At 44.1% G+C, this 62728-nt stretch overlaps 1 protein-coding gene across 2 annotated transcripts; it reads right to left on the bottom strand.

The window, feature by feature from the left end:
- Positions 1-7768: 7768 nt before the first annotated feature.
- LOC138665406 (gastrula zinc finger protein XlCGF53.1-like) lies at positions 7769-41428 on the bottom strand. Of its 2 annotated transcripts, none has more exons than XM_069752853.1 (5): positions 41348-41428; positions 20072-20204; positions 17190-17369; positions 16996-17119; positions 7769-12919 (listed from the first exon to the last, which is right to left on the bottom strand). In XM_069752853.1, the coding sequence occupies exons 2-5, from the start codon at positions 20147-20149 to the stop codon at positions 11463-11465; spliced, it is 1839 nt and encodes a 612-aa protein (XP_069608954.1). In that variant the 5' UTR covers positions 20150-20204; positions 41348-41428; the 3' UTR covers positions 7769-11462. The 2 variants fall into 2 exon arrangements, with proteins under 2 accessions (XP_069608954.1, XP_069608955.1); XM_069752854.1 differs by lacking the exon at positions 41348-41428 and adding an exon at positions 40794-40999 and having other exon boundaries at positions 11332-12919.
- Positions 41429-62728: the final 21300 nt, after the last annotated feature.

The following is a 62728-nucleotide window of genomic DNA, read 5'->3' as shown; positions in this document are numbered from 1 at the left end:
CATGCTCAGGACAAATTGGACATCAATTTTGGGGGTCTAATTTCTCCTGCTACCCTTGGGAAAATAAAAATTTGGGGGCGAAAATCATTTTTGTGGAAAAAATTATTTATTTTTAGGGCTCTATTTTATAAACTTCTGTGAAGCACTTGGGGTTCAAAGTGCTCACCACACATCTAGATAAATTCCTTTGGGGGTCTGGTTTCCAAAATGGTGTCACTTGTGGGGGGCTCTCCAAACACGACATGGCGTCCCATCTCAATTCCAGCCAAATCTGTGTTGAAAAAATCAAACAGCGCTCCTTCCCTTCTGAGCTCTGCCGTGCGCCCAAACAGTGCTTTACCCCAACATATCGGATATTGGCGTATTCAGTACAAATTACACAACTTTTGTGGTTCAATTTTTCTTTCTACACTTGTGAAAATAAAAAAAAATTGGTTCTGAAATAAAAAAATGTTTGTGAAAAAAAGTTAAATGTTCATTTTTTTCCGTAAACATTGCTTCAGTTCCTGTGAAGCACGTAAAGGGTTAATTAACTTCTCGAATGTGGTTTTGAGCACATTGAGGGGTGCATTTTCTAGAATGGTGTCACTTTGGGGTATTTTCTGTCATGTACACCCCCCAAAGTGACTTCAAATGGTGTTATAAAAATGAGAAATCACTGGTCAACTTTTAACTCTTATAGCTCCCTAACAAAAAAAAAAATTGTTTCCAAAATTGTGCAGATGTAAAGTAGACATGTGGGAAATGTTATTAATTAGCTCTCTGATTTAAGGGCATGAAAATTCAAAGTTTGAAAATCACAAAATTTTCTCCATATTTCTGTTTTTTCATAAATAAATGCAAGTCATATCAACAAAATGTTACCACTAACATGAAGTACAATATGTCACGAAAAACAATGTCAGAAACAGTGGAATACGTTGAAGCGTTCCAGAGTTATAACCACATAAAGTGACAGTGGTCTAAATTGTAAAAATTGGCCTGGTACCAAATTGGCTGTCACTAAGGGGTTAAAAAGAATGGATGAACTGCAGGATAAAGACAGGTTATCAATCTTGGTGTGATTCCATTTGGAAAAACGAAGGCTTAGGGTCGAGCTTACTACAATATACAAATACAGTATATGAAGGATCAGTACAGAGATCTTTCTAATGAAGGGTTTACTCATAATTTGAGGCTATTCTTTACTGTAAGAGCAGTGAGATTACAGAACTCTTTCCCACGTGCTGTAATGGTTGATTTACTACAAAAGTAAGGGCCTGGACGCCTTTCTTGAAAAATATATTACTGGTTATGGGTACTACTAGATTCAGTAATGGGACGATGATTCAGGGAACAAGTCTGATTGCCATTTGTGGAGTCGGGAAGAACACTTTTGAGGGTCTACAGCATCTGCTTCATAGGGTTTTTGCTTTCCTTCAGGTCAACATGGTGGGTTGTAGGTTGAACTCGATGGACTTACTGTCTACCTTCTACTATGCTAATTATGCATATTGTCTTTTCATAATCTTAACAAGTTACAATTCAACCAATCAACATAAGAACACGCTCACAGTTCTTCACCTATAAGAATGCAGGAACAGTCTGTAGGTCAAAGTCTCGTAGAACAATACACCCTCAGTCTCATGTCCTGTCCAGGTTGAAACAATCATGGTCTCATAACAGCTGTGAACTTTACCTAGTAACAAAATTTAACTTAAAACAGCAAGATGGTGTTGAAAAGCACAAAATGAAGCCTGCTTTAATTTTTTTTAGTTTAACACTTCACATTCCCCCCTAGATAAATTTTGTTAACTAATATGCAGCATCAGAGGTACTATCCCGAGCTATAAGCTCGAGGGGTACTGTCTTCACATGACTGGTGCCATGTTATCAGCCATGGCTGTTGCGGCGCACCCGTCCCCCCTGTATGCTACAATTTACGGATAACAATTTTTGATGACGGTGGAAGAGGTCTTTTGAAGGTAGCCATGCGCTTGGCTTCAACATCTTCATTAGGTAACTTCGTGAAATCGGTATAGAGAAGAGCAGGGATGGCAACGCTTTTGGTATCATTAGTTGTCCTAGTGCAGAATTTCCGAATACCTACAGAAATACACCAAAGAACAAGTTTTAGTATTACATGACAAGGATAAAGGCAGCGATGTGTAACAAACTGCAAGATTCCAGCTATTCAGCCCCCAAATCCCTTAAACCAATTGGCTGGATTGAGAAAGGAGAAGGTGTCTGCCCACCAACTGTCCTTATTACGGTCATTGTCTTTATCATATTGATCTCTGAGTCTTTGAATATCCTCTAACTTTAACTTCATAGTACTATTGGGATCTATATAATGACAGCAAGTGGGTCCAATAACCTGACACATATCACCCTGTGCTGCTGTTAAGTAATCCAGTACTACAATATGTTGATTAGTGACTATGATAAGTTGGTTTTGGACAGCAACAGTAGTATTAAGTATATCCAATATATCCCAAATTTGATCATCTAGATCAGTGTTCCCCAACTCCGGTCCTCAAGAGCCACCAACAGGTCATGTTTTCAGGATTTCCTTAGTATTGCACAGGTGATTGAATTCTTGCCTGTCCAGGTGATGCAATTATCACCTGTACAATACTAAGGAGATCCTGAAAACATGACCTCTTGGTGGCTCTTGAGAACCGGAGTTGGGGGTCACTGATCTAGATAGTCTGTGGCCCTAACCAATTTATCCCACATTTGTGTAATCATAGGGTAAATGAAAATAGAACTGACAATTATATTGGCTATACCCATCTGTGCTACTAATCTTTCATGATGTTGTACAAACTTATTATTCAAGGATTTTGGGAAATTTAGGCTGTCCCATGCAGTTACCAATGTTATTATAGAAAATACGAAAAACCAAAACATTATGCCCCCTTATTTGCTACTAGTCTGTTTAACCAGCTTGCAGTGCGATGCGTGGATCCACGTCGACCTTCCTTCCAGCTTTACTGACGTAGGAGTTATAAGGAGGACCTGATAGGGACCGTCATGCAAGGGTTCTAGTCCATGTTTTCTGACATGCCTTTTCACAACCACAAAATCACTAGGCTTCAAGTTATAACAAGTGTCGGTTTCTGCTGAATCTGGAAGGGAAGAAGAAACTAGAGCATGGGTGTTGGCAAGATTTTTACTAAGCTGAATAACATATGGAACAGTATGGTCAGTTTCCTCTGACAACTGCTGAGGCTGGAAATTTGCAACTGGGGGCCTAGCACCAAACAATATCTCATATGGGGACAGGCCATGTTTTGCATTACGGGTAGTATGAATGTGGTACAGTACAATGGGTAGGAGCTCTGGCCATGAAGCCGTAGTCTCCTGCATCATTTTGGTCAATTGTCCCTTCAGTGTGCCGCTCAGCCTCTCAACTTTCCCACTAGGTTGTGGATGGTATGGAGTATGGAGGGCTACAGTGGATCCAAGCATTGTCAGAACCTCCTGATACACATAAGAAAAGGACGGGCCTTGGTCACTTTCAACGACTTCTGGAACACCACATCTGCATATGACTTCCATCATCAGTTTCTTTGCTGTAGTTTTTGCAGTCATGTTGGTAATGGGGAATGCTTCCGGCCATCTGGAGAACATTCCGACAACCACCAGACAATATTCATACCTTCCAGACTTAGGCAACGTAATGTGGTCCACCTGAAGCCTTTGAAAAGCATAGTCTGGCTTAGCAAGGTGCTTCGGGGGTACACTTTGAAGTTGACCGGGATTGCAGGTCTGGCAGATGTTACATGCACGGTTGAGTGCTGTCAGAACTGTAGAAATACCTGGAGCCCAGTAGAATTTTTGTACCAGGGCTAGGGCCTGTTTTTTTTTTTTCCTCGATGTGTGGGCCCATGTGCCCACGTGGCAATACCAGGGTACATCCGCTTAGGGAGACACAAGTTGGTCCTTTTTCCAGAGACCATTGTCCATACGTGCTCCATCAGATTTCCACTGCTTCACTTCTTCCTTTGGGGACATTTTCTGCATCATCATTAAGCGGGGTGCGGCAGAAAACCTCAGTCTGGCATGGATCATCAGGTTCCTGTAGAGTCAGTCTTTCTTGTAACTGTTTACGCTGAGAGCGTGTGGTCACCATAGTTGGTATGGTCGGTTCAACGGGTAGGAGAGCAGCAGCTTTTGCTTGCATATCCGCAAAGGCGTTACCAACAGTCTGTGGACTGTTCCTAGGACCGTACGCCTTAACTTTGATAATGGCCACCTGGGTAGGTAATTTGATTGAGTCCATGAGGGTTGTAACAGCTTCAGCATTCTTCACTGAAGTCCCGGCGATAGTAATAAACCCTCGATTGGCTCATAGGGCTCCGAAATCATGAGCAATACCAAATGCATACTGTGAGTCCGTGTATATATTAGCCCGCCTGTCTTTGGACAGAACAAATGCAGTAGACAGAGCCTGTAGTTCTGCTTCTTGTGCTGACTGAGGGAGGGAGTGCAGCTGCGTGCATTACAGTGTCTTCCGTAGTAACAGCGTATCCGGTGTGGAATCTGCCAAACTCATCAGCATATCTTGAACCATCCGTGTATAACACCAGATCAGGGGAGGCACGATAAAGGCTTTCCATACAAACCGGTGATCTTTCCTTATAGTTCATTATACCGTCTTTCAGGGCATTGTAGAAAGGTTGCATTATGCGGGATGCGTCCGATATCCACTGACAACAATAAGTACATAGTCCAAGAAAACGCTGGAGTTCAGTCGCATCTTTCGGAAAAGGAAGGGAGCTGACGGCTATTTTTCTTTCTTTTGTGAGGTGTCTGACACCTTGAAGGAGACAGTGACCCAAAAATGTCACTTGACCAAGGCAGAACTGAAGTCTAGAGGCCGAAACCTGACAGTTCAGATCTGCCAGATACTTGAGGAGGCTAACAGTAGCAGCAATGGCTTCCTGCTCTGTTCGTGCACACAACAAAAGATCATCCACATACTGAAGCAACGTGACATAGGAGTGATTTAACTGCCAGGGTAAAAGACACTCGTCCTTATTTTTGGCAAACAGATTGGGACTGTTTTGGCCCCCTTGTGGCATAAATGTCCATGTCAACTGTCGTCCCTGATAAGTGAATGCAAGCAGAAACTGGCAATCTGGGTGTAATGGAATGCTGAAGAAGGCATTGGCAAGGTCGATGACTGAACCAAGCAGCATCCTGAGGTATCTGGGACAAAAGAGTATGTGGATTAGGCACAACCGGAGTTTCTAGAACAGTAACTGCATTAACTGCCCGTATATCTTGTACCAGCCGGTACACAGGGGGTTGGCCGGGTGGGTCTTTTAAAAGGAAACAAGGGCGTGTTACATGGGGAAACACAGGGTACGAGGGCACCATTATCGAGCAACGTTTGTATTTGCCCCTTGAGGGCCCCGCTCCTGATCATGTTTCAGAGGGTATTGATGGACTTTGGGAAAAGGGGCACCAGGTTTGAGAAACACTTTTACTGGTTCTACATGCATTTTCCCTATATCATCTTTTGACCAGAGTTTGGTATCTTTGAGAGATATGGGGTGAGTCGCTGATCCTCAGGCATTATTGGGGGTGGATCTGGGCCTACCAGGGCCATCATAACTGTGGGAAGGGCATGTAGGATATAGAATCTCCTCATTGTGTTCATCTGCATAGGGGTTATGTAACGTAAGGACCATCTGACCATCATCTTGGAATTGTATTCTGGAGCGGAACTGTGATAATAAATCTGCCCCCCGTAAATTTACCAGACATGCGTGAGAGATTTCGAACTGAGCAGTAACTTCAGGGAAAGGTCCCACAGGGATGGGTTTTTTAGGAGTATGTTTATTGGGTCTGCCATCTACTCCAATTAAAACAAGCTCTTGATCTGAGAATTGACATAGAGGGGCTGGGGAGGGAGATTCCCAGACATCGGGTTAAAAGAGATATTGGAGTATGGGACTGGATTTGTGTATGGGAGGAGGGCTGGAGCCGGAGTCTACTGCTGCCGCTGCCAGGCTACTGATAAGGAACGAGCTGTCCTTGTAGCTGGGGTGGGGGGCTGAGGGTGGAGCAGGAATCGCTGCGGCTGCTGGTTTAACCTTTAATTTCCCTGCTGATGCAGAGCGGGGTAAGTTCTTCTGAAAACTTTTTCACTATTTTTAATGCATCATCTGGAGTGGAAGTCTCGATATCAGGTCTAACTGACATTATTGCCTCTTTCAATTCAGATTTGAGGCTGGACATTAAAGCTGCCACAAAAAGGTGTGAATGGGCTTTATTATACAATGAGAATCCCAGATCTTTAAATACTGCCATAAGACGCCCATAAAACTTCTCGGCAGTCCAGGATATATTGGTGTCTTGGGGTTAAGGGGCATAGGGCTTACAGTCGGGAGAAGAGGCTTAATTTCCTGGGGAGGGACCATATCATCTAACAGGGAGCCCCCCTGTCCCAAATTTTTAATTGTCTCTCTGGCACATTAATCTTAGTCACTTTCTCAGTTCCTTCTTGCACCACAAAACATCCAGTTTTTTGTCATAGGTGTACACAACTTTCCTTTTTCAACGTAACAATAACAGAAACAATCAACTCACTTCCTCTGTTGATCCTCAATTTGCTATATATCAATCACTCAACTTGAAGCAGGTGAATCTTTTACCAATCTTTCAATCACACTGATAACCAAACAATCACTTACAAGTTTCCTTCTAAAACTAGGCACCATATTTCACTTTCAACTTCCAACTTCAACTTACAATATTTATTTCTACGTCAATACAGTACTGTTGCTTTAAACAAAACACAGATCTCCCAGCGCGTACTACACCAAGGACAGAATATACAGAGAATCTTGAGCGCAGCTACATGCCCCCTCCCATCCGAGACTTGAGCGGAGATAAGAATTAACAGCATTCCTCAACCCAGAACAGAGAAAGCAATCGCGCAGCCGTTTGATTCACCCCTCCCATCAGGTATTTAGAAATTTCACACAGAAACAGAATGCAGCAGTTCTCAGATTTAATAAATTTCTACAAAACCTTCATCACACAAATTCTTTTTCTTCCATGGAAACTGATTCTCCTTTAGAGTTAAATATCCTTACTTCAGTTGTGCACAGTACTAGTGCAGCCGTAGTCTGCTCCACCGGGTCTACCCGTCCCCCACTGGGACAACCCAAAAAACGCGGTACTCAGTGAAAGGAGGAGGGCGTCTCAGACTAACCCTCCGGACACCTCTGGACATATATATCTATATATTCCTGAGTCACGCATCGTACCCATCTTTGATCACCTCACCACGCCTGATTCTAACAGTGATCAGGATTTCAGGATATTTTGACTATAAAGAGAATTACATCACTGGTCAATCCAGGGTGTCCGTCCCTTATGAGGTACGGTTCGAGCACTGGGTCCCCAACGGAACTACACCTCTATATGATTTCACCCAAGAATCACACCACCATCGGGGACAAACCTCAGATCCTCTTTGCAGCAACAAACACTGGAAAACCACACCAAACGGTCAGTCTGAATATATAACTGCCAACTTACCGTGGTTGTTGTGGGGGATGATCAGTCCCAATTTCCAGTGCCTGTGTCCGGTCCGAGGGTCCTTTGTCTTGTCCTCCAGGGGCAGAAGCGTTCCTGTTTGGGGCCCCACGTTGGGCGCCAAGCTGTTGAGGGAGGATCTAAAGTGATCCTTCACGGTTGACTCAGTGATTTTGAAATTGATCTACAGAGCGTTGCCGGCAACTGAAAATGACCAGACGGAGACATGTGTCTCTGGGAGGATTGAGCAGATCTCTGGCCCCCATTTATTGTGTATCACTTTTCATAATCTTAACAAGTTACAATTCAACCAATCAACATAAGAACACGCTCACAGTTCTTAACCTATAAGAATGCAGGAACAGTCTGCAGGTCAAAGACTCGTAGAACAATACACCTTCAGTCTCATGTCCTGTCCAGGTTGAAACAATCAAGGTCTCATAACAGCTGTGAACTTATCCTAGTAACAAAATTCATCTTAAAACTGCAAGATGGAGTCGAAAAGCACAAAATGAAGCCTGCTTTAATTTTTCTTAGTTTAACCCTTCACAATGCGACGGATCCGTTTTTTTACTGGATCCGACTTTTTTTTACCCGGGGATAGAGTTTGGACTTCCTGTTCCGGGAGAGAGAGAGCATTGCGGCTTTAAGTCTCATCTCGGCATGCTTAGCATGTCAATCTCCGCAAGGAGAAACGATACTTCTTGGATACCATCAACTATGAAACTGTTCTCCTGCATTCACATATCTGTGAGACAAGGTCTGAGCTCGGACTGTCCGCTTATCTCCTGATCCAATCTTGACAGCCTATTCAATGAGGTGGTCATTAGGCCGGCAGTCGGTCTGTGCTCGGACCGTGGCGTACAGATTTGAAAATTCGGCGAGAGGGTCAAAAAGGAATCTGTCAGCAGAATTTCACATCCCAAACTATTTTTATGCCCATGTAACTCTTTCAAAGACAAGTCCAGCAATATCTTTACATAGCCAATCTGTTTCTCTGTTACTCACATGTAAAGCGCCATGGAATAAAATGGCGGTTTAATAATAAATAATAATAGGTTTTCAGCCTCAGTTGCATACTATTTGTAGATTTATGGAAAGAACAGAACATAGTTTCCAATGCTTTTATCAAGGATATCCATGTATAAAAAAAAGAAAAATGGCCAAAGCATACAGTATAATTTGATCAACATCATATTTCATTTATCAATATCATAAACATGATTGAGACTACTTTCTTGCATTATCTTAGTGGCTTATTTTTAGTTTTACTTTCACCTCCATTTCTTTGGATGGGCTGTATTCCCTATGAAGATGATTTACACCTACATCAAATTAACGAAAAATAGTTTCATGTATATTAACTATCTGCATTGATGTATTGTATATATTTAGGATCTTAATAAAGGAAACATGATGTTGATCAAATTATATAGCATGCTTTGGCTGATTTTCATTTTAGTATTTTTTTTTTCATACATAGATATCCTTGATGAAGGGTTTTGTGCCGAAAAGCTGGAAACTATGTTCTGTTCTTTTCATTTGTTGGCTGTGAATTAAAAATCTTTGATCCAATTCAATTATACCAGAAGTGTCATGTTTCGAGTACCGAAGGTGTCTTCTAAAAATTGATTATTTTTCCACGTCTAAATATAGGAGTGCATAAAACTCTATCTATTTCTACTACAGGTCCTTCTCAAAAAATTAGCATATAGTGTTAAATTTCATTATTTACCATAATGTAATGATTACAATTAAACTTTCATATATTATAGATTCATTATCCACCAACTGAAATTTGTCAGGTCTTTTATTGTTTTAATACTGATGATTTTGGCATACAACTCCTGATAACCCAAAAAACCTGTCTCCATAAATTAGCATATTTCACCCATCCAATCAAATAAAAGTGTTTTTTAATAACAAACAAAAAAACCATCAAATAATAATGTTCAGTTATGCACTCAATACTTGGTCGGGAATCCTTTGGCAGAAATGACTGCTTCAATGCGGCGTGGCATGGAGGCAATCAGCCTGTGACACTGCCGAGATGTTATGGAGGCCCAGGATGCTTCAATAGCGGCCTTAAGCTCATCCAGAGTGTTGGGTCTTGCGTCTCTCAACTTTCTCTTCACAATATCCCACAGATTCTCTATGGGGTTCAGGTCAGGAGAGTTGGCAGGCCAATTGAGCACACTAATACCATGGTCAGTAAACCATTTACCAGTGGTTTTGGCACTGTGAGCAGGTGCCAGGTCGTGCTGAAAAATGAAATCTTCATCTCCATAAAGCATTTCAGCCGATGGAAGCATGAAGTGCTCCAAAATCTCCTGATAGCTAGCTGCATTGACCCTGCCCTTGATGAAACACAGTGGACCAACACCAGCAGCTGACATGGCACCCCACACCATCACCGACTGTGGGTACTTGACACTGGACTTCAGGCATTTTGGCATTTCCTTCTCCCCAGTCTTCCTCCAGACTCTGGCACCTTGATTTCCGAATGACATGCAAAATTTGCTTTCATCAGAAAAAAGTACTTGGAACCACTTAGCAACAGTCCAGTGCTGCTTCTCTGTAGCCCAGGTCAGGCGCCTCTGCCGCTGTTTATGGTTCAAAAGTGGCTTTACCTGGGGAATGCGGCACCTGTAGCCCATTTCCTGCACACGCCTGTGCACGGTGGCTATGGATGTTTCCACTTCTCCACAATCTTTCTCAGGGTCCGGTCTCCTCTTCTCGTTGTACAGCGTTTTCTGCCACATTGTTTCCTTCCAACAGACTTACCATTGAGGTGCCTTGATACAGCACTCTGGGAACAGCCTATTTGTTGAGAAATTTCTTTCTGGGTCTTACCCTCTTGCTTGAGGGTGTCAATGATGGCCTTCTTGACATCTGTCGGGTCGCTAGTCTTACCCATGATGGGGGTTTTGAGTAATGAACCAGGCAGGGAGTTTATAAAAGCCTCAGGTATCTTTTGCATGTGTTTAGAGTTAATTAGTTGATTCAGAAGATTAGGGTAATAGGTCGTTTAGAGAACCTTTTCTTGATATGCTAATTTATTGAGACAGGTTTTTTGGGTTATCAGGAGTTGTATGCCAAAATCATCAGTATTAAAACAATAAAAGACCTGACAAATTTCAGTTGGTGGATAATGAATCTATAATATATGAAAGTTTAATTGTAATCATTACATTATGGTAAATAATGAAATTTAACACTATATGCTAATTTTTTGAGAAGGACCTGTATTTGTAGATCGGACACCTCTGTCACACCGGCTCTATTCACTGCCCAGTGCTGCTTAACTGACTACTCCTTTGTCTGAAGTCTCACAACATAAAGGTTGTCAGTCAAACAGTAGGAGGCGGCACTGGGTGGGGAATAGAGCTGGAGTGACAGAGGTTTCACATTTAAATAGCTCTTCAGCCTCATTTGCATATAATTTCAAGCACTGATTTCTGAGTAATGGAGGAATGGACTGGCAATGTAAAGGTTGACTTGTGATTGAAAGAGCTACATGGGCATATCAATAGCTTGGGCACGGTGAGGTGCGGGAGGTCTGACAGATTCCCTTTAAGCCTGATTTAAGAACATTGACCAGAGATGTGATTGACAGCTGGTAAAATGATGACTACTCTGGGAGTGACATAAAAAGTAGAATGTAGCTTGCTTCTCCTGCCACTTTAATATCAACAAATATCAATATAGGTGTCATCCTGCACAAAAAGACATAAAACAGTAAAAATATAAGTGATAAAAGTGATAAAAGTAGCCGGTCATGTTAGTCACAGAATGCTCTCAGAGATTTAAGAAACACAAAATATATGTTCTTTTTATACATTTCATTTTAATCTACAAATGAAAGGGGCACTTCAGGATCACACAGATACTCATAAATGGTATTCATGTCTGAAACCTATCATCCACTAAACACTTTTGTCATATATACAATAAGCGCCAGTGTCATAAATGTTGTGGGACCAGCCATTTCTTTTATGGGAATTCCAATGGTTTTGCAACCTGTTGTCAACATATTTCTCAACATTAGTGGCTGGTTTCTCTGTCTCGTGAGTTCTGAGATGCCGGTTCAGGTGACCTTTGTGTCCAAAACGTTTACCACATTCAGAGCACACAAATGGTTTCTCTCCTGTGTGAATTCTTTGATGTACAACCAGATTGGAGTTGTTGGTGAAACATTTGTTACATACAGGACAAACAAAAAGTTTTTCCCCCGTATGGATTCTTTGATGTATGACCAGGCTTGACTTATAGAAAAATAACTTTCCGCACTGTGGACAAGATACCTTACTTCCATTGTGCATTGCCTGGTGTTTAATGAGGCCAAAGTGGGAGGTGAAGCTTTTCTCACATGTGGAGCAGATATACATACCATCTACTTCAGCCTGGGTGGTCCGGTGGTTCACATACGGCACCTTTTCAGGTGCTTTATGCCAATCCCTGTATTTTGTGACAGAACATCTCTTACTTGCTTTTGTAACATCGTTCATTCTCTTCAGTGCTTGCCCAGGAGTTGACTGTATTTGGGCACAGTCTGTAGGGATGTACAGTTCATAGCCCTCTTCCTGAGAGATGGGTTCCTCTTTAACTTGTTTGGGTGTATATTGTATTTGCATGTGATTGGATGGGCTGTAAATACAAGAATTTAGATAGTTTTCTTCTTCACAAAGAACCGGTTCCTTCTTAATATCAGCTGGTGTGTATTGAGGAGGGCCCACTGCGTAAATATTAGCTCCTGTGTCATTTACTTTTTGCCATGACTCCTCCTGATCATGAGTGGACTGATAATGTGTGGGTCCATAACTGTCAGTTTCTGTCGGTACAATTTCTTCCTTAATTTGAGTATGCAAATATTTTGCCTGCGCACAGGATGTACCTGTAAAAGTATCCATAGAGGTTTCTCCTATACAAGATGCGACCTCTGGATGACTACGCTTCACATCTACGTAGTCTCCTGCGGAAATTTCTTCAGGACAAGTAAACAGTTGCCTAGCTTGAGAAGCTAAATGTTTTCCCTGTGGATGATCATTAGCAGTGTAATTCACATTTCTAGGTTTTATTTCATTAGGTAAGCAGGAACTGAGGATATTTGTGGCACAACTCTTTAAGTTTTCATCTTCATTTGTAGAAAATTGACTCTTAATAGCTGAGACTTCTGGTGGTTTTTCATCTTTAGATATATGCTTAAGGGCATCCGTTTTGGTTATACGTTTGCTAATGTACCTGACCCGTCTTTTTTGGGATTTTCTCCATTTAGAGGTTTTATGGTCTGCTTTAACTTCTTTGTCGCTTGCATTTGTATTTATGCAGGCCACTGAAGACAAACCTTGGTTATCTTGCAATTTAGTTTCTTCCTTAATTAAATCTAGAAGAAAAGAAAGCAAAGCAACATGGTAAAAGCCCATAATCACTACAACACAATTCTGGGTCAGATGATCAGCCCTGAATAATTTATCATTTTCAAAACATTAATCTCTGGGTTGTCATGAGAGCCGGGGGTCTGCTGATGGCCTTTCGTTCTGTCAGATAAATGTATACATAGATTGGAGAAACCCATACACATTATTCACTGTGCTTTGAGAGAGTGAGATAGAGAGAGACCTGGACGTGAAAATCCTTCCGGGCATGCTCAGAAGGGAAAAACTGGATCCGTCGCTGGGTTCCTGCGTGTGACGGTCAGCGACGGATCCTGCGTCCATAGGCATCCATTGGAGCCGACGACGGGCAGCGCAGGATGCGTCGCTCACCGATTTTCCGACGTGCACAAAAAACGTTACAATGAACGTTTTCTCTGCATGACGGACCGCTATTCTACGACGGATCCAGTGCACGACGGATGAAACGGATGGCCATCCGTCACAATCCGTCGCTAATACAAGTCTATGGGAAAATGCAGGATCCTGCATTCTGAAAAAACTACGGATTGTGACGGATCTGAAAAGATGGAAGTGTGAAAGTATCCTTAGTGATTGTATGTACTTTTCTTTTTAGGTGGGTGCATATGTGCTCACATGTATATACACAGTATATATATGTATATGTGTATGTGTATATGTGTGTTGATGCACACCCATTTGGATGTTTACTAAAATTAACTATTTGGATATGACCTCTCCTTTTAACTGCATCCTTGTATGTATTTTAATGTAGTTTAATGCATGTATCAGTCATATTTATTGACTTGATATATTTGTCATATGGTATATATATTAATGCTGCACTCATCACTTATTAATGCTGCAGTCATCATTTTATTCCATGACCATTGGTATTTCTTTTATTAATAAGCATGTATGCACCAATAAGATAATTCTGCACGTATAAGTATTGGTGTTATTATACATATACTTACCCTTTTTGGACATATACCCCCTTTTTTGTGTATTTTTATAATGTTTTTTCGTTTACAGGTTATCTAGCTAACGGCTCTTTTTCGAGTATTTTTCAGTTTTTCTCTTCCGGTTTTATAATAGTGCAATACTGTGTCACTTTTCTTTTGAGAGTGTTCTCAATTTATTATGGATGATCGGAAAATGCAACGGCACACTATATTGTTCATTGGCGCATTATGAGATACAGTTGTGGCCAAAAGTATTGACACCCCTGCAATTCTGTCAGATAATATTCAGTTTCTTCCTGAAAATGATTGCAATCACACATTCTTTGTTATTATTATCTTCATTTAATTTGTCTTAAATGAGAAAACAAAAGAGAATGAAGCAAAAAGCAAAACATTGATCATTTCACACAAAACTCCAAAAATGGGCCAGACAAAAGTATTGGCACCCTCAGCCTAATACTTGGTTGCACAACCTTTAGCCAAAATAACTGCAACCAACCGCTTCCGGTAACCATCAATGAGTTTCTTGTGCCAGTCATTACACTGGCTACCCATCCACTCCAGAATCCAGTACAAAACTACTACCCTCATCCACAAAGCACTCCATGGCTCTGCACCACCCTACATCTCCTCTCTGGTCTCAATCTACCACCCTTCCCGTGCCCTCCGCTCCGCTAATGACCTCAGGTTAGCATCCTCAATAATCAGAACCTCCCACTCCCGTCTCCAAGACTTTACACGTGCTGTGCCCATTCTTTGGAATGCACTACCTAGGTTAAAGGGAACCTGTCACCCCGAAATTCGCGGGTGAGGTAATCCCACCGGCATCAGGGGCTTATCTGCAGCATTCTGTAATGCTGTAGATAAGCCCCCAATGTTACCTGAAAAAGGAGAAAAAGACGTTATATTATACTCACCCAGGGGCAGTCCCGCTGCTGGTCAGGTCGGATGGGCGTCTCCGGTCCACTGCGGCGCCTCCCATCTTCTTTCCATGACGTCCTCTTCTGATCTTCAGCCACGGCTCCGGCGCAGGCGTACTTTGCTCTGCCCTGTTGAGGGCAGACAAAGTACTGCAGTGCGCAGGCGCCGGGCCTCTGACCTTTCCGGCACCTGCGCACTGCAGTACTATCCTCTGCCCTCAAGAGGGCAGAGCAAAGTACGCCGGAGCCGGAGCCGCTGAAGATCAGGAGAGGATGTCATGGAAAGAAGATGGGAGGCGCCGCAGCGGACCAGAGACGCCCATCCGACCGGACCAGCAGCGGGACCGCCCCTGGGTAAGTATAATATAACGTCTTTTTCTCCTTTTTCAGGTAACATCGGGGGCTTATCTACAGCATTACAGAATGCTGCAGATAAGCCCCTGATGCCGGTGGGATTACCTCACCCGCGATTTTCGGGGTGACAGGTTCCCTTTAATACGATTAATCCCCAATCCCCACAGTTTTAAGCGTACCCTAAAAACTCACTTGTTCAGAATGGCCTACTGCCTCAATGCATTAACCTAACGATCCCTGTGTGGCCTATTTATAAAAAAAAAAAAAAACTGGTTCCTCGCATCATGTTCTCATTCACTTTATGCAGTTATTAGCCCTCTGTGTCTGTACTGCTACATACTTAGGCAGTTAACTGGTTCATGCAGCTTTACATGAACACCCGAGCCTTACACTATGGCCGGTCCGAATAACTAAAGCAATTATTACCATCCACCTCTCGTGTCTCCCCTTTTCCTCATAGTCTGTAAGCTTGCGAGCAGGGCCCTCATTCCTCCTGGTATCTGTTTTGAACTGTATTTCTGTTATGCTGTAATGTCTATTGTCTGTACAAGTCCCCTCTATAATTTGTAAAGCGCTGCGGAATATGTTGGCGCTATATAAATAAAAATTATTATTATTATTATTATTTCTCACAATGCTCTGCTGGAATTTTAGACCATTCTTCTATGGCAAACTACTCCAGGTCCCTAATATTTGAAGGGTGCATTCTCCAAACTGCCATTTTTAGATCTCTCCACAGGTGTTCTATGGGATTCAGGTCTGGACTCATTGCTGGCCACCTTAGAAGTCTCCAGTGCTTTCTCTCAAACCATTTTCTAGTGCTTTTTGAAGTGTGTTTGGGTCATTGTCCTGCTGGAAGACCCATGACCTCTGCCAAAATGGGCAGAGCTGGGGTGTGATGAGGGCTTGTTAGTAGAGTGATACCATAGTTCATCTAATTCAAGACGAGCTGCGGCATTCCTTATGCCAGAAATTTTGCCCCAATTTGGAGTAAGATATCTTGGAGGTGCATGGAAGCGCATCGCCACTTGTCAAGATGCTCATGATTCTTTAAGAGGTGTGCACATTTTAATGAATCATGAGCTTCTGACTCCTACATACTCCCCTCATCAAGACCAGCCATAAAATTGACAGTCTTGTTGAACTGAGCCATAGTCTTTTTTTTCATGGTAAAATCCCTAAACACTAATTAAAAGGGGTTAGTCTGGCTCTGCTCACCCCAAGAGTTGGAGGTGAGTGTGAGGCAGTGCTGTAGAGTCGGAGTAAGGGAAATTGAAGAGTCGGAGGTTTGCCATATCGACTCAACAGTCCTGGTGTGACCGGTGACAACACTTCTGATACCTGCCAGGAAGGATGTATGCATGCTATCTATCCCATCAGGTATCCGCAAAGGTGACCTCAACGACCCCGCTCACCTTGTAATGCAGAAATGTGCAAAGCTAGACACACATTTTAAGGCTTTGTTCAGACGTCTGTGATTTTACTTGAACATAAAAACACGGACTGATATTCATTAGTGCTTTGGATCCGAGTTTCATCAGTGTTCGGTCAGTGTCAGTTTTTACCATCCAGTGTTTCCTCAGTGATTTTCACATATAAAAAAATTAAATAAATTACACAGCCTATCAGATTTTGTAGCAAAAACCTTGTGACAGATTCTATTTAACAGTTAGTTGGATAGTGAAATGTACAGACCATGGCTTGCTAATGTTACATATTGCTAACATACCATATGTGACTGGATGCATAACCTGGCTACTTAAAACAACCAAAAACTAAGTGTACAGTGTTCCTTATAACATGTATGAGTGAATGGAATTCACTAACCTTTACTACTGTCAAGTTCTTGATCGTTCATCAAGACATACTTATAGATATCCTTGTGTTCTTCTACATACTCCCACTCCTCCACAGAGAAACAGACCATGAAGTCCTCATATCTGATGGGAACCTGGCACACAATGATACAGTTATTACCCACAGGCCTGCTTTGGTGGGGTTCTAGTCCCAGCAGCGCTCACCTCTCTAGTCAGCAGCTCAATGATCTTGTTGGTGAGGTTCAGGATCTTCTCATCGTTCTTTGTCTCCTGTGGCTGAGATGAGGGATTATTCATAGTGAGACTCCGGCTGGATCTCCCACATTTAGGAGAAACACTGCTTCTTGTGACACGCAGAGCAGCATGGTTTACAGGTGCATAGTCCTAGAGATAAATTACAGAGCACATTATACAGACCTGTAGGATGGAAGTAACAGGCTATTTTGCAGGGAAAAGAGACTTCCTGCTTCTACATAGAGCAGAGAAAAGAAGAATTAACTGGATAGAAAGGCAAAATGAGCAATTGTAAGTACATGGTGCAAATCGCATACTTGCGATCACATGACCGACTGGCCCCGGAGAATCCTTGAAGTGCGCTTGCTGTGAGGAGTCACAAGTGTACAGTCACATAGAGTGAATGCAGAGTTTCTCCACAAGCCTGGACAACTCCTTTGTTTTATATATGTGTGATGAATGGGAAAAATTGTATTTATAGTCCCATGACTTGGGTAATAGTGTACATGACATGCAGTCCTTATCACATGTACTTGACTCATTATTCTTGGCTGATAGAACATTACTGACAAGGAAGAAAGTTTAAAGAAATATTCTCATGTTATTAAATTAGCAAGTTTGCAATTCACTTGTGTCTTCTATCTGCTGTTTTTTTCCTACTGTTAGAGCTTTGATCTTACATAAAGTACAGCTTGTTTCCATGGAGATTAGCTACCAGAGCATGGAAAAATATGAGCAGTAGCTACATTCTATGAGATTAATTAAATGCTAAGATCCCAGCCACCTCTTATTAGCCCACTGATTTCTATACTGCAGTTAGCTGCTGACCTCTCACCTCCCTTTTGGCTCCTGAGTCAGGTGCTCTTATCAGGACTGCATAATGGAAATCCCCGACCCCAGCAATAGCAAGTTACAGAGCAGATCTCCTAATTACCACTCACTTTCCTGAGCCTTGTGCTAGTTCAAATGCACGGTTACATCTATATGCAACTGTAGAGATAACAGTGTAGACTGAAAACATACACTATATATAAACACAGCCTGGAATCCAGGGCAAAGAAGAGATAAATGCAAATAGTTAAAACTTACATCATTTATTGAAAAAAAATTGAAATAAACATCTAAAAAAACGGGAAAACCTCAAGAGAGAAACCCATATTGGTAATTATGCAAAAGCTTATTGCTGCAGAGGATAATATGGGATTGTAATGATCTCTGGATAATCCTATATTAATAAATTATCCTATTTCGTTTGCATAGTATTTTCAACAGATAGTAGTTACCATAGACATACTACTACAACCCTAGTGCATGGTTACTGTCATGGTTAATCATTCTAAGCAGTCAAATTATTTAAAAACAATATATTTATAATTATGCTAGGAAAAAAACTTCAATGCTTCCTTATAATGTGATCTAAGATCTACCATCAGACAATAAACAATCTATTAAGGAACGTGCTAATACATGGATAATAGATTCATGCTCAACTGCAAAACCATCTCTATATATATGACAAAGTGCAAGTGCATGGTATATAGATAATATAGATGATTTGTCCTGCTATAAAAAAGGATGTAATGACATAATCCACATAGTATAGAACGATCATCAAAGTATAGATGGTTGAGTGCAGGTGCAGAGATAATGTATGATTATGGCTAGATGTCTCAATAAGAGTACCAATGCACCATACCTTAAAGTTGTCGTTTACCATGGAGGGTAGTAGAGAATAATATAATCAAAAGTCCCGGGGTACCTGTGTTTTCCACACCCCTGCGCCGTTTCGCATCATGCTTCTTCTGGAAAAAGCGTGATGTGAACAACTCTAAGGTACACCGTAATCTCTGAGATATGGTGCATTGGTACTGTTATTGAGACATGTAGCCATAGTCATACATTATCTCTGCACCTGTACTCTACCAGGTATACTTTGATGATCCATCTACAGTATACTATGTGGATTATGCCTTTACATCCTTTTTTTTTTTTATAGCATGACAAATCATGTATATTATTTATATACCATGCACTTGCACTTTGTCATATATTTAGAGATGGCTTTTCAGTTGAACATGAATCTCTTAACCATGCATTAGCACTTCACCTAATAGATTACGTCTGATGGTAGATTTTATATCACATTATAAAGAAGCATGGGAGGTTTATTCCTAGCATAATTATAAATATATTGTTTATAAACTATTTGACTGCTCAGAATGAATAACCATGCACTAGAGTTGCATTAGTATGCCTATGATAACTAATATCTGTTGAAAATAATATGCAGAGGAAATAGGTTAATTTATGAATAAAGGATTTTCCAGAGACCATTACAAACCCATATTATCCTCTGCATATTATCTGCCTAACAGCAATAATCTGACATTTTAGCTTTTTCATAGTTACCAATATGTATTTATCTCTTGAGGTTTTCCCGTTTTTTAGATATTTATTTTAATTATTTTCAATAAATAATGTAATTTGTAACTATTTGCATATATCTATAGATTTGCTTATGTCCAGGATGCTTATATATATACTTTGGTTGATTACTCAGAACCCTCACAGACTGTTAAGCAGGTAGGAGCTCATGAGCTCAAAGAGAAGTGCCTGTGCACAAAACAGACAGGAAGAAAGGTCTGCTCATGAGAAAACTTGAGAATAGCCCTTTTAAGGGAAGAAGAAGCCAAACTGTGAGAATAATGGTTTTGTGGACATGGAACACAGAGATCTAGTAACACAGATAAGAACCATATGATCAGAACGTTCCCACCAAACAAGGGATTGTTCTTCCCCATTACTATAGATAGGAATATAGATGTTATTGGAACATTTCCTGCACCCCTCACCTCTCCGGTCAGCAAGTAGATGATCTCCAATGTGAGGTTTAATATTTGCTCAGTTATGCGATTTCTATTCTTGTCCATTGTCAATAAATCTGATCAGAATTCACGGTAGACATACGTGGAGATGAACAATGTCCTACACAACAAACAAAAGCAGAGAAATATCTAATTAGTACATACCGTATTATCTACTATATAATTATCTAAGGGTTACTTCCGTCTTCCTGTCTGTCTGTCTTTCCGTCTGTCACGGATATTCATTGGTCGCGGCCTTTGTCTGTCATGGAAATCCAAGTCGCTGATTGGTTGTGGCAAAACCCCACGACCATTGCCACGACCAATTAGCAACGGGCGCAGTCCGGCGGCAACATGGCCGCTCCTTCCTCCCCGCAGTCAGTGCCCGCTCCATACTCCCCTCCAGTCAGCGCTCACACAGGGTTAATGCCAGCGTTACCGGAGCGCGGTGTAACGCACTCCGGTTACACAGCTATTAACCCTGTGTGACCAACTTTTTTACTATTGATGCTGCCTACGCAGCATCAATAGTATAAAGATCTAATGTTAAAAATAAATAAAAAATCATCATATACTCACCTTCCGGCGCCTTTCCCGCTCCTCGCGACGCTCCGGTGACCGGTCCATGCATTGCGATCTCGCGAGATGATGATGTAGCAGTCTCGCGAGACCGCTACATCATCTCGCGAGACCGCAATGCACTCTTGAGAACAGAGCGTGCGAGGAGCGTCGATAAACGCTTCCTGGATCCACGGAAGGTGAGTATATAACTATTTTTTATTTTAATTCTTTTTTTTTTTTTTTTTTTTTTTAATCAAATATTTTTATTAAACAGTAAGAAAAATATAAGTAGATTACATTACTGTAAACAGTACATACATATGCTCTGCATTTTCAATAAACTTTTTAATCCCAAACCAGCTTCCCTCCCCTCCCCTCCCCCCCATCCCCGGAGACCCAAGAAAAACCACTCCGATCCTCCCAAACGTCTATCCTTAACCAAGAACAAGAAGGTGTCATGTCAATACTGCTCCCACGGGGGCAGAGTACCCAAAAAACTAGAAAACAATCTCCAGATCACGCCGACTTGAGCCAAGGATTCCACAACTTGTTGAAAAGGTCCATCTTGTTTCTTTTAGAATAAATGCTCTTCTCCAATGCCACGATATAGTCCACTTGTGTCATGAAATCTCTTCTCGTTGGTGGCTCTACCCTTATCCAAAACTTAGCGATCAACTTTCGAGCAATAAACAGCAATCTTGCAATGACTGTTTTGTACGAGTTATCAGTTACAATCTCCTCTACGTAACCCAATATGCATACCAAAGGATCCCGTGGTATCGAACATTTGTATGTTAGTCCCACTTTATTTAGCACCACGATCCAAAACGAGGATAACCTGGGGCACTGCCACATCATATGGAGGATACCCGCCTCGGACTGCGAGCACCTAGGGCATTCGGAGTTAGGTCTTAAACCAGCTTTATACAACATGTCCGGAGTTCTATAAGCCCTATGAATGACCAACAGCTGTGACAGCCTCCCAGGCTCACTCATCGAGATCCTGGGCACGTATTCCAATATTGAGTCCCACTGATCGCCGTCAATCACCCCCAGGTCTGCCTCCCACTTTGCTCTAGCTCTGATAGGGTGCCCCTCTAAAAAGGAAAATAGAAGAAATTCATATATTCCTGAGATCACCCCCTTCGTGCCTTCCCCTATGAGGATAAAATCTAGCATTAGATCCACCTGGATCTCCATAGGCCCCTTCTTACATTGTGCCCGATATGCATGAGAGATGCGGTTGTATTGGTACAATTCAGAGCTTGGCAGCTGAAATTCCTCCTGTAGTGTTTCAAAATTCTTAATTCTACCCTGGTGCAAAACTTGGCTTATCCGAGAAATTCCCGCTCCCTTCCAAACATGGAATCCCTCCATCTGTCTAAACTCCTGCAAGAGACAATTATTCCATATGGGCGAAAACCTAGTAAGTGCCCTCACACCCCTAATTCCTTTAACTTTGTCCCAAACCTTATGGATGAGCCTAACAGTGCAAAATTTAGTCCCCTTCTCTCGGAAATGCCCACCCTCCAAACCCTCAACTAGTACCCTTGACCCAATCAGTTTCCTCAGACTGCAGGGTGTCCGCTCCCAACCCGATTCCACACCCCATCCCCTAAAATGCTGACATTGTGAAGCCAAAAAATATAACCATGGGTTGGGCAGTGCCACTCCCCCCTCCGTCTTTGGTCTTTGTAGGATTTCCTGTTTAAATCTAGGACTTTTCCCTCCCCAAATCAGCTCGCCAAATAGAGATCTAATCCTCCGAAATCTATTCTGCGATATCCATATAGGGGAGTTGTGCAGCACGTAGAGAAGTTGCGGCATCACAATCATCTTTATTAGATTTATTCTACCAATGACCGATAAGTGTAACTTTTTCCACGCCTGAACCTTAATACGTATCTTCCGCAATAGTGGCGCCAAATTTAGTTCCTCAAAACTCGTCAGAGGCAACGCAATCTGAATCCCCAAATATTTAAATTTATCCACCAACCTCAACTTTGCATGAGATTCCCTCATAGCACTATTCTCATAATCCCCATCCACTAACATCATATTGGACTTTTCCCAATTGATTCTCAGGCCAGAGTAGCTCCCAAATTCTTCAATAATGGCCTCCGCCCCTGTCAGGGACTCCCCCGAATCCTCCAAGAAGAGCAAAATATCATCTGCGTATAACGCTACCTTCTCTTCCGAATCTCCGTACATAAATCCCCTCACCTCCTGGGAACCTCTAATTTTTGCAGCAAGGGGTTCCACCGCCAAGGCAAAAAGCAGTGGGGACAAAGGACAGCCCTGTCTAGTCCCCCTAGACAAAGAGAAAGTCTCAGAGAGGACGCCATTCACCCTTACCTTTGCCACCGGGGAAGAATACAGCAGCCGCACCCATGAGATGAACCTAGGTCCAAACCCCAAACGTTCCAACACTGTCCACAGATAACTCCACTCCACACAGTCAAAGGCTTTGTGGGCGTCCAAAGATGCCACAACCCGTTTGCCAGCATTATCTGAAGGGATTTGTAAATTTAAGAACAACCTTCTCAGGTTGATTGCCGTTGACTTGTTAGGCATGAAGCCTGACTGGTCAGGGTGCACCAATTTGTCTATCACCCTACTCAACCTATTTGCCAAGGCTTTTGCCAAAATCTTAATATCGGCAGTCAATAGTGAAATTGGTCTATAGGATTCTGGCATCAGTGGATCTTTATCAGCCTTAGGGATAACCACCACTATAGCCTCTCTCATCGACAAAGGCAACTCCCCTCTTTCCAGCGAGCTATTGTACACCCCCACCAGCCTGGCCAACAGAGTTTCTTTCAAGGTCTTATAAACCTCAGCTGGAATGCCGTCCGCTCCCGGGGCCTTACCCCCCGCAACACCTGCCAAAGCCACCCCCAGTTCCTCCTCCCCAATCGGTTCCTCCAATAATTCACACTCCTCTCTACTCAACCGGGGCATATCAATTTCTTCCAAGTACCTCTCCATATCCTCGGATCCCTTCTCCACACTGGACGTATATAATTTTCCATAAAATTTCCTGAACACTTCCAGGATCTGCTCCCCCTGAGTAACCAACGTTCCCTCCTCCGTCTTAATAGAGTAAACATGTGAAGAGTCTCTTTGCGCGGATGCCACTACCGAGAGCAAGTGCCCCACTTTCTCCCCCTCCGAGTAGAAAGTTTCTCTCTGGAAGGCCCTCAACCTCTCCGCCTTTTTCAAAAATAACTGATCGACCTCCCGCTGAGCTGCCCTCATACGACTCTGAGATTCCCCGGTACGATGTTCCCCCAATGCCGCCTCTGCTGCTTTCAACTCCTCTAAAACGCCCTGATCCCGCTCTTTGGTCCTTGTCTTATGTCTTGAGATATCCCTAAACAAAATTCCCCTTAAATAAGCTTTCATGGTGTCCCACACTACATGGCATTCCGCGCTCCCTTCATTAATTTTGAAAAATTCCTCTATCTCTACTCCCACCTTTGCCATGTCCAAAATTTGTAGCCAGACTGGGTGAATTTTCCAACCCGCCCTCCTTAATCCAACCTGACCTGACAACTTTAGAGAGACCCGAACTGGGCTATGGTCTGATAAAATCCTGGGATTATATTCCACCCCGTTTAACAGTTCGTTCATCCTATCGTTACCCAAGGCAACATCAATTCTTGACATCGAGCCGTATGTAGTCGAGTAACAGGAATAGGAATATGTATTGGGATTGCGGACCCTCCATAAATCAATCCAACCAATTTCTCTGAGATAGTTACCAAAGGGAGTGTCATTACCGTCCCTGCGCTGTGATGCGTGGTTACTCTTGTCCCAGTGGTCATTTGCTATATTGTTTACATCACCCACCACCAGAAGGGGGATCCCATCCCAACCTCTTATAGCCTCCAATATGTCCTGGATCTTCCTTCCAGAGTATGGCGGAGGTATATACAATGATACTATGCACATTAAACAGTCAAGGATTTTACACACTAACAAAACGTATTGACCATCCGTATCAATTTTAACCTCAACTTCCTCAAATGGGGTATTAGTGTGAATTAAGACTGACACTCCCCTCGCGTAACTAGAGAACGTCGAATGATACGCCTTGCGCACCCACCGTTTCTGTAATATATCAACTTTTTCCTCCACTAGGTGGGTTTCTTGCAGGCAGATCACCGAGGGCCTCTGTTTCAGAAGATACTGAAATATTGCCGCGCGCTTAGTGGCGTCCGCTAACCCCCTAACATTCCAGCTTATAATATTAACGTCCCCTCCCATTTTCTAGAGAAAAAACAATGAGTTAGAGCAGTCTCCTTCAGGTCTCCCCCGACACCCCCCACCCCCTCCCATCCCCCTTTCCCAACTTCCCCATCTAAAACTCAATAGAATTCAACTAGTACAAACTTTCTTTCTCTGTATGAGAACTGAGAGCTCTTGATACAACCTAGAACTGAGCCCCTTGCAGTCCATCTCTCCCCCTCCCACCGCTATCAACATGAAATATTCTTTGCGCCGCCGAGCACACTATTTCAAACTTTTGGGTGCATTCTGTAAGACAAGTTCAAAAATCACCATCAGGGGGTATAAACAAATGAATGACGAAGTCTCAGCGTCAGTCTCATCGGCTCCGATCCACGCCAATTTTCTTAGTATTGGTATCTAGCCAGTGCATAGCCTCCTCCGGGTTCTGGAAAAAATGAACACGGTCCAGCGCCACCACCCTGAGCTTAGCCGGGTATAACATCGAATATTTTAGGTCCAGGTCTCGGAGCCGCCTCTTGACCTCGCCGAACCTCATTCTCAGTTTCTGCACCGATGCCGAGTAGTCCGGATAAATGGAGATCCGATTTCCGTCTATGCTCAGTCCGTCACTGATCCTGGCCTTCCTTAGTAGGGTTTCCCGGTCCCGATAGTCCAAAATTTTTGCCAGCAGAGCTCGAGGGGGGGATCCAGGCGGCAGGGGCCGGGTGGGGACTCTATGGGCCCTCTCCACGGAGAAGTGGTTGGTAAGGTCTGCTCCTCCCACCGAGTTTTTGAGCCATGCCTCAATGTATTCCGTAGGATTATTCCCCTCCACCTTCTCCGGCACCCCAATTATTCTTAGATTGTTCCTACGGGAACGATTTTCCAGGTCATCTGTTTTAAATTCCAGTTCTGCAATGCGCTGAATGTATCTCTTTTCTCTTTTCAACAGTTCATTTGTCTGATCTTCCACACTGCCCACGCGCTCCTCCACCACCTCCACTCTTTTCTCCACTTTACGCATAGCAGAATTAAGGGACTTCATTTCAACTGTTAGATCGTCTACCCTTAGGTTCAGCGCAGCCAGGGCAGATTTGCAGTGTATAACGACTGAGAAAATGTCCTGCAGTGTAGGTTCCCCCACGTTTGATTGCTGCGCACCCTCAGAGTCCTTAGCCTGCACTGGACTGGCGGTGGGTGACATGTTAGTTGTCTCTTGCATCTCCTGCCTCTTCCCTGGAGAAAGCCGCTCCTCCACCACACTGAGGGTGTCATCCCCTCCTCTCTCCTGTCTCTGCGGGACTTCCTCCTCATCTGGCCCCTCAGGGCCCAGCAGCAGGGCACCCCCCTCCTCTGTCCGAGCAAACCGCTCCAGCCGGGCGATTACCTCAAGCCTCCGGCGGTATGCGGTGCTGGCTCTGGCCGCCTCCTCCTCTGCCACGGCGCCATCTTGGATTTTCGCGCCAGCCGCGGGCGCTGACTGTCTTTTGCGCGGCATTACCGCTCTTCTCCTTTCGCTGCCTCCGGCACTCTCCTCCGTGCCCAGGGGTCCTGCGGAGCAACTTCGCCCGGTTTTCGGCGCTCGGCGGCGCCTTCAAGGGTGAGGATTTAGGTGCGGTGCGGGGAGAGAGATCCGTCGCACGTCCGCTCACATCGCTCGCTAGGCCACGCCCCCTTAATTCTTTTTTTTAACAGGGATATGATGCCCACATTGCTATATACTACGTGGGCTGTGCATTATACTACGCGGGCTGGGCAATATACTACACGGGCTGGGCAATGTACTACGCGGGCTGTGCAATATACTACATGCGCTGGGCAATATACTACGCGGGCTGGGCAATATACTACGCGGGCTGTGCAATGTACTACGTGGGTTGTGCAATATACTACGCGGGCTGGGCAATATACCACGCGGGCTGGGCAATATACTACGCGGGCTGTGCAATGTACTACTTGGGTTGTGCAATATACCACGCGGGCTGGGCAATATACTACGCGGGCTGTGCAATGTACTACGTGGGTTGTGCAATATACTACGCGGGCTGGGCAATATACTACGCGGGCTGTGCAATGTACTACGCGGGCTTTACAATATACTACGCAAGCTGTGCAATATACTACGCGGGCTGTACAATATACTACGTGACTGGGCAATATACTATGTGGCTGAGCAATATAGTACGTGACTGGGCAATATACAGTCATGGCCAAAAGTTTTGAGAATGACACCAAAATTATATTTTCACATGATCTGCTGCCCTCTGGTTTTTATTAGTGTTTCTCTGATGTTTATATCACATACAGAAATATAATTGCAATCATATTATGAGTACCAATAGGTTATATTGACAGTTAGAATGAGTTAATGCAGCAAGTCAATATTTGCAGTGTTGACCCTTCTTCTTCAAGACCTCTGACCTGGCATGCTCTCAATCAACTTCTGGACAAAATCCTGACTGATAGCAGTCCATTCTTGCATAATCAATGCTTGCATTTTGCCAGAATTTGTTGGTTTTTGTTTGTCCACCCGTCTCTTGATGATTGACCACAAGTTCTCAATGGGATTAAGATCTGGGGAGTTTCCAGGCCATGGACCCAAAATCTCTATGTTTTGTTCCATGAGCCATTTAGTTAGCACCTTTGCTTTATGGCAAGGTGCTCCATCATGCTGGAAAAGGCATTGTTGGGCGCCAAACTGCTCTTGGACGGTTGGGAGAAGTTGCTCTTGGAGGACATTCTGGTACCATTCTTTATTCATGGTTGTGTTTTTAGGCAAGACTGTGAGTGAGCCGATTCCCTTGGCTGAGAAGCAACCCCACACATGAATGGTTTCAGGATGCTTTACAGTTGGCATGAGACAAGACTGGTGGGAGCGCTCACCTCTTCTTCTCCGAATAAGCTGTTTTCCAGATGTCCCAAACAATCGAAAAGGGGATTCATCAGAGAATATGACTTTGCCCCAGTCCTCAGCAGTCCACTCCCTGTACCTTTTGCAGAATATCAGTCTGTCCCTGATGTTTTTTCTGGAGAGAAGTGGCTTCTTTGCTGCCCTCCTTGAAACCAGGCCTTGCTCAAAGAGTCTCCGCCTCACAGTGCGTGCAGAAGCATTCACACCAGCCTGCTGCCATTCCTGAGCAAGCTCGGCACTGCTGGTAGTCCGATCCCGCAGCTGAAACAGTTTTAAGATACGGTCCTGGCGCTTGCTGGTCTTTCTTGGGCGCCCTGGAGCCTTTTTGACAACAATGGAAGCTCTCTCCTTGAAGTTCTTGATGATGCGATAGATTGTTGACTGAGGTGCAATCTTTGTAGCTGCGATACTCTTCCCTGTTAGGCCATTTTTATGCAGTGCAATGATGGCTGCACGTGTTTCTTTAAAGTTCATTTTCTGGGCAAATATTGACTTTGCAAGTACAGTAATTGCTGTTAAGCTGATCACTCTGACATTCAGGAGTATATGAAAATTGTCATTAGAAAAAATGAAGCAGTAGACTTTGGAAAAATTCATATTTGTCTCATTCTCAAAATTTTTGTCCATGACTGTACTATGTGGCTGGGCAATATACTACGTAGATGGGCAATATACTACGTGGCTGGGCAATATACTACGTGGCTGGGCAATATACTACGTAGATGGGCAATATACTACGTGGCTGGGCAATATACTACGTGGCTGGGCAATATACTACGTAGATAGGCAATATACTACGTGGCTGGGCAATATACTACGTGGCTGGGCAATATACTACGTGACTGGCAATATACTACGTGGGCTGTGCAATATACTACGTCGCTGGGCAATATGCTACGTGGGCTGTGCAATATACTACGTGGCTGGGCAATATGCTACGTGGCTGGGCAATATACTACGTGGGCTGTGCAATATACTACGTCGCTGGGCAATATACTACGTGGGCTGTGCAATATACTACGTGGCTGGGCAATATGCTACGTGGCTGGGCAATATACTTCGTGGCTGGGCAATATACTATGTGACTGGGCAATATACTACGTGGACATGCATATTCTAGAATACCCGATGCGTTAGAATCGGGCCACCATCTAGTTTATTATAATTAGAATAAAAGCATTACCCTCTTCCCGCCAAAGTCAATTGTCATTTTTGCAGTAGTTTTTTTCTTCCCTTCTTTCAAGAGCCATAACTTTTTTAATTTTTCCCCCAACATAGCGGTATGAAGACTTGTTTGTTCCTGCCAAGTTCTAGATTAGAAGTGCACCATTCATTTTAACAAATGGAAAAATGGAAAATAAATTCCAAGTGCCGTAAATTGGTGACAAAATAAGCAATTGTCCCATTATTTTTTTTTTAATGAGTATTGACCTGATACCAATCTTGTATAGTTTTTTAATTTAAGTGGTTAAAAATAAATAAGAAATTTGGCTTCTTTCACCATTTTCTGGGACCCATAACTTTTTTATTTTGACATCCATAAAGCTGTGTGAGAACTTGTTTTTTGACAACAAGAGTTGTTTTTCTTCACACCATTTACAATGTTCTGATAACTTTTTATTGCATCCTTGGAGGAAGTGCGACAGCTTAAAAATGGCTAACATTCTGATTTTATTTGTCTTATGGTGTTCACTGTATGCATTAAATCATTTCTTTTCATAGAATGGACTTTTTGTAGCTGTGGCAATATAAATGTTTATCTTTTTAATATGCTTATTTTTAAAGAAGGAAAAGCGGGTGATTTGAGTTTTCATTTATTTTTACTGTTTAAAGGGGATCTGTCAGCAGACTTTTGCTATTTAATCAAAACAGCATGATCTAGGGCAAGAGAGCCTGATTCCAAGGATGTGCCACTTAGTTGGCTGTGTGCTGTAGTTCCAATACAATTTGTGTTTTATCAGCAGGAGATTCACGGTCTCATGTGCAGAGCAGTTAAGGCTACTTTCACACTAGCGTCGGATTTGGCCCGTCGCATTGCGTCGGGCAGAGATTCCGAAGCTAGCGTTTGATGCGCCGCACAACAGGTGCAGCGGATGCATTTCTCCGGCGCATCCGCTGCCCCATTTTGAGGTGCGGGGAGGTGGGGGCGGAGTTCCGGCCGCGCATGCGCGGTCTGAAAAAGCGGTCCGTCGGCAGCAAAAAACGTTACATTTAACGTTTTTTGCTCCCGGCGGTCCGCCACAACACGGCGCAACCGTCGCACGACCGTTGCGACGTGTGTCAATACGTCGCAATGTTACTCTATGGGGCAAAAACGCATCCTGTAAACAACTTTGCAGGATGCGTTTTTTCCCCTAAACGACGCATTGCGACATATTAAAAAAAACGACAGTGTGAAAGTAGCCTAAGCTGATCGATGTAACCACATTACTATCACTGATTGGCAGCTTTCTGTGTACAATCAGTGGTGTAGGTCAACATTTTGAACACTGTTACATCTGCAACAGAAAAAATAGGGATTCTATCAAAGCAGCACCAAGCAGCCCAGTAAGTGGCATAACACAGGCTCTCTTGCTTGCCCCTACATCATGCTGTTCTCGGATTATATAGCAAAAACCTGCTGACAGATTCCCTTAAATTTTCCATTTTTTTTTTAGTTCCCCATAGGGAACCCTTGTGATCATCAGGTGCATCTTAATCCTGCACGCCTTAATGTGTACAAATTCAGTATTAATAAATGAAGTCTATTTTACCTAGTGTATATGCCTCTGTTCTCCTGAATGTGGTGTTAAATCTTTTGTTATTGTGCTGCTTTCATTAGTGAGCTATAACCTGAAATCTATGAGCAGCACGGTGGCTCAGTGGTTATCACTGCAGCGCTGGGGTCCTGGGTTGAACAGCAGTGCCTTTCCTCCCTGTAGATGGGCTTTCAATGCGGCAGACGCACGGCTTTAGAACACTATAAACCTGCAGATTAACCTCATATCTGCAGGTTAATATCATATTTGACATAAGTTCCCTTTAGGAAGGTAAAATCCAACAAATTCGGTAGCCCTATATGTCGAGGAAGGGTCTGATTTTATTTTTGTTTATTTAGTTACCGACACATTGTATACACTAATATTTGGAAAACTTACGCCACCATTTCACTTTGGTTGCTGTAAGGTATGAAAAGCTATTTTGGGATGGCTCCGGTCTATGTAAATCAACGCTCTAAAAAGTTAATTTTCATTCCTTTGTCTAAGGTGAATGGATTCTGAAAACCTTAAATTTGCCTTGCATACAATAGAGAAATGTTGCCAGCTCTCTAATATGGCTGACAGGGAGACCCTTGGCCCCATCCAATCTCCATGTAAAGAGATGGATGCAGAGCTGAGCCTGCTCCATTCAGTGCGTGTTCCAGCTCCACAGCTGAGCCTGATCCATTCAGTGCGTGTTCCCGCTCCACAGCTGAGCCTGCTCCATTCAGTGCGTGTTCCCGCTCCACAGCTGAGCCTGGTCCATTCAGTGCGTGTTCCAGCTCCACAGCTGAGCCTGGTCCATTCAGTGCGTGTTCCAGCTCCACAGCTGAGCCTGGTCCATTCAGTGCGTGTTCCAGCTCCACAGCTGAGCCTGGTCCATTCAGTGCGTGTTCCCGCTCCACAGCTGAGCCTGGTCCATTCAGTGCGTGTTCCCGCTCCACAGCTGAGCCTGCTCCATTCAGTGCGTGTTCCAGCTCCACAGCTGAGCCTGGTCCATTCAGTGTGTGTTCCGGCTACAGAGCTGAGCCTGGTCCATTCAGTGCGTGTTCCAGCTCCACAGCTGAGCCTGGTCCATTCAGTGCGTGTTCCAGCTCCACAGCTGAGCCTGGTCCATTCAGTGCGTGTTCCCGCTCCACAGCTGAGCCTGGTCCATTCAGTGCGTGTTCCCGCTCCACAGCTGAGCCTGCTCCATTCAGTGCGTGTTCCAGCTCCACAGCTGAGCCTGCTCCATTCAGTGCGTGTTCCCGCTCCACAGCTGAGCCTGCTCCATTCAGTGCGTGTTCCAGCTCCACAGCTGAGCCTGCTCCATTCAGTGCGTGTTCCAGCTCCACAGCTGAGCCTGCTCCATTCAGTGCGTGTTCCAGCTCCACAGCTGAGCCTGGTCCATTCAGTGCGTGTTCCCGCTCCACAGCTGAGCCTGGTCCATTCAGTGCGTGTTCCAGCTCCACAGCTGAGCCTGCTCCATTCAGTGCGTGTTCCAGCTCCACAGCTGAGCCTGCTCCATTCAGTGCGTGTTCCCGCTCCACAGCTGAGCCTGGTCCATTCAGTGCGTGTTCCCGCTCCACAGCTGAGCCTGGTCCATTCAGTGCGTGTTCCCGCTCCACAGCTGAGCCTGCTCCATTCAGTGCGTGTTCCAGCTCCACAGCTGAGCCTGCTCCATTCAGTGCGTGTTCCAGCTCCACAGCTGAGCCTGCTCCATTCAGTGCGTGTTCCAGCTCCACAGCTGAGCCTGGTCCATTCAGTGCGTGTTCCAGCTCCACAGCTGAGCCTGGTCCATTCAGTGCGTGTTCCAGCTCCACAGCTGAGCCTGGTCCATTCAGTGCGTGTTCCCGCTCCACAGCTGAGCCTGGTCCATTCAGTGCGTGTTCCCGCTCCACAGCTGAGCCTGCTCCATTCAGTGCGTGTTCCAGCTCCACAGCTGAGCCTGGTCCATTCAGTGTGTGTTCTGGCTACAGAGCTGAGCCTGGTCCATTCAGTGCGTGTTCCAGCTCCACAGCTGAGCCTGGTCCATTCAGTGCGTGTTCCAGCTCCACAGCTGAGCCTGGTCCATTCAGTGCGTGTTCCAGCTCCACAGCTGAGCCTGGTCCATTCAGTGCGTGTTCCCGCTCCACAGCTGAGCCTGGTCCATTCAGTGCGTGTTCCCGCTCCACAGCTGAGCCTGCTCCATTCAGTGCGTGTTCCCGCTCCACAGCTGAGCCTGCTCCATTCAGTGCGTGTTCCAGCTCCACAGCTGAGCCTGCTCCATTCAGTGCGTGTTCCCGCTCCACAGCTGAGCCTGCTCCATTCAGTGCGTGTTCCAGCTCCACAGCTGAGCCTGCTCCATTCAGTGCGTGTTCCAGCTCCACAGCTGAGCCTGCTCCATTCAGTGCGTGTTCCAGCTCCACAGCTGAGCCTGGTCCATTCAGTGCGTGTTCCCGCTCCACAGCTGAGCCTGGTCCATTCAGTGCGTGTTCCAGCTCCACAGCTGAGCCTGCTCCATTCAGTGCGTGTTCCAGCTCCACAGCTGAGCCTGCTCCATTCAGTGCGTGTTCCCGCTCCACAGCTGAGCCTGGTCCATTCAGTGCGTGTTCCCGCTCCACAGCTGAGCCTGGTCCATTCAGTGCGTGTTCCCGCTCCACAGCTGAGCCTGCTCCATTCAGTGCGTGTTCCAGCTCCACAGCTGAGCCTGCTCCATTCAGTGCGTGTTCCAGCTCCACAGCTGAGCCTGCTCCATTCAGTGCGTGTTCCAGCTCCACAGCTGAGCCTGGTCCATTCAGTGCGTGTTCCCGCTCCACAGCTGAGCCTGGTCCATTCAGTGCGTGTTCCAGCTCCACAGCTGAGCCTGCTCCATTCAGTGCGTGTTCCAGCTCCACAGCTGAGCCTGCTCCATTCAGTGCGTGTTCCCGCTCCACAGCTGAGCCTGGTCCATTCAGTGCGTGTTCCAGCTCCACAGCTGAGCCTGGTCCATTCAGTGCGTGTTCCCGCTCCACAGCTGAGCCTGGTCCATTCAGTGCGTGTTCCCGCTCCACAGCTGAGCCTGGTCCATTCTGTGCGTGTTCCAGCTCCACAGCTGAGCCTGGTCCATTCAGTGCGTGTTCCCGCTCCACAGCTGAGCCTGGTCCATTCAGTGCGTGTTCCCGCTCCACAGCTGAGCCTGGTCCATTCAGTGCGTGTGCTGGCTCCAGAGCTGAGCCTGCTCCATTCAGTGCGAGTTCCCGCTCCAGAGCTGAGCCTACTCCATTCAGTGAGTGTTCCCGCTCCAGAGCTGAGCCTGCTCCATTCAGTGCATGTTCCCGCTCCAGAGCTGAGCCTACTCCATTCAGTGCGAGTTCCCGCTCCAGAGCTGAGCCTACTCCATTCAGTGAGTGTTCCCGCTCCAGAGCTGAGCCTGCTCCATTCAGTGCATGTTCCCGCTCCAGAGCTGAGCCTAATCCATTCAGTGCGTGTGCCGGCTCCACAGCTGAGCCTGGTCCATTCAGTGCGTGTGCTGGCTCCAGAGCTGAGCCTACTCCATTCAGTGCATGTTCCCGCTCCACAGCTGAGCCTGGTCCATTCAGTGTGTGTTCTGGCTACAGAGCTGAGCCTACTCCATTCAGTGCGTGTTCCCGCTCCACAGCTGAGCCTGCTCCATTCAGTGCGTGTTCCAGCTCCACAGCTGAGCCTGGTCCATTCAGTGCGTGTTCCAGCTCCACAGCTGAGCCTGGTCCATTCAGTGCGTGTTCCAGCTCCACAGCTGAGCCTGGTCCATTCAGTGCGTGTTCCCGCTCCACAGCTGAGCCTGGTCCATTCAGTGCGTGTTCCCGCTCCACAGCTGAGCCTGCTCCATTCAGTGCGTGTTCCAGCTCCACAGCTGAGCCTGCTCCATTCAGTGCGTGTTCCCGCTCCACAGCTGAGCCTGCTCCATTCAGTGCGTGTTCCAGCTCCACAGCTGAGCCTGCTCCATTCAGTGCGTGTTCCAGCTCCACAGCTGAGCCTGCTCCATTCAGTGCGTGTTCCAGCTCCACAGCTGAGCCTGGTCCATTCAGTGCGTGTTCCCGCTCCACAGCTGAGCCTGGTCCATTCAATGCGTGTTCCAGCTCCACAGCTGAGCCTGCTCCATTCAGTGCGTGTTCCAGCTCCACAGCTGAGCCTGCTCCATTCAGTGCGTGTTCCCGCTCCACAGCTGAGCCTGGTCCATTCAGTGCGTGTTCCCGCTCCACAGCTGAGCCTGGTCCATTCAGTGCGTGTTCCCGCTCCACAGCTGAGCCTGGTCCATTCAGAGCGTGTTCCCGCTCCACAGCTGAGCCTGGTCCATTCAGTGCGTGTTCCAGCTCCACAGCTGAGCCTGGTCCATTCAGTGCGTGTTCCCGCTCCACAGCTGAGCCTGGTCCATTCAGTGCGTGTTCCCGCTCCAGAGCTGAGCCTGCTCCATTCAGTGCGAGTTCCCGCTCCAGAGCTGAGCCTACTCCATTCAGTGAGTGTTCCCGCTCCAGAGCTGAGCCTGCTCCATTCAGTGCATGTTCCCGCTCCAGAGCTGAGCCTACTCCATTCAGTGCGAGTTCCCGCTCCAGAGCTGAGCCTACTCCATTCAGTGAGTGTTCCCGCTCCAGAGCTGAGCCTGCTCCATTCAGTGCATGTTCCCGCTCCAGAGCTGAGCCTAATCCATTCAGTGCGTGTGCCGGCTCCACAGCTGAGCCTGGTCCATTCAGTGCGTGTGCTGGCTCCAGAGCTGAGCCTACTCCATTCAGTGCATGTTCCCGCTCCACAGCTGAGCCTGGTCCATTCAGTGTGTGTTCTGGCTACAGAGCTGAGCCTACTCCATTCAGTGCATGTTCCCGCTCCACAGCTGAGCCTGGTCCATTCAGTGCGTGTTCCAGCTCCACAGCTGAGCCTGGTCCATTCAGTGCGTGTTCCAGCTCCACAGCTGAGCCTGGTCCATTCAGTGCGTGTTCCCGCTCCACAGCTGAGCCTGGTCCATTCAGTGCGTGTTCCCGCTCCACAGCTGAGCCTGCTCCATTCAGTGCGTGTTCCAGCTCCACAGCTGAGCCTGCTCCATTCAGTGCGTGTTCCCGCTCCACAGCTGAGCCTGCTCCATTCAGTGCGTGTTCCAGCTCCACAGCTGAGCCTGCTCCATTCAGTGCGTGTTCCAGCTCCACAGCTGAGCCTGCTCCATTCAGTGCGTGTTCCAGCTCCACAGCTGAGCCTGGTCCATTCAGTGCGTGTTCCCGCTCCACAGCTGAGCCTGGTCCATTCAATGCGTGTTCCAGCTCCACAGCTGAGCCTGCTCCATTCAGTGCGTGTTCCAGCTCCACAGCTGAGCCTGCTCCATTCAGTGCGTGTTCCCGCTCCACAGCTGAGCCTGGTCCATTCAGTGCGTGTTCCCGCTCCACAGCTGAGCCTGGTCCATTCAGTGCGTGTTCCCGCTCCACAGCTGAGCCTGGTCCATTCAGAGCGTGTTCCCGCTCCACAGCTGAGCCTGGTCCATTCAGTGCGTGTTCCAGCTCCACAGCTGAGCCTGGTCCATTCAGTGCGTGTTCCCGCTCCACAGCTGAGCCTGGTCCATTCAGTGCGTGTTCCCGCTCCAGAGCTGAGCCTGCTCCATTCAGTGCGAGTTCCCGCTCCAGAGCTGAGCCTACTCCATTCAGTGAGTGTTCCCGCTCCAGAGCTGAGCCTGCTCCATTCAGTGCATGTTCCCGCTCCAGAGCTGAGCCTACTCCATTCAGTGCGAGTTCCCGCTCCAGAGCTGAGCCTACTCCATTCAGTGAGTGTTCCCGCTCCAGAGCTGAGCCTGCTCCATTCAGTGCATGTTCCCGCTCCAGAGCTGAGCCTAATCCATTCAGTGCGTGTGCCGGCTCCACAGCTGAGCCTGGTCCATTCAGTGCGTGTGCTGGCTCCAGAGCTGAGCCTACTCCATTCAGTGCATGTTCCCGCTCCACAGCTGAGCCTGGTCCATTCAGTGTGTGTTCTGGCTACAGAGCTGAGCCTACTCCATTCAGTGCATGTTCCCGCTCCACAGCTGAGCCTGGTCCATTCAGTGCGTGTGCTGGCTCCAGAGCTGAGTCTACTCCATTCAGTTCGTGTTCCCGCTCCAGAGCCGAGCCTGCTCCATTCAGTGAGTGTTCCCGCTCCAGAGCAGAGCCTTCTCCATTCAGTGCGTGTGCTGGCTCCAGAGCAGAGCCTGCTCCATTCAGTGCGTGTGCCGGCTCCATAGCTGAGCCTGCTCCATTCAGTGTGTGTGTGTGACGGCTCCAGAGCTGAGCCTACTCCATTCAGTGCGTGTGCCGGCTCCAGAGCTGAGCTTGCTCCACTCAGTGCGTGTGCTGGCTCCACAGCTGAACCTGCTCCATTCAGTGCCTGTGCCAGCTCCAGAGCAGAGCCTGCTTCATTCAGTGAGTGTTCCCACTCCAGAGCAGAGCCTGCTCCATTCAGTGCGTGTGCCGGCTCCAGAGCAGAGCCTGCTCCATTCAGTGCATGTACCCGCTCCATAGCTGAACCTACTCCATTCAGTGCGTGTGCCAGCTCCAGAGCAGAAGAGCCTGCTCTATTCAGTGCGTGTTCCCGCTCCAGAGCTGAGCCTGCTCCATTCAGTGCGTGTAAACGCTCCAGAGCAGAGCCTGCTCCATTCAGTGCATGTGCTGGCTCCAGAGCTGAGCCTGCTCCATTCAGTGCGTGTTCCCACTCCAGAACATAGCCTGCTCCATTCACTGCGAGTTCCTGCTCCAAAGCCAAGCCTGCTCCATTCAGTCCATGTGCTGGCTCCATAGTAGAGCCTGCTCCATTCAGTGCGTGTGCCGGCTCCACAGCTGAGCCTGCTCTATTCAGCGCGAGTTCCTGCTCCAGATCAGAGCCTACTCCATTCAGTGCGTGTGCCGGCTTCACAGCTGAGCCTGCCCTATTCAGTGCGTGTGCCGGCTCCATAGCTGAGCCTGCTCCATTCAGTGTGTGTGTGTGACGGCTCCAGAGCTGAGCCTACTCCATTCAGTGCGTGTGCCGGCTCCAGAGCTGAGCTTGCTCCACTCAGTGCGTGTGCCGACTCCATAGCAGAGCCTGCTCCACTCAGTGCGTGTGCCGACTCCATAGCAGAGCCTGCTCCATTCAGTGCGTGTTCCCGCTCCAGAACATAGCCTGCTCCATTCAGTGCGAGTTCCTGCTCCAAAGCCAAGCCTGCTCCATTCAGTGCATGTGCCGGCTCCATAGTAGAGCCTGCTCCATTCAGTGCGTGTGCCGGCTCCAGAGCAGAGCCTGCTCCATTCAGTGCGTGTGCAGGCTCCAGAGCAGAGCCTGCTCCATTCAGTGCGTGTGCCGGCTCCAGAGCAGAGCCTGCTCCATTCAGTGCATGTGTTGGATGGTATATTGATCTTTTTCAGCATCAGGTTCTTAACAACATTAGGGCCATCTCCAATACCTCCCTAATAATATGAATATCTCTTCCCAAGAATTACTGGCAATAAATTGATTGATTATATATCTACTTGACCTATAAGACTAGCAGAGTGCATATCGAAAGCCTACATCATACAATAATCACGATCATCCTGCTCACACTATAAGGCACTGCCCTTAGATTACACAGATTAATGGTCTAGATGAAAGTTTTAGTGCTCAAGCTAAAGACCTAAAAGACTGAACAAAATGACATGAGATCATGCTGTGTTTGTGGTATTTAGTCCTCGTAGATGTTACTGTCCACTGTGTAAAAGGATTAACATGCGATCTATTATGGCAGGCATAGGAATCGGATGCTACAGATTCCTACATTTCCAGGAGGCACGCTCCGGCCATCAGAGATAAACATACTTTACTCTTAGGAAAAGAAGCACGATGGATAATGGATTTCTGAAATCTTATGAATGTCTGTTAATGTTTGTTCTAAATGACGTCACAGGAATCATTTGTGATCCACTCCCCAATATGTCTCCAATGACACAGAACAAACATTAAAAGTCATTCATAACATTTCAGAGATCCACTGCTCATTACAGGAATACATTCATTTGTATTTATTTATTGTACTCACTTGTATAGCGCCATTAATTCCACAGCACTATACTCTATATTCTCAAATTCGAACAGTTAGGCCGGCGTCACACTCAGCGTATGCAAATACGGTCCGTATATTACGGCCGTAATACGCTGAAAAGTCCCGAAAATAGTGGTCCGTAGCTCCTCCGTAGGCAGGGTGTGTCACCGTTTTTTGCGCATGGCATCCTCCGTATGTAATCCGTATGGCAGCCGTACTGCGTGGTTTTATCGCAGGCTTCCAAAACCGACATACCGCTATACAAGGGTTCCATGTGTTAAAAAAAACAAACATATATGCTGTCTATATATATATATATATATATATATATATATGTATGTATATATATATATATATATATATATATATATATATATATATATATATATATATATATATATATATATTATTCCTTCATACAGCCGCGATATAGCAAAAAGCCGGTAATTCATTTACCGGCCTTTGCTTTCTCCTTCCTAAAACCCGACATGATATGAGACCTGGTTTACATACAGTAAACCATCTCATATCACCATTTTTTTTGCATATTCCACACTACTAATGTTAGTAGTGTGTATATGCAAAATTTGGCCGTTCTAGCTCTTAAAATAAAGGGTTAAATGGCGGAATAGGTGCATCTTCCAGATGTGCCTTTTCTGGGGTGGCTGGGGGCAGGTATTTTTAGCCAGGGGGGGGGGCCAATAACCATGGACCCTCTCCAGGCTATTAATATCTGCCCTCAGTCACTGGCTTTACTACTCTGGCAGAGAAAATTGCGCGGGAGCCCACGCCAATTTTTTCCGCCATTTAACCCTTTATTTTAAGAGCTAGAACGGCCAAATTTTGCATAGACACACTACTAACATTAGTAGTGTGGAATATGCAAAAAAAATGGTGATATGAGATGGTTTACTGTATGTAAACCAGGTCTCATATCATGTCGGGTTTAGGAAGGAGATAGGAAAAGCCGGTAATTGAATTACCGGCTTTCTGCTATATCGCGCTGGATGAAATATTAATATATATACATATATGTGTCTCACTGACATATATATATATATATATATATATATATATATACCTATTCTATGTGTACACATTTATTCTACCTATTCTACTGTAAGCTGTCAGTGTGATTTTACTGTACACCGCGCTGAATTACCGGCTTTTCTCGCTAACACCGCTGCGTATTCCTCGCAAATCACACTGCTGGTCCGTGTGTAATCCGTATTTTTGGGGCTTCCATAGACTTTCATTGGCGTTTTATTTGCGCAATACGGTGACAAACGCAGCATGCTGCGATTTTCTATGGCCGTAGAAAGCCGTATAATACTGATCAGTAAAATACGGCAGATAGGAGCAGGGGCATAGACAATAATTGTGCCGTATTTTTTGCGAGTTTTACGGACGTAGTTTCTGCGCTCTTACGTCCGTAAAACTCGCAAGTGTGACGCCGGCCTTATTTGCAAATATTTGATTTTTTTTTCATATTATTACTAATGTGCGTATATATTTTATAGTGCTTCTTTACTTCGAACAGTTATTTACAAATATTTCAAACTGTTTTTCTCACATTATTCCTAATGTGTATATAATATTCTTGATATACACATTAGGAATAATGTGAAAAAAAACTATTTAAAATATTTGTAAATAAATGTTCAAAGTAAAAAACACTCCCGTTAAATCTCAAAACTTCAAGTTTGAAAAATAAGTTCTCTCTATATGGCATGTAAGGAGTTGGAAACAGGAGAGTGTCTGATGCCCATTGTCCTCCCTGGGTGCTGATGGCTTTCACATCTTTTGGCAGGTAATCATGAGAGGTCACTTTTCAATAGACTGCAATACAAAAGACTGCAGGTTCAAGTCCTCTAAAAGGATTTTGTACAAATGTTTTTTTTTTACATTTTTTTTATATTTTTAAACAATAATCGTCCGAATTAAAGAAGCAGTCCCATTACACCTGCAACCTTTGTACGACCTTGTTGACTTAAAAATAAATTCTCGCTATCAGAATACCGAAAAAAGTTAGTGTTTTTTTTTAAGCAATTAAATTTACAGATATAATTGATATTGGGGGGAAACTTTCCATTCCCCCATCTAACCCCCTACTCCCAGCACATTCATTATAACGAACATACAGAATAGACCCTCCATGCAGCGGCTTTGTCCGCTCTTCAGATATATAAAACCCAGAACAGAAAGACCCGCCTTGTTCCCCCCGCAGCCAATCCTACTGCAGCTTTTCCGTATTAAAGGGGCGGTCCACTATTTTTTGTTACATACATGTAATTGGAGATTAGAGATCATGTTTGCAGTCGGGATCCATTAGAGGTCTCGCATTGTTTGCCTTCTATGGCCTCATTACTGACTGAGCTGAGACTCCATCTGCCAGCTCGCTATGGCGGGGGCTTTCTAACGCTTTCATCCCTCTTTTTTAGCTCCTCTCAGGTGATTCATGACCACAGACGGCATCAGTGGAAACCAAGAGCCTGTGAAAGCCAAGGGTGCAAAATCAGGGATGAAACCCAATCAAAGAGATAATTTTTACCCCCAAATACATGTATGTAAGTAATAACCCAGATTGTCACCAAGGTGGACAGTCCCTTTAAGCTTCCATGGAGAAACTGAAAGCTGATTGCACAGTTTGGTCGGCATCGGTAACAAGGCTCGGTTTTGCTGTAGGTTTATTGAATCTTACAAGAACAGGGATGTGTTTCCGATCTACAGCTATTGCACGCGGATCTATCTGTCACTGATGACGTATGACCAGGAACCACGGTCGCAGCCGACAAATTAATCACAAGCAGCGCTGCACACAAAGTGAAGATCTCACAGACCTGCAGCTGTGTCTGTCTATGCCGTGCTCTTCATCAGCTCGCTGGCCGGAAGTCATTAACCGGAAAGGCAGAGCTTGCGTTCCACACTCACTTCCTGGTTTTGCGTCTCAAGCCTCCTTTTCGTACAGCGCGCTTGCGTACTAGCTATATTACGTGTTACGGTGCCAATAGAACTCTGGGAACTGTAGTTTATGAAACCTAACCAATGAATGCGGTGCTTTCATCCAGGGGCCATTTGAGATGCTTGGCAGGAGCAGTGCGGTCATTACCCGCCTGAGACTTGCCGCTTACGCTTAGTATAGTGTGTGAACACGGTGTTGTCATGTCACCTCACACCATAGATGTGCATTGCTGGGGTGTAGGTGAAGACGCACATGATGGGGGTTGTACTTCTTACATCCGGAGATGGTTTATGATGGGGATTGTAGTGCTGAAAACGATGTCCCACAAACTGGATCCCGAAAGACATGGGGCTTATTAATTTTGGAATCCCTGAGCTTAAATGCTATATATATATATATATACTCAGTCTACGCTTTAAAAAAAAAAAAAAATTATACATATTTTTTTAAAGCGTAGACTGAGTAAAGGAGGCTGATGACTTCTGTTGTAAAAATAATATTTTCGAGTCCTGGTTTAACTTACTAAGCCTGCAGCATTTGATCACTTGTAATAACACCAGTGTGGGGGCATTATAGCACTATAACGATGGCAAACCGGGACTTTCACTAGGCCTATGGCTGCCAGGACCACCCATCAGCACTTGGGGACGTAATAACGCCGATCTATGCTGCCCATCTGCCCTGATCTCGTCTTTGAAGTCAATGTAGGAGTTTACATCATGGCTCCCAACCTTACAGGAAAGGAGGACACATAATGTTGCGATGCTTTCCATTTTACGCAGAGGCTCTTCCCTAACCTCACCCAGTTCCCATCTAGTGAAACCTCTTACTGCTCCCACACAGTATGTTACCACTTTCATGGCCCCTACTCTCTCTTCCCCCACCCTGAAATGATGCCTCATCAGTGATGTCTGTTTCTAGGGCTGGACTAGTCCCTGCTCAACTGAGCATGCGTCAGTGGGATCTTGTCCCTGTGCAGCAATCTTTTGTAACGTGCAGTGACAGTGCGCTCCCTCGCCAACTCTAATGGGAAGTGACAATAACTGTTTTTTCTTCATCTTGCCTCACAAAAATGTAATAAAAAATGTATAGCTCGTCCCTCATATGTCTCCATCAATAGAAAAATAAAATGATTATTGTTCCCAGAATATGACAAAACAAAAATGCCTATTAATTTCTGGGATACACTTTTGGGTAAAAATACTATCCTTTTATCAGACGCAAATAGGGAAAACGTATTGGGAGCTGAAATGGCACATACAACCCCTGGCAAAAATTATGGAATCACCGGCCTTGGAGGATGTTCATTCAGTTGTTTAATTTTGTAGAAGAAAAGCAGATCACAGACATGGCACAAAACTAAAGTCATTTCAAATGGCAACTTTCTGACTTTAAGAAACACTAAAATAAATCAAGAACAAAAATATGGAATCACTCAATTCTGAGGAAAAAATTATGGAATCATGAAAAACAAAAAACAAATAAAAAAAACACTCCAAAACATCAGTAGTATTTTGTTGCACCACCCCTGTCTTTTATAACAGCTTGCAGTCTCTGAGGCATGGACTTAATGAGTGTCACACAGGACTCTTCATCAACTTTTTCTGATTGCTGTTGCCAGATCAGCTTTGCAGGTTGGAGCCTTGTCATGGACCATTTTCTTCAACTTCCTACAAAGATTTTCAATTGGATTAAGATCCGGACTATTTACAGGCCATGACATTGACCTTGTGTGTCTTTTTTCAAGGAATATTTGCATAGTTTTTGCTTTATGACAGGATGCATTATCATCTTGAAAAACGACACCAAACAAAAGTTCCAGCATCATCACCTTGCCCAATGCAGATTCGCGATTCATCACTGAATATGACTTTCATCCAGTCACTCACAGTCCACGATTGCTTTTCCTTAGCCCATTGTAACCTTGTTTTTTTTCTGTTTAGGTGTTAATGATGGCTTTCGCTTAGCTTTTCTGTATGTAAATCCCATTTCCTTTAGGCGGTTTCTTACAGTTTGGTCACAGACGTTGACTCCAGTTTCCACCCATTCGTGCCTCATTTGTTTTGTTGTGTATTTTTTGTTTTGGAGACATATTGCTATAAGTTTCCGGTCTTGACGCTTTGATGTCTTCCTTGGTACCAGTGTGTTTGCCTTTAACAACCTTCCCATGTTGTGTGTATTTGGTTGATTTTAGACACAGCTGACTGTGAACAACCAACATCTTTTGCAACATTGTGTGATGATTTACTCTAGTTTGATAATCCTCTCCTTTGTTTCAATTTACATCTCTGGTGTTGGAGCCATGATTCATGTCAGTCCACTTGGTGCAACAGCTCTCCAAGGTGTGATCATTCCTTTTTAGATGCAAACTAACGAGCAAATCTAATTTGATGAAGCAAGAAAAGAAAACAGTGCGGCACTCACCCTTTAGAAGCTGGGAAATCGTGCTCTTTATTGAAGAAAGTTAATTAAAACATCCGTTAGGACATCAGGTCTACAGGAGGGTGCGGAGGTGGAGTGTGGACGACGGCCGTTTCGCACGATATGTGCTTCAACGGGTCCAGAAAGTTTAAGTTTCTCAAACCAAGTGGCATTTACTATATGGAACAATCTTGACAGACCTTCTTCACAGCTTAAAGTTGGCTTTGAGAATCAATTGGAAAAGGAAGGCAAGACTCCACACCTTCAGATTTCATGATGCCTTGAACAGGCAAGGCGCCCAGTGCCAGAGGCAGCAAAGCAACCCCAAAACATCAGCTTTATCTTAGGTCTCATCTGTCCACAAGATGCTTTCCCAGAAGGATTTTGGCTTACGTACATTTTGGCAAACCGCAGTCTAGCTTTTTTATGTCTCTGTGACAGCAGTCTGGTCCTCCTGGGACTCCTCCAATAGCGTTGTATTTCATTCAAATGTCGATGGAAAGCTCATGCTGACACTGATGTACCCTGAGCCTGCAGGACAGCTTGAATTTCTTTGGAACTTGATTGGGTCTGCTTATCTACCATCCGACTCCTGCGTTGCAACCTTTCATAATTTTTCTCTGCCATCCAGTCAGATTAGCCACAGTGACATGGATTATTCTTGAATATGTTGTGCACCATGAACAAATGAACATCAAGATCTCTGGAGATGGACTTGTAACCTTGAAGATTGTTGATATTTTTCAACAATTTTGGTTGTCAAGTCCTCAGACAGTTCTCTTCTCTTTCGGTTCTTCCATACTTAGTGTGGCAGACACAAACACACAATGCAAAGATTGAGTCAACGGCTCCCCTTTTTATCTGGTTTCAGGTGTGATTTTCATATTGCCCAAATCTGTTACTTGCCACATGTGAGTTTGTTTACCGATAATTTTGGAAAGCTGCCAATTTTGTCCTGCCAATTATGTTTTTTTTTTTGTGAAATTATGTCCAATTTGACTTTTTTCTTGTTTTTTTTTTGCGTTGTTCCAAAACACAAAGGAAACATGTGCATAACAAATCATGTGTAATTGTAATAATTTTCTGGGAGAAATACTTAATTCTCTGGAATAATTTCAAGAATGCCAACATTTTCAGCCATGGCTATATAGATATATATATGTGTGTGTGTGTGTGGGTGGGTGAGAATACCGTGTATATATATATATATATATGTATGTATATATATATATATATATATATATATATATATATATACTGTGTATGCATGTATAAATATATATACATACATATAAACAGATAAAGTTTAAGAGGTAAAGATGCCAAAATTTTAATATTTTTAAGATGTTTATTTGCAACACAATTGGGATCGTTGGCTGGGTATGGGAATCGGTATTGGGAGAGTGGGGCTGTATAAATAGCCATACTGACAGTTGCTTCTCTTACTTAATCCTGGCTGATGTTCGCCTCCTCAGTGTACGTGAGCCATCTTCTGAACTTGCTGTCATGCGCACTGTGCCTCTGAAGGCAGAAAGCATACAGAGACTTCAGAGGCTCAAAGACACTGCCGAGTAGAGCTGTGCGCATGCGCGAGATTTGCAGGGAGCTGGCGATGAAGCCAGCACTTGCAAATCATGTTATCACACTAAGGCTATGTGCACACGTTCAGGATTTTTTGCATTTTTTTAGCATTTTTTCGCTATAAAAACGTGAAAAAACCGCATACATTACTCATCCTATTATTAGAATGCAATCCGCAATTTTTGTGCACATGTGTTTTTTCCGCGGAGGAATCGCATTCCGGAAAAAATGCAGCATGTTCATTCCTTGTGTGGAATCGCAGGGATTCCGCACACATAGGAATGCATTGATCCGCTTACTTTCCGCATGTGGCTGTGCCCACCATGCTGGAAGTAAGCGGATCATGTGCGGTTGGTACCCAGGGTGGGGGAGAAGAGACTCTCCTCCAGGCCTTGGGAACAATATAATTGTAAAAAAAAAAAAGAATTAAAATAATAAATCGTGATATTCTCACCTTCCGGCGTCCCTCGCAGCGTTCCCGCTCCTTGCGATGCTTCCGTTCCCAGTGATGCTTTGCTGCAATGACCTTTGAGACTGCTTCGTCATCTGAGGTCATTGCCGCTAGGCATTATTGGGAACGGGAGCATCGCGAGAAGCTGGAAGATTGTCGGGGACGCTGGAAGGTAAGAATATCACGATTCCTTATTTTTTAAAATTATTTTTAACGTTATATCTTTTTACTATTGATGCTGCATAGGTAACCTCAATAGTAAAAAGTTGGTCACACTTGTCAAACACTATGTTTGACAAGTGTGACCAACCTGTCAGTTTTCTAAATGATGCTACAGATCGTTTGGAAAACGCTAGCATTCTGCAATCTAATTACGCTTGTAAAACGCTAGTGTTTAGCAGGAAAATGCATGCCAATTCCGCATACGTTTTACCCGTAGCACAGTTGCGGAATTGCTGTGGAAATTTCCACGGCAATTCCAGATGTGTGCACATAGGCAAGATAACATGCAGAGAGGGCTGACTAACCTGGGAAAACTAACGCCCCATTGACTATTGAAAGGGCTAATTTGCATAATAAAAATAAGGTTTATGAAGCGCTTGTTTAAACATGGATTTAAGTGACTAACACTATAAAGGGCTGGTGAGGCAGGCAATTTAGATGTACAAATGCTTGTGGGTTGGAGGGCATGACAGGTTCTCATTAAGGATAAAAAATCAGCACATGCTATGGCAGGCAATAAGATCGAGGTAGGCGGGTTTTATACATGATATATCAAAAATTGTATATATTTTTTGAAGTGTCCATGTGGACGTGGTTATGTTGGCCAAACCTCCAGACCTTTAAAGATTTGATTGAGTGAACATAAATCTAGTATTAGATTATTTCAATTGCATGAAATAAGATTCAGTAATGAAAATGAGAGGATACATCTGCAGCTAAACATTTTTAAGAATGCTGACATAATGTTAATGAACTCCGTTTGCAGTGGTTGGAGGAAATTGATATGATTCGGGACCTGACAGCCAATATTAAAAACATGTTACAATGTGAGGTTTATTGGGTACTTCATCTTGAAAGTTTACAACCAAAATGGTTAAATGAAAGCTGTAACTTTAATGTATTTCTAGAATCACTCTTTATGTTGCTGAAATTCTAATGTTTGAGATTTAACCCCTTAAGGACTAAGCCACTTTGAACATTAATGACCAAGCCTCATTTTCCAAATCTGACCAGTAAGACTTTGTGGTAATGGTAAATTTTGGTCTATGTCATTTGCATTTATTTATAACATTATGAAAAAAATTTGCAAAAAATTAGATTTTTTTTTTTTGCAATATTCAAACTTTAAATTTTTATGGCCTTAAATCAGATAGGTATACAACACAAAGTAGTTACCGTAATAAAATTTCACATATGTCTACTTTGCATCCGCATCATTTTTGAAACATAACAAAAATATTTTCCACATAGAAGTTTTGTGTTGGATTTTGTACAAGGAAAGTTGTATGACCGCAAGATGATCTTAGATTGTCTTCCAGTAGCTGAACCTTCCTTTAAAGGGAACCTGTCACCTGAATTTGGCGGGACCAGTTTTGGGTCATATGGGCGGAGTTTTCAGGTATTTGATTCACCCTTTCCTTACCCGCTGGCTGCATGCTGGCCGCAATATTGGATTGAAGTTCATTCTCTGTCCTCCGTAGTACACGCCTGTGCAAGGTAATCTTGCTTTGCGCAGGCGTGTACTACGGAGGACAGAGAATGAACTTCAATCCAATATTCCGGCCAGCATGCAGCCAGCGGGTAAGGAAAGGGTGAATCAAACACCTGAAAACTCCGCCCATATGACCCAAAACTGGTCCCGCCAAATTCAGGTGACAGGTTCCCTTTAAATTAGAAACTGGCGAGAAAATAGGTGGCACAGCATTAACAATCTCTGCCTGGTTGCTTCCTAAAATATTGATCTTAGCTAAAATGTTTAGAATATAATTGGTGAATTTCATCCATTTTATGATGCAATAATTCTGTCAACCAATTCCTCAACGTTCGAAAAGTGTTCAGCTTCTTTGCGAAGCCAGCTTCTTATAGCTATCTTATGTTTTAGATATACATGCAAAATGACACTTATCCCTATTTTTTTCCATGTCTTCTGGCAGGCTTTAATTATGCAAGAAGACTTTTTTTTGCAGTAAAGTATTTAATACTGAATTTTTAGCCAAATAAAGATTATTGAGGAGATATAAGGGATGAAATACTTTACGGATATAGCAAATGAACACATGGATTTTATTACCAATATATCATTCACAGCAACAAATGTAAAAGCTTAGTAGATAGAAGTAACAGTATTAACCCCTTAACAATCGCCGATACACATTAAAACGGTGGTCATTAAGGGGCTTTATTCCCTTATTAGCGTTTTAAAATGGCGATAGGGAACAGCGCTGCCTAGTGTAAGCTGTACCTGACAGCCTGCAGTATCAGCCCCGGCCAGGTTTGCCACCAATTGTGGCCAATTAACCTCTTAAAAACCACTGTCAATCGCGACAGCAGTAGTTAAGTTCTTACAAGGAGCTCACAAAACCCCCTTAGTAACCAGCGGACCCACATGACGAGAATCAATGGTCCCGATGATTACCGTGGTACCCTGAGGTCATGTGATGACCACACAGTATGGTGGCATGTGAGAGCCAGCTATTAGCTGAGTCTCACAGGCACAGTCAGTGAGTCACTGACAGTCTCATGCACTGCAGTACACAAGTACTGCAGTGTATGAAACCAGCAATCAAAATAAAAATTATACATGTCCCATAGTGAGACGAAGTAAAAAAGTGAAAAAATAAGTCAAATAAAATATGTCAAAAAGTAAAAACAACACAAAAAAAGTGCACACAAATCACTAAAATCCATTTTGCCACTGAAGAGATAAAATAAAAAAAAAGTACACATAATTGGTATCTCTGCGTCTGTAACAACCCGCTCTATAAAACTGGCACATTATTTTTTTCCGTTTGGGGAACGTCGTAAAAAAAAAAAAAATAATAAAAAGCATGCCAAAAATGTTGTTTTTTTCATCATACTGACTCACAAAAAAGTGAACGAGTAGCAATTTCTTCTAGGTTCTGAATTTTTATTTTGTCTGATGCAGCAGCAATAATATTAGTAACCATTGACTTAAACAAGTCATTAGATTTTGGCTCATTTTTTACAATCTGGGAGTGTCTTGCTTTACAATATTTTGATCAATACTTTCTCCTTTGTTCTTTAGTGTCTTCAATATCATCCGTAGGGATTGCAATAGTGGTATACTTGTGGTCTACTACAGTCAGTTCAGTGTGGTCAACCATCAGCCAGTTCAGTGTGGTCTACCATCACATCATAATGGAAATGGATTTGTTTAGGTCTAAATTTGAATGCATCACTCTGGTACACATTTCATTCTCCTGTATGAGCAAAATTTGTTTTAGGTGGCAAATATCATGCAGGAGAGCAGGACTGTCTACTATACACCGTACATTATAAGCCGTTTCATATCCTCAGTTCCCCATGGAGGCATGTTGGATATAGTGAATTAAAGACTTCTATTGTGCAACTGGTTGTATTGTTTGTGCTTCACCATAAATGTTTTTTTCTTGGTGCGACGCAATAATTTCAGCAGTTTGTTTTTTTTGTCCGGATTTACACAGGATTTTTTGCCTAATGTTAAACTAGTGCAAAGTATGGCTGTACTCTTCATGTCATATTTACTAATGCCCATCTGATGGTGCTGAGCCACATTCCTGACACTCACCTTTTCCGAGATTATTTAAACAAGTTTCCTGGAAAGCAACTTTTTAAAGACATACAGTTGATATCACTGTAATTGCACCCCAAAGATTAAATCGCCTTATCACTTATACCGCACAGTGAATATAAAAACTATTCTTGTACTGCTGTCTATTTGTTCATTCTACCTCCCAAAAATCTGAATAAGGCTAGGCTTATATTTGTCCTGCACTCTTTACTGCATGCTTACGTCAAGGTTTCCGTGTAAGGTCCCAAAAAAACGCGATTCAGACAAAACCCTCAACAGAACCACTCACTTATGAGGCAGATGGAGTCAGTTTGGACTAGTCTCTGTTCTGGCGGTATCCCATCATTTTAGGCGTTTTTTTAGCGCACAGGTGTGGGCGACCACAGATCTGTGCACGCTTAAAAAGAAGATGGATACCACCGGATCAGACGTCAAATGGAGTACAAAGTATCTCCATCTGCCTCATTATGGGTGATTCCATATTGGGTTTGGCCTGAATCTCATTTTGAGGGATTTACACGGAAACCCTGCTGTAAGTGCTCAGCGTAGAACACAAGAATGTGATCCCAGCCTTATTCTGGAAGTGATTGAAAAATATTATGTGCCCCAAAATGTTACCAATAAAACCCCTAATTTATCCCACACAAAACCAGCCCCCACTCAGGTCCATCGTCTATCAGTGGAAATATCGGGGTTCACACGTTACTGTTAGACCAAAGACTGAAAAAGCAACATGGCTCCCACTCCCTCAAATAAAGTCTAGTGTATGCCGCGCTCCCAAATCCAAATGCCCCCCTCCCTCTGAGCCTCTCTGTTCCTAAACCACAGTAAGTGGCCTCATATCTGGCATTATTATAATGGAGAGGAGGCACTAAATTTACCGGTGCGTATCGCCGGAAGCACAAGCAGGGCACAATGTATGGGGGTGCTACAATATATGGGGGATCTACTCTGTATGGGTATAATGTATAGGTACTAGACTGGCAGATTTGCAATTCTCCCCCCAAAAAAACCTGACGCAGATGTTACAAAGTAATCACTGCAGCTGTAGATAAAATCATTGAGATGTGCAATTTCTACAATGGGGTCCATTTTTGGGGTTTTCTGCTGTTCTGGCATCTTTGGGGTTCCACAAATATCGCCCGCAAACTACAATATTCTAAAAAAATCTGTGCTCCAAAAGCCAAATAGTGCTCCTTCCTTCTCAGCCCTGATGTGTGGCCTAACGGAAATTTCTGACAACATATGGGACAGCACTGTGTTTGGGAGAAATTGCGCAATAAATTATGGGGTCCAGTTTCGCCAATTAACCCTTGTGTGCCTGACAAATTTGTAGAAAATACAAAAATTACATTTCTACCACTGAAATGTCATATTTTCACATCTCAATCTTATAAAATTCTGAGGCACCTATGGGTTCAAAATACTCACTACACCCCCTAGATGAATTCCTTGAGGGGTCTACTATCCAAAATGTCACTTGTGGGTGGTTTCTGCTATTTTCACATGTCTCGCTCTTCAAATGCGACATAGCATTCACAATCTATCCCAGGCAAACAGCGCTCTCTCCTAGCCCTGCTCTTTTGGGGGTCACACTCAATGGGTGTGCAATCATCTAATTGTTTGCTGAAAAAATGGATGTATGAGCACGTATGCCGTAGACTGGCAATGTCAGTCAAATGCAGAAGCTCCCTTTATTAAGGAAGTTGTACATACTTAATAATGTTAATAATAATTTTTTTATTTATATAGCACCAACATATTCCGCAGCACTTTACAATTAAGCGGGGACATGTACAGACAATAAATTCAGTACAAGTTAAGACAATTTAAACAGTGACATTAGGGGTGAGGTCCCTGCTCGCAAGCTTACAATCTACAAGTATATATATTAGCTATATACTTAGCTATATTAGCTATATACTTACAGTATATAGCTAATTTCTTGGGAGTTACAAAGGGTGCATATGTTTATTTGGTAGGTTCAAGCTGCTATTATTGTCTTTTATGTCAATATGATTAAACTACAATTATTGCCTTCTATGATTCTATTTATTCGCAGCTGCGCAATCAACGTTATCAGCAAAGCAGGAGTCCCTGAAAGTACAAAGGTCTTCAGAGGTTTGTGACTCATGATGCTAGCGCTATTTTTGTGTATCTTCAATAATTATTAACATCTTTAACACTGCCATATGCCCAAGCAGAAGTTTTTGACCACATACATTAGTGTTCAAACTAATAGCATCGTGTTCAAAAACATGAGTTAATCACAAAACCTTTAAAATAGTTTTTATTTCCAGCATTGGTAACATTGCAGGCTATTTTCTAATTCAAAACATGTAGAGAAATGTACAGAATTTTTAACTACTTTACAGAAAATAACAAAAAATGAACATTGGGCTGTTTTAAAAAATAGCAGTGTCTGCATTTGTCTTCAGAAACTCACAATATGTACTATGTTTTTGTGGATTTAGCATTCCTGTGAATCGCTGACCTAATATTTAGTCGTATACCCAGAGCTATTTAGATCTGCTTCACATCTATGTTGCATAGAGACAGCCAACTTCTGGCAGTTGCCAACTGCTATTCCAGCCCAGGATGCTTGAACTACAGCCCACAATGTTTTGGCATTTGTTGGCTTTGTCTCAGAAACTGCATTTTTAATGTGACCCCACAATCGGATTAAGGTCCGGGGACTGGGCTGGCCACTCCATAACCTCACTTTTGTTGGACTGGAACCAAGATTTTGCTTGTTTACTGGTGTGTTTATGGTCATTGTCTTGTTGGTGTTTATGGTCATTGTCATTTCAAGGACATATCCTCTTCAGTGTAAGGAAACATGACCATGAAGTATTTTAATATATGCAAACTGGTCCATGATCCCTGGTATGTGGTAAATAGGTCCTGCACCATATTAAGAGAAACATGCCAATATCATGATGCTTGCACTGAAAGGGGTCACAAAGAGTGGTACACGCCCCTACCCCTTTAAGTACATCCCGATTACTGCACTATGTAAATGTAATTTCGTTCTGCTATGTATAGTGTCTTCTTACTGTTTGCTGCTATATGAATGTTATGTGTTATTGTGTATAATTTTCCGTAGTTATCTTGGGACAGTGTAGTACCTCAGTTGGACCCTTAGATGGGTACATTACACCTTAGTCTTATAAATAGTTAATTATAGGAGTTAACTGGGGTAAGGCAGGGAGCCCTAGAGAGGCTAGGGAGCCCGAACAGCTTTAGTGGGCCTTAGAGCCCAAGCTACCCAGTAGCTCCGTAACATTGAAAACGAGAAGCCCAGCCATCCAGGGCCCAGTGGGCCAGGAGTACAGCTTGAGCAGCAGTGTGACAGCAGTGGTGGAGAAGAGGCTACAGCGAAGGTCACAACAGTACGGGGACGCAGGTGGCTCTGTAATGTGGCAGCTCACTGCATGGGCAGATGCCCTCAGATCCGGGACGAAATGGACGAGGGAACACCTGAGCATAGTGAGTCTGAACAGGAAGGATGCTGCGTTCCCGCAAGAGGCGGTAGGACCCGTGCATGTACTGGAGACCGTAGGAAGAGGTGCGGGGAAAGTGGAGAATGAGGACTGTATGGAACCCTATGCTGTTGTTGTATCAAATAAGGATGTGCTGCGGAGAAAGAAGTAAAGTTTTACATGTTAAGTTACAACTGGGCTGTGTCTCTGTTTGGGCGCAAACGTATGGAGAAGACCTTCAGCAACTTGGAGGAGAACCTGAAGAGGTGGAGAACAGAGAGGCAAGTTCACTGACTAAAGGATGGTGATTTTATGTGAAGGGAGACCAGATCGCGCAAGATCTGATATGCTCAGCCACGATTACGGCTCTGGCTGCCCCTCACAGCACCCCCATGATCAGAGTGTACTGCGGCTTAAATGCAGAGTTTAGGGGTCATCTGACAAACTGTCTACAGCCCTTGGACCCAAAAAGAACAGTTTTACTTTCATCAGTCTACAAAATGTTTCTACATTTTTCTTTAGGCCAGTTGATGTGTTTTTTTGGCAAATTGTATCTGCTTCAATACATGGCTTTTTTAACAGTGGGACTTTGCAGAGACTTCTTGCTAAGGAATTAGCTTCTCACAGACATCTTCTAACTGTCACAGTACTCACAGGTAACCTGAGACTATCTGATCATCCTGGACCTGATCATTGGCTGAGCCTTTGCCATTCTGGCTATTCTTCTATCCATTCGAATTGTAGTCTTCCATTTTCTTCCACCTCTCTCTGGTTTGGCTTTCCATTTTAAAGCATTGTTGATCATTTTAGCTGAACAACCTATCATTGTCTGCACTTCTTTATACGTTTTACCCTCTCCAGTCAACTTTTTAATCAAAGTATGCTGTTCTTCTGAACAATGTCTCAAATTACCCTTATTTCTCAGGCTTTAAAGGAGAAATGCATGTACAACTTGTCCTTGTCCTTAAATAATGGCCACCAGATTCACACCAGTTTCTTTACAGAATGTCTGACCTCACCAATTGAACTCCACACTGCTACTATTTTGAGCACACCCCTTTCAATTAACCCCTTAGCGACCGCCGATACGCCTTTTAACGGCGGCCGCTAAGGGTACTTAAGCCACAGCGCCGTTAATTAACGGCGCTGTGGAAAAAGTACATAGCGCCCCCCAGAGGCCGATTTTCTCCGGGGTCTCGGCTGCCGGGGGTAGCCGAGACCCCAGAGAACATGATTCGGGTCGGTTTTCACCGACCCCGCTTTTGCGATCGCCGGTAATTAACCGTTTACCGGCGATCGCAAAAAAAAAAAAAAAAACGCGATTAGTATTGTGTTTCTCTCCCCTCTAATGTGATCGGACATTAGAGGGGAGAGAAATAGGGTCCCCCGAGCCCCCCACGGTACCTTATGTACCGGAGAAGGTGCCCCCCCGGTCCCCGACCCTCCTCCTTCCTGCCCGGGCTCCAAAATGGCGGGCGCATGTGCAGATGCGCCCGCCAAAGCCTAGCTTCCCCCGGTGTATTGGGGTCTGTTTTTACAGACCCCCTGGAGCGATCGCAGACCCCCTGGAGCGATCGCAATCCCAGGGGTCTTTACAGACCCCCGGGATTGCGATCGCTGCAAATAGTTTGTAAAAAAAAAAAATGCTTTGCATTTCTCTCCCCTCTGATGTGATCGCACATCAGAGGGGAGAGAAATAGAGCCCCCGAGCCCCCCACCATACCGCCTGCTCCTGTCCCCGGTCCTCAGTAGTGGTCCCCGGTCCCCAGCCCACTGCTCCTGGCCCCCCTTCTTCTTCTCTGCTGGAAGAAAATGGCGGGCGCATGCGCAGTGCGCCTGCCATGATCTGCCAGCAGAGACCCAGCAACCTATGAGAATTTTCTCATTGGCTGCTGGGTTTTGATTACTGTAATATGCCCAATTACAGTGATCAAAACCCCTAATATTTGATAAACATGGCAGCACTTGGGCTGTACCTTTCTCTTCTCTCCTTGTAGTTGTTCTAGGAGAGAAGAGAGAGAGACTACAGTTCAAGTGCTGCTCTGTCAGTGACAAAAAACATAATATCTGCCTCCGCCAGCATCCCATTTACCCACCCCCGTTCTCCGTAATCCCAGAGGATTATAAAAAAAAAAAAAAAAAAAAAAATATAATTTTTTTTTTAAATTTTTTTTAGGGTTAGGGTTAGGGTTAGGGTTAGGGGTAGGGTTAGGGTTAGGGTTAGGGTTAGGGTTAGGGGAGGAATTAGATAAAATGGCTCGCAGAACTTTTAGCGCGGAGCAAGCTTACAGCCTGCTTTGCTCCGGCAGCTCCGGCAGCGAAACAGATTCTGCCCCTGAAGTTGAGCAGTTTTCAGACAGTGATGACGACTCTTCCTCCACGGGATCCCCCAGCCCGGTGGTAGCGGAGTCGGTCGTCACTGCTGAAGCTTCAGAGGCAGGACCAAGTACCGCAGTCCCCCCACCGCTGTGGTATAATGACACCTCATTTTCCCCTCAAATTCCCCCTTTTTCTGCAGTCCCTGGAATAAAAGTAGATGTCGCCAATTTTACCCCCATTGATTTTTTTGAAATTTTCATTAGCCCCGAAGTCCTGCAATTAATCGTCCACCAAACTAACCTATATGCCCGGCAATATATTTCCCAAAAACCCACTGCCTTTCATTCCCGTTCCTGGATCCCCACAAATGTCCCCGAAATTAAAAAATTCTTAGGCCTCACCCTGAATATGGGTATAGTAAAAAAACCCACTCTCCGCTCTTACTGGGCAACAAAAGCTGTCCACTGCACCCCTGTATTTGCAGCCATCATGTCCCGAGCCCGTTACGAAGCCCTGATGAGATTCCTCCACTTCAGTGACAATGCCCAAGCTCTCCCAAGAACTGACCCCAACTACGATCGGCTAAATAAATTAAGACCCCTAATTTCCCTCCTAAAAACTTCCTTTCTAAATTCCTATACCCCAGAGCAAAATATGGCAGTCGACGAGTCCTTGATGAGCTACAAGGGCCGTCTTTCATTCCGCCAATTTATTCCCTCCAAGAGAGCCAAATACGGCGTAAAATTATATAAAGCTTGCGAGAGCTCATCAGGGTACACGTCCACCTTCCTAATTTACGAAGGTAGGGACCGCCAAATAAACCCCCCAAACTGCCCCCAGACAATTGGTATCTCAGGCAAAATTGTCTGGGAGCTAATGACGCCCTTTCTCAATCAAGGGTACCACGTGTACACAGATAATTATTACACGAGTATCCCCCTATACAAATCCCTCCATGCTGCAAGTACAGGGGCCTGTGGGACAGTGAGGAAAAACAGAGTGGGGTTTCCGTCACAGTTGGTGTCCAGACGTTTGGAGAGGGGGGCGTCATTTTCACTTGCAAGCGACCAACTACTTGCAGTGAAGTGGAAAGACAGGAAGGACGTCTATATGCTTTCCACACTGCATACGGACACCACTGTGACGGTCAGAGAGAGGGGTGCCACCAGGGACAAAGAAAAACCTGTCTGCGTCACAGAATATAATAGACATATGGGTGGCGTAGACCTGTCAGACCAGGTTCTGCAACCATACCTGGTCAAGAGGAAGACCAGGGTGTGGTATAAAAAGGTGGGAATCTATCTAATTCAGACTGCCACCTACAACAGTTTTGTCCTATACAAAAAATCTCAAGGACCACTAACTTTCCTGCACTTTCAGGAAAAAGTAATAGAGAGCCTCATATTTGAGTCCATGGCACCGGGGGAAGCCTTCGACTCTGAGGATTCCCGGAGACTGTCAGAACGCCATTTTCCTCACCCTGTCCCTGTCACTCCCACCCAAAGGTATCCTCAAAAAAGGTGCCGAGTTTGCAGAAAGCATGGCAGGCGGAGTGATTCCCGATTTTATTGCCCCACATGCCCATCCCAACCAGGCCTTTGTATCTCCCCCTGTTTTGAGACCTACCACACCACCTACAATTATTAGTTTGTTTTTTTTTTCAATCATTTTTATTTTCTGCTTAGTGGCCCCAGTAGTACAATTTGGAACAATTGATAAATATTTTAATTAGTAGATCCCATTTTACCCCATTTCACAATTAATTCCAGAATTTGATCAATCCCATACCAAACTACTATTCCAACAAATTCTCATCCACGTACCCACGTCTGTACGCTCTAGAGTGTGGACCCCACAAATGTTCTTGCAAAGTCAGGTCATCTGAAAATTCTACGACTCGATCAATCCCATACCAAACTACTATTCCAACAAATTCTCATCCACGTACCCACGTCTGTACGCTCTAGAGTGTGGACCCCACAAATGTTCTTGCAAAGTCAGGTCATCTGAAAATTCTACGACTCGATCAATCCCATACCAAACTACTATTCCAACAAATTCTCATCCACGTACCCACGTCTGTACGCTCTAGAGTGTGGACCCCACAAATGTTCTTGCAAAGTCAGGTCATCTGAAAATTCTACGACTCGATCAATCCCATACCAAACTACTATTCCAACAAATTCTCATCCACGTACCCACGTCTGTACGCTCTAGAGTGTGGACCCCACAAATGTTCTTGCAAAGTCAGGTCATCTGAAAATTCTACGACTCGATCAATCCCATACCAAACTACTATTCCAACAAATTCTCATCCACGTACCCACGTCTGTACGCTCTAGAGTGTGGACCCCACAAATGTTCTTGCAAAGTCAGGTCATCTGAAAATTCTACGACTCGATCAATCCCATACCAAACTACTATTCCAACAAATTCTCGTCCACGTACCTATGTCAATAAGCGTTAGAATGTGGACCCCAGAAATGATCTTGAAAAGTGAGATTATCTGAAAATGAATTCTAGGACTTTATTACTCAAACATTTTTGACCATTTATCTAACTTTGACTGTTTTTATAACTGTCTTGCTACACAAAACTTTGGCTTCCATTTATATTACTTATATTTATGTTGATGATACGGGCATGATCATTTTATTGTAGGATTTCTAAAAAATGAGGAAGTTCCGTACTTATACACTATGGGCTTTACTTTATGGTTCTTGCCGAACCTCTGGTACCAGACAATACTTTCTATAGAGAACTGGTTGTTTTGTGCATATAGCGGTTCTGACCTTGGCGGGTGGGAGCTTGCTATGGTGTACCACGTCTATTGGCACATTCGTCTCTCATATAGGGATTGATGGAGCTAAAAGGACGTTGTACGACCAGTCTCTGAAAGTGTCTGCCATTCTAGCCCTGATGGTGTTCTTTCATCTTTGGAACAAACTCCGCTTTGCCACATAGTTGGCTGCATTTTCCTACACATTTTGCCCTTCATTCCAGTACAGTTTATTCTTCCTGCTACAATATACGCAAATGCGGGACAACTGTTTTGTTAGCAAGACCAATTTTATAGTCAGCCATTGTGTTTTAGGAGCATGCCTCCCTCTGTGAGTAATAATTCCTGGAAGGATTTTCTTTTTTGCTCAATGTCTCTAGAAGCTTTGAATGGGTCCTGGATCTTCAATTTCAAATAAAGCCAAATTTGTCACATTGTGCCCCTTTCTGTCCAAGCCCTGCCATTTGTCCAAACAGAACTTTTTTACTACATATGGGATATTGCTGCACTCATAATAAAGTGGGTAACGAATTGTGGGGTCCACTTTTTGATGTTATTTCTGAAAAATCGAGACATTCAGGTCTAAAACAAGATTCTCGTGGAAAAAAATGAATTTTTTCAATATGACAACCTAATGTTATCAAACTCTGTGTCATACATGTGGGTTCAAATTGCTCAATATACCCCTGATTAAAATCTTTGAGGGGTGTAGTTTCCAAAACGGGGTCAGTTGTGGGGGGTTTCTGCTGTTAGGCACATCTACAAACCCAAAATGACGTCCGCTCTCACAATTAAGAGATTAAAAAGTCAAACAGCGCGCCTTCCCTTCCAAGCTCCGCAGTGCGCCCAAACAGAGGTTTACCCCCACATACAGGGTATCGACATACTCAGGACAAATTGCACAACAACTTTTGGGGTCTATTTTGTCTTGCTACCCTTGGGAAAATAAAAAATTGGGGGTGAAAAGATCATATTTGTGAAAAAAAAATGATTTTTAATTTTTTCGGCTCTACGTTATAAACTTGTGTGAAGCACTTGGGGGTTCAAAGTGTTAACCACACACCTAGATAAGTTCCTTAGGGGGTCTAGTTTCCAAAATGGTGTCACTTGTGGGGGGTTTCCACTGTTTAGGCACATCAGGGGCTCTCCAAACGCGACATGGTGTCCTATCTCAATTCCAGAGAATTCTATGTTGAAAAAGTCAAATGGCGCTCCTTCCCTTCTGAGCTCTACTGTGCACCCAAACAGAGGTTTACCCCCACATACGGGGTATCGACATACTCAGGACAAATTGCACAACAACTTTTGGGGTCTATTTTGTCTTGCTACCCTTGGGAAAATAAAAAATTGGGGGTGAAAAGATCATTTTTGTGAAAAAAAAATGATTTTTAATTTTTTCGGCTCTACGTTATAAACTTGTGTGAAGCACTTGGGGGTTCAAAGTGTTGACCACACACCTAGATAAGTTCCTTAGGGGGTCTAGTTTCCAAAATGGTGTCACTTGTGGGGGGTTTCCACTGTTTAGGCACATCAGGGGCTCTCCAAACGCGACATGGTGTCCGATCTCAATTCCAGAGAATTCTATGTTGAAAAAGTCAAATGGCGCTCCTTCCCTTCTGAGCTCTACTGTGCACCCAAACAGAGGTTTACCCCCACATACGGGGTATCGACATACTCAGGACAAATTGCACAACAACTTTTGGGGTCTATTTTGTCTTGCTACCCTTGGGAAAATAAAAAATTGGGGGTGAAAAGATCATTTTTGTGAAAAAAAATGATTTTTAATTTTTTCGGCTCTACGTTATAAACTTGTGTGAAGCACTTGGGGGTTCAAAGTGTTGACCACACACCTAGATAAGTTCCTTAGGGGGTCTAGTTTCCATAATGGTGTCACTTGTGGGGGGTTTCCACTGTTTAGGCACATCAGGGGCTCTCCAAACGCGACATGGTGTCCGATCTCAATTCCAGAGAATTCTATGTTGTAAAAGTCAAATGGCGCTCCTTCCCTTCTGAGCTCTACTGTGCACCCAAACAGAGGTTTACCCCCACATACGGGGTATCGACATACTCAGGACAAATTGCACAACAACTTTTGGGGTCTATTTTGTCTTGCTACCCTTGGGAAAATAAAAAATTGGGGGTGAAAAGATCATTTTTGTGAAAAAAAAAATGATTTTTAATTTTTTCGGCTCTACGTTATAAACTTGTGTGAAGCACTTGGGGGTTCAAAGTGTTGACCACACACCTAGATAAGTTCCTTAGGGGGTCTAGTTTCCAAAATGGTGTCACTTGTGGGGGGTTTCCACTGTTTAGGCACATCAGGGGCTCTCCAAACGCGACATGGTGTCCGATCTCAATTCCAGAGAATTCTATGTTGAAAAAGTCAAATGGCGCTCCTTCCCTTCTGAGCTCTACTGTGCACCCAAACAGAGGTTTACCCCCACATACGGGGTATCGACATACTCAGGAAAAATTGCACAACAACTTTTGGGGTCTATTTTGTCTTGCTACCCTTGGGACAATAAAAAATTGGGGGTGAAAAGATCATTTTTGTGAAAAAAAAATGATTTTTAATTTTTTCGGCTCTACGTTATAAACTTGTGTGAAGCACTTGGGGGTTCAAAGTGTTGACCACACACCTAGATAAGTTCCTTAGGGGGTCTAGTTTCCAAAATGGTGTCACTTGTGGGGGGTTTCCACTGTTTAGGCACATCAGGGGCTCTCCAAACGCGACATGGTGTCCGATCTCAATTCCAGAGAATTCTATGTTGAAAAAGTCAAATGGCGCTCCTTCCCTTCTGAGCTCTACTGTGCACCCAAACAGAGGTTTACCCCCACATACGGGGTATCGACATACTCAGGACAAATTGCACAACAACTTTTGGGGTCTATTTTGTCTTGCTACCCTTGGGAAAATAAAAAATTGGGGGTGAAAAGATCATTTTTGTGAAAAAAAAATGATTTTTAATTTTTTCGGCTCTACGTTATAAACTTGTGTGAAGCACTTGGGGGTTCAAAGTGTTGACCACACACCTAGATAAGTTCCTTAGGGGGTCTAGTTTCCATAATGGTGTCACTTGTGGGGGGTTTCCACTGTTTAGGCACATCAGGGGCTCTCCAAACGCGACATGGTGTCCGATCTCAATTCCAGAGAATTCTATGTTGTAAAAGTCAAATGGCGCTCCTTCCCTTCTGAGCTCTACTGTGCACCCAAACAGAGGTTTACCCCCACATACGGGGTATCGACATACTCAGGACAAATTGCACAACAACTTTTGGGGTCTATTTTGTCTTGCTACCCTTGGGAAAATAAAAAATTGGGGGTGAAAAGATCATTTTTGTGAAAAAAAAATGATTTTTAATTTTTTCGGCTCTACGTTATAAACTTGTGTGAAGCACTTGGGGGTTCAAAGTGTTGACCACACACCTAGATAAGTTCCTTAGGGGGTCTAGTTTCCAAAATGGTGTCACTTGTGGGGGGTTTCCACTGTTTAGGCACATCAGGGGCTCTCCAAACGCGACATGGTGTCCGATCTCAATTCCAGGGAATTCTATGTTGAAAAAGCCAAATGGCGCTCCTTCCCTCCTGAGCTCTACTGTGCACCCAAATAGTGGTCCCTCCCCACATATGGGGTATCGGCATTCTCCGGACAAATTGCACAACAAATTATGTGGTTCATTTTCTTTTTTTACACATGTGAAAATAAAAAAAATTGATTCTGAAGTAAAATATTTGTGAAAAAAAGTAAAATGTTCATTTTTTCCTTCCACATTGCTTCAGTTCCTGTGCAGCAACTGAAGGGTTAATAAACTTCTTGAATGTGGTTTTGCGCACCTTGAGGGGTGCAGTTTTTAGAATGGTGTCAATTTTGGGCATTTTCTGCTACATAGACCCCTCAAACTGACTTCAAATGTGAGGTGGTCCCTAAAAAAAATGGTTTTGTAAATTTTGCTGTAAAAATAAGATATTGCTGGTCAAATTTTAACCCTTATAACTCCCTAATAATTTTTTTTTTTTTTTCCAAAATTGTGCTGATGTAAAGTAGACATATGGGAAATGTTATTTATTGACCATTTTGTGTGACATATCTCTCTGATGTAAGGGCATAAAAATTCAAAGTTTGAAAATTGCAAAATTTTCAAAATTTTCGCCATATTTCCGTTTTTTTAATAAATAAACGCAAGTAATATCGAAGAAATGTTACCACTAACATGAAGTGCAATATGTCACGAAAAAACAATCTCAGAATCAGCGGGATCCGTTGAAGCGTTCCAGAGTTATAACCTCATAAAGTGACAGTGGTCAGAATTGTAAAAATTGGCCTGGTCATTAAGTACCAAATTGGCTCTGTCACTAAGGGGTTATTTATTCTAATACACAGACTCAAAAACAAGAAGATCATGAATGCTGAGTCTCTTGGTTTTCTAAAAAT

Source organism: Ranitomeya imitator, chromosome 2 (genome assembly GCF_032444005.1).
Source record: "Ranitomeya imitator isolate aRanImi1 chromosome 2, aRanImi1.pri, whole genome shotgun sequence".
Classification (NCBI taxonomy): domain Eukaryota; kingdom Metazoa; phylum Chordata; class Amphibia; order Anura; family Dendrobatidae; genus Ranitomeya; species Ranitomeya imitator.
The sequence above is the reverse complement of the archived record's forward strand: the minus strand, read 5'-3'. Positions and strand labels throughout refer to the sequence as shown.

Bases quoted from the DNA above. Each gene is read 5' to 3' on its own strand.
- LOC138665406 (XM_069752853.1), bottom strand. From the start codon at position 20,149: ATGGACAAGAATAGAAATCGCATAACTGAGCAAATATTAAACCTCACA. The intron at 17,120-17,189 runs GTGAGCGCTGCT...ATTGTGTGCCAG, and splicing joins TTGAGCTGCTGACTAGAGAG to GTTCCCATCAGATATGAGGA. The intron at 12,920-16,995 runs GTTAGTGAATTC...CTTTTCTTCTAG, and splicing joins AGAACTTGACAGTAGTAAAG to ATTTAATTAAGGAAGAAACT.